General features: G+C 36.2%; 8 protein-coding genes and 1 long non-coding RNA gene across 10 annotated transcripts; 2 read left to right on the top strand and 7 right to left on the bottom strand.

Moving 5' to 3' along the window:
- Positions 1-16,314: 16,314 nt before the first annotated feature.
- LOC109185355 lies at positions 16,315-34,124 on the bottom strand. Of its 2 annotated transcripts, XM_019335341.1 has the most exons (4): positions 34,106-34,124; positions 17,163-17,424; positions 17,041-17,085; positions 16,315-16,942 (listed from the first exon to the last, which is right to left on the bottom strand). In XM_019335341.1, the coding sequence occupies exons 2-4, from the start codon at positions 17,392-17,394 to the stop codon at positions 16,821-16,823; spliced, it is 399 nt and encodes a 132-aa protein (XP_019190886.1). In that variant the 5' UTR covers positions 17,395-17,424; positions 34,106-34,124; the 3' UTR covers positions 16,315-16,820. The 2 variants fall into 2 exon arrangements, with proteins under 2 accessions (XP_019190886.1, XP_019190885.1); XM_019335340.1 differs by lacking the exon at positions 34,106-34,124 and having other exon boundaries at positions 17,163-17,479.
- LOC109185353 (probable calcium-binding protein CML18) lies at positions 22,246-22,989 on the bottom strand. The gene has a single exon (XM_019335338.1). It carries the CDS (start codon positions 22,777-22,779, stop codon positions 22,264-22,266), a length of 516 nt encoding a protein of 171 aa, XP_019190883.1. The 5' UTR covers positions 22,780-22,989; the 3' UTR covers positions 22,246-22,263.
- On the top strand, positions 32,011-33,336 carry LOC109185294 (uncharacterized mitochondrial protein AtMg00810-like). The gene is made up of 2 exons (XM_019335272.1): positions 32,011-32,232; positions 32,284-33,336. The coding sequence occupies exons 1-2, from the start codon at positions 32,011-32,013 to the stop codon at positions 33,334-33,336; spliced, it is 1,275 nt and encodes a 424-aa protein (XP_019190817.1).
- Positions 34,125-34,137: 13 nt separating the features above from the next.
- On the bottom strand, positions 34,138-37,214 carry LOC109185352 (plastoglobulin-1, chloroplastic). The gene is made up of 4 exons (XM_019335337.1): positions 37,152-37,214; positions 36,488-37,105; positions 35,315-35,510; positions 34,138-34,580 (listed from the first exon to the last, which is right to left on the bottom strand). The coding sequence occupies exons 2-4, from the start codon at positions 37,054-37,056 to the stop codon at positions 34,272-34,274; spliced, it is 1,074 nt and encodes a 357-aa protein (XP_019190882.1). The 5' UTR covers positions 37,057-37,105; positions 37,152-37,214; the 3' UTR covers positions 34,138-34,271.
- An 891-nt stretch (positions 37,215-38,105) lies between these two features.
- Positions 38,106-39,312, bottom strand: LOC109185292. Its single transcript, XM_019335271.1, has 2 exons — positions 39,193-39,312; positions 38,106-38,543 (listed from the first exon to the last, which is right to left on the bottom strand). Exons 1-2 carry the CDS (start codon positions 39,310-39,312, stop codon positions 38,106-38,108), a joined length of 558 nt encoding a protein of 185 aa, XP_019190816.1.
- Positions 39,313-40,197: 885 nt separating this feature from the next.
- Positions 40,198-44,233, top strand: LOC109185356. The gene is made up of 2 exons (XR_002054970.1): positions 40,198-40,802; positions 43,908-44,233. It is a non-coding gene; the product is annotated as an uncharacterized LOC109185356 (long non-coding RNA).
- On the bottom strand, positions 40,972-43,123 carry LOC109185354. The gene is made up of 4 exons (XM_019335339.1): positions 42,567-43,123; positions 42,194-42,478; positions 41,868-42,101; positions 40,972-41,784 (listed from the first exon to the last, which is right to left on the bottom strand). The coding sequence occupies exons 2-4, from the start codon at positions 42,209-42,211 to the stop codon at positions 41,623-41,625; spliced, it is 414 nt and encodes a 137-aa protein (XP_019190884.1). The 5' UTR covers positions 42,212-42,478; positions 42,567-43,123; the 3' UTR covers positions 40,972-41,622.
- A 465-nt stretch (positions 44,234-44,698) lies between the features above and the next one.
- Positions 44,699-48,543, bottom strand: LOC109185351 (AP2-like ethylene-responsive transcription factor At1g79700). Its single transcript, XM_019335336.1, has 6 exons — positions 48,296-48,543; positions 47,256-47,436; positions 47,032-47,105; positions 46,868-46,918; positions 46,221-46,297; positions 44,699-45,394 (listed from the first exon to the last, which is right to left on the bottom strand). Exons 1-6 carry the CDS (start codon positions 48,541-48,543, stop codon positions 44,865-44,867), a joined length of 1,161 nt encoding a protein of 386 aa, XP_019190881.1. The 3' UTR covers positions 44,699-44,864.
- Positions 48,544-60,155: 11,612 nt separating this feature from the next.
- On the bottom strand, positions 60,156-63,280 carry LOC109185291. Its single transcript, XM_019335270.1, has 4 exons — positions 62,993-63,280; positions 62,378-62,857; positions 61,923-62,273; positions 60,156-61,625 (listed from the first exon to the last, which is right to left on the bottom strand). Exons 1-4 carry the CDS (start codon positions 63,278-63,280, stop codon positions 60,156-60,158), a joined length of 2,589 nt encoding a protein of 862 aa, XP_019190815.1.
- Between the last annotated feature and the right edge of the window lie 8,334 nt (positions 63,281-71,614).

The following is a 71,614-nucleotide window of genomic DNA, read 5'->3' as shown; positions in this document are numbered from 1 at the left end:
GTGAGATAGAGTTATGTTTCTTACTTAACCAGGATACTAAGTTTTTCCCAACAAAGAAGCATCCTCCAGAAGTACTTTTCCGATCATCAACATTCCCTGCCCAATCAGCATCACAATATGCAACCAGATTCAGTTCACTATCCTTGGAATACCAGAGTCCATACTATATCGTTCCTTTCACGTATTTCAGAATGCGTTTTGCTGCTATCAGATGTGATTCTTTTGGGTCAGATTGATACCTTGCACAGATTCCAACACTGAACATTATGTCTGGTCGACTGGCTGTTAGATACAACAGATTGCCTATCAAGCTACGATAGACTGTGTTATCCACTGATATACCAGTTTCATCTTTCGATACTTTTGTAGAAGTGGAGATCGGTGTTCTGGATGGTTTACATGATTCCAGATCAAATTTTTTGACAAGATTCTTAGCATACTTTTCTTGTGAAATAAAGTATCCTTCAGAACTTTGCTTGACTTGTAGACCTAGGAAATACGTCAGTTGACCAACCATAGACATTTCAAACTCTTCCTCCATGACTTGTACTAATTCATCAGTGTATTTCTGCAAGGTTGATCCAAACACAATGTCATCAACATAGATTTGAGCGATGGTTACATGACTTCCTGTCGATTTGACAAACAGTGTTTTGTCAACACTTCCGCGTTTATATCCGTGCTGGAGCAAATACTGTGTCAGACGTTCATACCAGGCCCGTGGAGCTTGTTCAAGACCATAGAGAGCTTTTCGAAGCTTATAGACATACGAAGGACGTTCTGGATCTTCAAAACCTTTAGGTTGAGCCACATAGCTATCTTCATGGAGATACCCATTCAGAAACGCTGTCTTGACATCCATCTGATATAATGTAAATCCCAAAATGCAAGCGACAGCCAGCAAGATTCTAATTGACTCAAGTCTAGCTACAGGAGCAAATGTCACGTCATAGTCAACCCCTTCAATCTGTGTATAACCTTGAGCCACCAACCGAGCTTTGTTTCTGGCTATATTCCCTGCTTCATCAGTTTTATTTTTAAAGATCCACTTCGTTCCTATTACGTTAACACCATCAGGTCTTGGTACAAGATTCCAGACATGATTCCGCTCAAACTGATGTAGCTCCTCCTGCATTGCATTGATCCACAGATCATCCTGTAGAGTTTCTTTGACATTTTTTGGTTCTATCTTTGAGGTATAGCAGTAAGACTCAGATATTTCTATCAGATTATTTCTTATTCTGCTTCTGGTTTTCATTCCATCTGACAGATCTCCAATAATGTTATCTGATGGATGGTTTTTCTGAGTTCTGGTAGGTTTGTCTTTACCAACATCATTCATGAGATCTATCTCTTCTTCCGAACTTTCTTGATCTTCATCTGATGAATCTTGTGGTTTGAGCTGACTGTTGTTATAACTTGCATCTGAATCACGTAGAGGTGACTCTATCACTGTTGAGTCCACTGGTTCTTCTGGATTGTCATCGACAACCACATTTACTGACTCCATCACAGACTGAGTCCTCTTGTTGTAGACTCTGTATGCACGACTGTTCGGAGAGTATCCAAGAAAGATGCTTTCATCACTTTTGGGTTCAAACCTCCCTCTTTGTTCTCTGTCAGCCAACACATAGCACTTTGTCCCAAACACATGAAAGTATTTCTGATTTGGCTTCTTTCCCTTCCAGATCTCATATGGAGTTTTCGTCGTCCCTGGTCTAAGGTAGACCCTATTTATAGTATGACATGCTGTGTGTACTGCTTCAGCCCAGAAACGTTGTGGCATATGTGAGGCATGTAGCATAACTCTAGCCATTTCCTGTAGCGTTCGGTTCTTTCTTTCCACCACTCCATTCTGTTGAGCAGTTCTAGGAGCTGAGAACTCATGTGAGATACCATGCTCAGAGCATAAATCTGAATATAGTGAGTTCTCAAATTCCTTTCCATGATCACTCCTCAATCTCTGAACTTTTATAATAGACTCATCTTTTTCCTTCTGAACTCTTATGCACAGAGTCTTGAAGGCCTTGAAGGCTTCTGTTTTTTCTCTCAGAAAGTAAACCCAACTGTATCGGGAGAAATCGTCTACACACACAAATATATATTTCTTTCCTCCAATGCTTTCAGTCTGTGTTGGCCCCATGAGATCTATATGGACAAGATCTAGACATTTCTCAGTGGTGATACCTCTTACTGCTTTGTGTTTTATCAACTTATCCATATCTCTGCAATTTATGTGACCCAGTCGTCTATGCCAGAGTTTTGATTCATCAGATTTGGATAGGTGACAAGCAGTTTCATTTGTCAAAACATAACAGTTGTCTGAAGACCGAGTTCCTTCCATGACAAGTTGATTTGCTTTGTCACTCACTCTGCAGCAGTTACGATCGAAGCATACATTCCAATTTTGATCACATAACTGACTGATGCTAATAAGATTCGCTTTTAATCCACTGACTAGCAAGACTTCTTCTAACTGAGGTAAACCTGGAACATTTAGGACTCCTTTCCCAACGATTTTACCCTTTTGTCCATCTCCAAAAGTTACAGCTCCACTGCTAGGTTGAACAGCCATCAGACATTTAATGTTTCCTGTCATATGTCTGGAACAACCACTGTGGAAATACCATCTAGCATCAATTGTAGATGCAGTTAGAACAATGGTGGGATAACAGATAACTTCTGACTTTCTGACCCAAATCTGTCTAGTGAATGGTGTAATAGTCTTATTCTGATATTTTTCCTTCCTTTGATCTCTGTAGAAAAAATAGCATTCGGGACGAGTATGACCTTTTGTGTGACAGTAGTGACAAATGGGAGTATAATATTTAACTTTGACAATCTTATTTTTGAATCTCGAATAATGAGATTTATAAGTTGATTTGTCCTGGTCAGTGTTCGTACCGTATCTCCTTTCCTTGATTTGTACTGACTGAGATGACTGTCCTTGTTCATACCTATGATATGTTGTGGTCTTAGACATTCCCTCTTTGATGAACTTTGGTGCGTTGTTCGAAGATTCTCCTTGCTCAAATCCCAGACCCTTTTTATTATTAGGGTTTCTGCCAGAGTCTAGAATTTTATCTAAGGTAGATGTGGTGTCCATCATCTGTATATTTTTCTTCAAGCTCTCCAACTCCTTGATTAATTTTCCTTCTCTGGACCGTATCTGAGTGATGAGATCTTCTTTTATGACCAATTCAGCATTCAGTTTCTTTATAAGATCATCTTTTTGCTTTAGATCGTCATTCAGATTCTTATTTACTTTCACAAGTTGTTCCCAGCTAGCGACAAGTTTTGCAAATTCTGCCTCAAGTTGAATATGTCTTTCTTCAAAATCATCTGTTGATATGTATGATTCTCCATCTGATTGATCTCCGTCTAATTGAATGGTTGTGGCAGTGAAGAATGCTACAAAGTTTCCTACATTATCATCTGATTGATCATTTGAATTTTCCTCCTCATCATCACTAAGAGTAGCTACAGACATAGCCTTTTTCCTTTTAAGATATGTTGCACATTCAGCCTGTATGTGACCGTATCCTTCACATTCCCTACACTACACTGACCGATTGAGGGGTTTTCCTGTGTCTGTAGTACTATTTCTGTTTTGTCTCAATCACCCAGTCTGAGATTGATTGTTCTGTGAGAGGAGTGCTGTTTCAACCTTTTGATATGAAGGGTTGTTGCCTTTGTATTGTGTTCTTGTAGACTGACCTTGACCCTTTCTGTTGAGCCCTTTTAATATTTTCTTGAAGTTTTTGGTTAGGAGAGCTAGGGTTTCATCATCTATGTCGTCTGTGTCAAATCCTCGATCAGCTTCAGCCACAAAAGCTACAGACTTTCCTTTCTTGTTGCTTCCAACATCATCATCAGCAAGAACTTCCAGTTCATATGTGTGCAAGCTTCCCATGAGTTCTCCGACAGTCTTCTTTTCCCAACCTGTGTGTTCATGAATAGCCGTTACTTTCATTTGAAAACGTTTAGGTAGAGATCTGAGAATCTTTTTGACCACTCTCTCATCAGTGAATGGTTCCCCAAGAATTGAGGCTCGGTTCATCAAGTTCTGAACCCTACTGTGGAAGGTAGAAATGGTTTCGTCTTCAGTCATTCTGAGAGCTTCGAATTCTGATAGAACCATTTGCAACTTTGACTGTTTGACATCACTGGTTCCTTCATATCTGGTTTCAAGAATCTCCCATACCCATTTAGCCTCTTTTACCCCTGTAACAAGCGTAAAAACAGATTCATGTAGCGATCCAACAATTGAGTTTAGTGCTTTGTTGTTCAGATCAGAGGCATTCATTTCATCTTCTGTCCAAGTCTCTATGGGTTTTTCTTCAGCAACTCCTTGTGCATTCGGAGTAGTAGGTCGACTCCACCTAGTTAGGATGGTGCGATAAACCCTGGTTCCTTGTGCTTGAAGATATATCTCCATACGAGCCTTCCAGAAAGAGTAGTTGTGACCATCTAGTTCTGGTGGTTTCATACTTGCGTCCATCCTGAAATCAACAACCAGACAACTGTAACACCCCGTGTTACGACCCCTAAGATCAATTAAATCATTTAATCAATTACCCAAAAGAAAGAATTAAATCACAATAATTAATTAGGAAGGCCCACCATAGTCTACGGGCCCTTATCCCTAAACCCAATCCTTAGTCCCAAAAGAAATAGAATTAGCAAGCCCATAATATTAGTTCCTACCTAGGACTCCTAAATATATAAATAGGGGACTTAAGGGGCACCTAGAAACCCCCCACCACAAGAATAACGCCCACCACCCCAAAGAGCTCCAAGAATCCCCCTAGAAGAAATCAAGAAAGCAAGAAAGCTTAAAGAAAGACCCTTCATAGCCGAGGAATTAATTAAGGCTAAGAGGTAACCCATATCTCAACAAAACCTATTTTCATAGTTATGATTCCCCCTTAGGATCCCCCATATTATTGTATGTTGATGATTCGTTATATTGATAATTGGTGTTATGATTCCATTGATGTTCTTGATGATCTTGACGATGATGGGTTCTTGATATTTAGGGCGTTCTTGATGATTAAAATGACGTTCTCAATAATTACATGGTGATCTTGATGTTCTTAATGATTATATGAGGCTCTTGATAGTTATGTGATATCCCTACCGAATCTCGATTCGGGAAGATGAATTGTGTTCTTGTTGATTAAAAATAATTAGAACCCTAGGTTATATCATGAAATTCGTATGGTATTATTCTTGGTATATTGGGTGGGATTTTGCATGATTGGGTGTTTATTATGTTTAGAAAAGCATGATAGGTTATGTGTCGTTTGTTTCTTGATGATTGATCCGTTAATTGTCTACGTGTGTTATCAATGGCGTTTGAAAGTGTCTAAGCATGGTTCCGGGTTTCTCGAAGGCTCCCGAGGCGTTTTATGATGAAAAGAGTCAGTGGGGGGTAGGTGGGGGTAGGGGACCCGCCACCTACCCGCGGCCTATTTGGGCATCACCGGCAGCGGGCAGCCGGCGGGCAGGCACCCGCTGCCCGGAACAGTTGCCGCCGGCGGGCAGCCGGCGGGTGAACCCTCACCCACCGGCTACCCGCTGGTTTACACCCTACCTCGGGATTTCGGCTTCCCCGTTTGATGTTTCCCCGACCCCCGTGGTGTCCCAACGGACTCCGTCTATCGTGCCTATGTCTAGTTTGATATTTCGGGTACCGTTCGTAGGTTGTATGAGTCTTATATATTGCATGCTAGTTGAATTGGTATCCCGTTGACCTAGGTATAAGAAGCATGAACCCCTTAGGAGTATTCCTAGTTGTGGATGACCACGCATAGGTTTCGTTATACGTTTTCTCCCTTCCCAATGTGTTAATATGGGTTGCATGTGCTTGCTATGTGTTATGTGTGCATGTTACCCCGATTGGTTGAGATCAATCGGGCTATACGGGCAGTCGGATGGGCTGAGAACCATACCGGCTGTTAACCAGGCTGGTAAAGACCGGTCAGGTATATAAATATTATATAGAACTGCGGTTCATTGGTCGGTTGCGATCGGCTCCTCCGTAATGTGAGACGGGGCAGGGTGCTGCGGGGCCGTGTCAGAGCTATATGCGCTGACCCTCATGTATGGGCATGCGATTGGTCCTGTGGCGCCAACAAAGTGTGCTATGTGATGAGATGAGAAGAATTGATGATGTGACTGTTATGGAAACGTGACCATAGGACTCTTACTAGTAATGCTTAATTGTGATCATAGGTTGTGCTTATCTATAACTGTTCCCTATGTGAGAATTGTTTATGCCTGATTACGATTACCGATTGTGTGTACCCCTATCTGTCGAGTCGGTTCCCTGATTTGAAAACTAGAGTCTCGTAGGATATATCTTCATGCTTCAAAATGACTTTTCGTATACCTATGTATATATGTATTGTATTTCAACGCGTTGGAGTGGGTTACCAGCATCTCTCGCTGAACAGATATATTTGGCTTTCAGGCACAGAAGAATAAGTCACTGGAGCGCGCTAGAACTTGGGACGTAGAAGTAGATAGTTTCCCTTTCGGCCTGCGTGTCATGTTTATGCATTTACATTATTGAGGATATTAGTTAGTTAGCCTGTGCACCTGAGTTCTCTAGCTCAGGTGTGGCATAGCACCCCGCACTCTTGTATTATGTTTTGGGATTTAATGAGATTTCACCTTTATTTTGTGAGTTTTAGATATCTTGAAAATCTGGGGTGTTACAACAACGAACACACAGACAGACTTCCACAAAAACAGAGAGAATGCAAAAATAAGATAGCCCTTCGGATCAAGTCACTATGTAGACTTAAAAGCTCTGATACCACATGTAATTTTGCATTTCCTCATTTTACGAAAATTATCAGAAATAGTTTGCTGACTTAGAATACTGATAGATTCAGTTAAGCACCTACTTAGTAATGATAGATCATGGAGCGAACATCAGAGAAAAATAAACAAACACACAGAACGAACACTCACAATGTTTACCCAGTTCGATACAGTGTGTATCTACGTCTGGGGGACGATCACATAGGCGTCCAATCCACTAAGTCATAATCCAATGTACAAAGGTAGATATACAATAATCTTACCCAAGTGCCCCACACAAGGTACATACCCAGTCTACACAGGTTTAGTGGATTGTTGAAGATGGAGAGCCATGCATACAGAAGTCCAATGAAGTCCCTTCACTTGGAGAGCCAGCTCTGATGCAGTCCACTTCAGTGACGCTCTATAATGTTGTTCCCACAACAGTGTGATCTTAGTGTCCTTTCGTTTAAGCAGCAGTAACTCTTCTCAAGTTCATCATCTTAATCACCATGAACAAGTTGTATTGAGAAGGTGCATAACAATCAAAGATCTGGACTCTTCAAGCTGATATGGAGTGTTTCTTCTTCTTATTTGGCGTAACCCCAGTTACCTTTTAGAACTGGTACTTATAGATCCTTCTATAAACACTCTCCATAAAAGATCTTTGATTGTAGAAGGTAGGACAATAAAAGAGGAATGTAATCTCAGCAGATTAGGTCCATTACCTTCTTTGAAGATACGCTGATCGTCTTTCCATGCTGAGCTGATAATACCGCGTAAGACTCTTAAAGAAACAGCTTCCCTAAATCAGATCTTCAGTGTCAGTTCTTCTGTCGTTGCTTCTGCTTGATCAGTAAACTGTAGACCCAACCGACAGACTCTAAACCTATCTTAGTATGCCATAATAATATTGTCAATTATAGTATGGGGTTTTTGAACATAAAAACACCAACAAATATATAACATATGGGGAAAAAATATCATTTTCTCTAAATTAATTAAAAATAGATTACGACGTGAGCTTTTAAAATACCCAACATCATAATATTTTATTATTTTTTAAAATTTACTTATACTACAACGGACACCATATCTTAACATATTTTTCCTTTTTTAATTATGAATTTTAATAAAAACTAACATCATAAATGCATATCTATCTATCTATATATTATTATTATTATTATTATTATTATTATTATTATTATTATTATTATTATTATTATTATTATTATATATTATTATATATAAGTAAAATCCTCCTATTTCATTTTCCCGCCTAAACTTTTGTAGTAAAACTTATTTGGTAACCAAATGTAAAATAGAAATTAATTAAAATCTATTAATTGATAATATTGTTTTCATATTCACGTATTAACCTAATTGGTAAATCTATTAATTGGTAATATTGTTTTCTTATATTCATTTATTCATTTATTCATTTATTTATATTGAGTAATTATATATAGAGATATAGATATGTATACTAACATACAACTATTACGGCTCCAATATTTATCCTTGTCCATGATATTTCTCATTGAAGACTTGCAGAGCTATTAGACTGCAATTGGTGCGCACCTATATGAAGTCCCATAGAGAAAGGAGAGTGATTCCATAAAATCTAGAGAGTGCATGTTTCACGATCAAGATGTATTTTTTTTCAATTTTGTTTTTTTTTTATGACTCCAATGTTTATCCTTGCCAGGATATTTCTCCATTAAAGACTTTCAGAGCTATTAGATGGTGATTGGTGTGCACCTATATGAAGTCTCATAGAGAAAGGGGAGTGATTCCATAAAATCTAGATAGTGCATATTTCACGATCAAATGGTATTTCTTTCGATTTTGTTTTTTTCTAGAACTCGTGTTGTATATGAAATTGGAAAAAAGATGCATTACAAAGCTGTTTCCTATACTGCAAAAATAAATTGCAAAATAACACTTTTCTTTTTTACTCCATTGTAGGGAACTTCATGCTCATATAGACATATACCAAGGGAGCATGTTGGTAAGTACGGTAAGCTTTTCAAAGAATGAAAAGTTTATGCCTTTAAAAATTTTATGGTGATAAGTAATTTCTATATATACAAAAAATGCACTCATTATTTTATGTTGTAATTCAACTATGCTACTTTGGTTAAAGAATAAAAAAAATGACAACTTTCCTAGACAAATTTATTTATTGAAATTATTTTCATCTTTGAAATCCGTAGATTGATAAACAGTTCGTTGGTAAGTTTCATTTACAATTTTAATCTACATTTTAATTCTTTTTTTTTTATTAACATGTTTGACGTTATTGGTAGGAACGTTAAGATATACTCCCCATTGGATAAGATCATTGCAAGGAAGCCTTCTTAACTTATTGATTTTCTAATTGTACGTGGATACAAAGTAAATTATCTAATTTTGTTATTTTTATTGTATTTTGTATATGTATTTTTTATTAAGTAGTTTATTTGTTTATAGGACAATCAATTGAAGGCTACAGTGTGAAATCAACCTATACCAAGAGTTGAAACATTTTTTTAATTTTGGCCTTGCAAATCCTATGGTTGTTCTTATGCAATTGTTTATAGTTAAGAATGATACGAAGAGTTAATCTTTTTTTTTTTTGAAAACTACGAAGAGTTAATCTAAACACAAGTGTTTTAATTTTTCTTTATATTTGAAAGTGTTTGAATAAGGACAAGTAATGAATGTTCTTTTTTATTAGTAGGTTATGTCAAGATATGTAACTCTTGATACTACGCTCCTTTTCAATCAGAATTTTCAGAGTTTTGTGATTTTCTAGAAAGGTAAATTTATCATGTCTTAATCATTATCATAATGTTTCTATCATTTATTTTTGTACATATTTTGTTTATGATTGTCATTTTTTTGTTTTCAGTTTATGTGTTGATTAGACCCCTCTAAGGATCATTATTGATATTTATGAGATGATTGAGGTAAACAGTAGCAATAAATTTTTTTTTTTTTTAAATTGATGCAATGGCATCAAATTTTCTAATCAACTTTTGCCACTTTTTAAAATGATTTATGATTTATTAGTATAAATTGTCACACTTTAAAATGTATTTTTTTTAATGTTAATAATAAATTAGCTTAAAATAATACACTAAAATCCAAAGGATAAGCAAAGTATAATCTAAAGTATAAAATAAAGTCAAAGTTGTACATGTTTGCAAAGTGATGGAGCATTGTAATAGTCTCAGTGCATCCAAATAAAGGTATAATTTAACTGATTATTTCTTTTTTATCTCACATTAAAGGTTCAATACTGCAGATATATATAAAGTATTAGTAATAACATTGGTACTGCTAAATGTGTATATAACTAATTATTTATTAGTTTAAGATCAAAGAGTGCCCTATATGATCTTAGAGCTCAAATTTTACTTCCAGATATATTATAAATAATCAACTTACATCGGTACTATCTTATCTTCATATGAACAAAACTCATCATCCTTGAAGTGATGAAAACAATTAAGAGCCCCTCACTACAATTTTCCACTCTGTAAACACAGTTTCTTTCGTATAACTTAAAAAATAAATGCTTCACATATAATAGTAAATTGAATTATAATATAGTAGAAAATAGGAATTAATATTATTGGTAAAGTATATATTAGTTGAAATTGTACTTATCTTTAGTAAATCTTTTTTTACACTTCTGGAAGATTCTTTTGAGCCTTCAACATGTGTGCATGTGCACATACAAAACTATAAACTGTCATTTTCATATTGAATTCATATTTCATGCGTAGCTGTATTTTCACCAACTAATTTAATAAATCTTATTTTGTAAGCAAATGTAAAATGGATATTAACTAAAATCTTGGTAATATTGTTTCCATATTCACGTATTAACGTAATAACATAATACCATATAGAAAAGGCATAGTAGTTATATTCTATAATATAATAATATTTTTGGTAACATTATTGTTTGCAAATTCTCCGTATTTTTTTACGTATTTATAATACCGTGTAAAAAAGACATTAATTAATTAGGTAATAACATAATATCATAATTTGTAACATTATGTATGGTATTACCGTGTAGAGTTTTTGAATGTTTATCACCAACTAATTTTGTAAGCAAATGTAAAATAAAAATTAACTAAAATCTTGGTAATATTGTTTCCATATTCAATGTTCTCACGTACTAACATAATACCCTATATAACCAATTTAAAAATAAAAATTTTATAATATAACCAATTCTTTTATATATATATATATATATATATATATATATATATATATATATATATATATATATATATATATATATGCTGCAACCTCACGGTCAAATCTATACTATAATTAAAAACAAAATCTTATTTACTTGATTTTCTGCCCAAACAATAGTAAATAGTAAAGGTAAATTAAATAAAGAAAGAAAAAAGGAACATAAATATTTCACAATAATATTCTGCTTCATCAATTAAAAATGGAATGGAAATTAGGTAAATTGAAAAAAGAAATGAATATTAATAATTCACTGAAAATTAAAAATGAAAAAAAAATTGAAGTTAGGTTAATTGGAAAAGGACATGAATATTAATAATTGACTGAAAATAAAAAATGATCCATAATTGACTAAAATGGAAAAGGAAATGGTTAGATCATTACATTTTAATTGTTCACAATAATATTATACAGTATAATATATCAAATCACAATTATGTCATAAATCTTTCACAATTTTAAACAATGAAATGGAAATTAAAAATGTAACGAAAATATTTTAATAATAATATTCTACATTATCAAGTAAAAGTAAATTAAAAATGAAAAGGAAATATTTAAATAACAATACTCTACATCATCAATAGTAAAGACATATTTTAAACAATAATAAAGGTAAATAAAAAATACAACGAAAATTAAAAATGAATCGGAAATATTTCAATAATAATATTCTACATCATCAATTAAAAATAGAACAAAAATTGGGTAAAAATATCATTGTATCTGATATTCTAATTGGCTAATTGACTAATTGACTGAGAATAAAAAAAGAATAATTGGCTGAAAATGAATATGACATTACAAATTGACTGAAAATATAAAAAGAAATGAATACTAATAGTTGACTACAAATAAAAAATGATCCATAATTGATAAATATGAAAAAAATAAATGGTTAGATCACTGCATTTTAATTAAAAATGGAACGAAAACTAAAATTTAACGGAAATATTTGAATAATAATTCTACATCATAAATAGTAAAAGCATATTTTAAACAATATTAAAGATAAATTAAAAATAAAACGGAAATATTTCAATAATAATATTATACATCATCAATTAAAAATAGAACAAAAATTAGGTAAAAATATCACTGCATATGATATTCTAATTGAAAAAATATAAAAGAATAATTCATATGCTACTAGCTCATTTGTTCGTATACTTTCTCAATCTACTGAAAGACAAAGAACCAATAACGCCTCCACTGAGGCTTGAACTTACAACCTTCCAAATGGATGTCCAACCTAGATACCATTAGACCACATAGTCTTGATTGAATTTGATATTACTAATTGACTTAAAATATAAAAGGATCCCTAATTGACTAATACTCTACCATTATATATTTTCACGCGAGTCACATATCTTGGTGGGCTGAAGGTGTTAGCTCTATACGATGATGGACAGGATTGCGTTGCTACTACCAATATCGTCTACAAAGAGGTTTCAATAATGTGTAAATACAATCGTTGATATTATGTTTTTTTAAATGGCAAAATTGCTATATATCTAGACAAAAAAAAATAAAAATAAAAAAATAAAAAAAAATCCATACAAATGAATTAAGATAGCAATTCATTCCTATAACTGAGTTGCTAGAGAACGAACACATTTGCCTAATTCTTAAAAAAAAAATACTAAACAATGATAAATAAAATCTCCGAAGTTACAGCACCACATGCGTACATCTACACATTAGCTATTAATTTGAGCAATTATTTACTCAAATTCAAACAATGATAACATCAAAACACATAAATAGTCAAAACCATATATTCAATTGCACTATATAATATTTGATGGTTTAATTTAAATAATTATATATCAATCCAAATATTTTTAATATATTATAACAAATTCATTCCGTGCATCGCAAAATACTAGTTTAAAAAATACATATCCTACTATACGAATATATATTTAAAAAATACATATCCTATATAATCGTCAATTCTTCATACATATTCTCATTTTTATGAAAAATATATGTTTGTGGACATCATGCTACTTTAGCTACTAGTTAAGTAGTTAATCATATGTTAATAACTCTGCTAGGCAATAAATTAAATGATTTGGCTATTTAATTTTGAGTAATACTCGTGCGAGACCGTCTCCCGGATTTTAATATGTGAGACGAATCGGATATTTTTTAATTTTTCTTTTTGAAGGGAGGTTGGATATTTGATTAATGGGTCGAATATTTAACCTTATTAATCAAAAATCCGACACGTCTCACGGATTGAGACCCGTGAGACGGTCTCACACAAATTTTTGCCTTTAATTTTTTATTATCAAAGCAAAATTCAATCGGCTAGTTGATACGATTTCTTGACGTGACCACTCCATATATTGTATGGTGAGTTCACTAATTGTCATATGATAAATGATTTTGTATCACATATTGTTATCTTATGCGTTTATGGCAATGTGAATCATCATAAAAGAGCGTTTATTGGTTTGCTCTGGATGGTGATACTTATTATCTATAGGGCCATAAATGTTGAGATTTATCTTACATCTTATAAATGAAATTATAACATAAATTTTAAACATAGCATTGCCCAAAAGGTGAAGTTCATAGAACTAATTATACTATTACATGGTGTTTGGTTTGAGAGAATTTAAATTTCATTCTCATTTAATTCCTACCTAATTTCAAATGCCATTAACGGGGCGTTTGGTTGGAGATGGGGAATTACGTGGGAAAGGAATTGCAATTCCATGGGAGATGAATTACTAGGAATAAAGTGGGAATTTAAATTCCAGTGTTTGGTTTACGGGAATAGAATTACTGGGAATTTCAATTCCAATGTTTGGTATACATGGGAATTGAAAGGGAATAAGTAGTATAAAGTCAAAAATGTCCATTGTTGTTGGTAGGCATTAATTTTAGGTTAAAAAAGGAATGAGTAATTTTGACTCATCACTATCTTTTTTTCTTCCTAAAATCCCAGGAATTAAAATCTCAAGGGGGGACATGAGATTTTAATTCCATGAAAGTGGGGAAATTGCAATTCCTTTCAACCAAACAAGGAAATTTTGTGGCATTTGGAATTATGTGGGAATTAAGTGGGAAGGGAATTTAAATATAGCCTATTTTTAATATAGCACCATATAATTTTCAAAAAGTGGGAAGGGAATTTAAATTCCCTTCAACCAAACGCCCTGTAAAGTCCTTTGTTTGGTTAGAATGAATTGCAATCCCATGGAATTAGAAAAAAACAAAAAATTTGCTACCATTTTTAATTATTTATAATATAAATTTAATTTCTAGATTTTATGATTTTTAACGAAACTCTAATCTTATCAAATAAATGCATCGTTATCATAAGAAGGAAAATGAGTAACTACATTTACACCATAATTAGAAAAACAAAAATTGTAAATTTCATTTAAATAAATAAATTGTTTAAAAACATAATAAGTTTGAATAAAAATTATACCCTTCATTTATGTCTAATTTTTTGTTATATTTGTTATATATTATGCTATAAAAGTTGTACTATACAATATTTTGGATAAATATATCCCTATCGTTATAACTTCCGTTACATTTTCCACTATTGTTATCATGTACATATATCTACTACGTATTTTCTTATCTTCTTCTTCAACAACAACAACAACAACAACAACAACAACAACAATAATAATAATAATAATAATATACACATTATATATTACAATTATATGTTAGTTATTCCCTAAAATATAAATATTAAATTTATAAAAATATTTTACATTATTATTATTATTTACAATAAATTAAATATTTAAAATATAAATAAATTTAAAATTTTAATATAAAGTACTAATATTTTACACATTTCCAATAAAAAATACTTAGTCTTTTTAAAATACCTTCCTGACGAAACAAATTTGGAATCAGTATACACGTCAACAACACGGGTATCTGTCTGGCGTTCGTCCTACCGTCTCGCAATATAGAAAATTCCTATCAGATAAATCATAAATGGGACCTTCTTTGCAAATATATATATATATATATATATATATAATAAATAAATCATAAATGGGACCTTCTTTGCAAAAAATATATATATATAAATAAATAAATCATAAATGGGACCTATAGACTAATAGACCAGAGCCTGTGAATGATTGTCTTACCCACCGACCGTTTTGGGGCATAATTTGATCATGCTACCTCACCTCTAGCCTCTACTATAACCAACTTCAATCATTATGCCCATACTGCTTTAACTACATTATTCTACAACAATATATTGTGTGAATTTGAGAAGCATAAATAATACTCCATCTAATTTTATGTGTATCTAATTTGGTTAATATTTAATTCAATTTTTTCATATATACAAAATTTATATATTTAAAATTTCACTAGAATACTATTAAACATTAAAAAAATAATAATAATTTTTAAAAATCATGTTAATCTAAACATTTCATTTTCATTTTAATTTGACCCGTATCACAAATAAATATCCGTAAAACTGTCTTACACAAATATTTGTTGTAATATAATACTACTTCAATCCAATTTTATGTATCTTTCATAATATTAAATTTAATATTAATATATATAATTTATATATTTAAAAATTATATTAAAAGTACTACTCATTCTATTTCACTTTATGTGACTGCTTCAATTAACGAGATTCGATTGATGTTATTTTTAATTTAATTTTTCATAATAATAAGTTTAATGTTAAACTGGTAATATACAAAATTTATATATTTAGCAACTACAATCAAAGTACAATTGAACACAAAAAAATAAATAAATAAATAAAAATAAATAAAAATAAGTAAAAAAAATATTAAAGAAAAATAAATAAATAAGAAAGTGTTATTTTAACCTATGAATATAGTAAGACACATAAAATGAAATACATAAAATATTAATATATTACTCCCTCCGTCCTATTATATGTATCTCCGTCCTATTATATGTATCTGATTCGATTAATGAGGCTGCAGTTATTTTAAATTCAATTTTCCATAGTATTAAGTTTAGTATTAGTATGCAAAATTTATATATTTAAAAACTACATTAAAAGTACTATTAAACATAAAAATCAAAATTTAAAATAATTATAAAAAAATAAACAAGAAAGAAAGAGTTTGTTTTATCCATGAATAATAACTACTAGAACAGATAAAATATGATAGAGAGAGTAAATAAAAAAATTAAATAAATTAAAATAAATTTAATTTAAGTAATAAATAATAACCAGAACAGATAAAATGAGGTAATATTCTCACTTATTGGACAGAAATCAGGAAGAGTTTGGGTGAAGGAGGTAGCGGTTCTCGAAGTTAGTTAATTCACAGAAGCCAATGAGACTTAGCATCAAAACATGCTTTTTTCCCAGCTGGCGATTCCAACCGCAGCACGAGGCCCCCTTTGCTGCAACGCTCCAATTTTTCCAGCTGTTTCGCATTAAAACAAAGCCTCGGCGCACTTTTAATGACCTAACCTACACCCCTCACCGGCGGCGCACAATAGTAACCTTCTGTTCACAAAATTTTACAGCCTACAAATATCTCCATCATACACAACGGTAAAAAAAAATGGAGTAATATAACTTTTACAAAGGCGCACGGGAGGTAAAATAAAAAAGAAAATTAACAGGTGTGGTAAAAAAAATCTGATGTCGGTGGGAGAGCACTGGCTCCGGTGACGAAACTCCGGCGACGCAGTAGATAAATAGATACAGAGAGAGAGATAGAGAGAGAAGCAGATTATACATCTTAGAAATCGGCAATTTTCCGGTGAAACCTGCGCTTTGAGTTATCCATGTCAATCTCGCGGAGGTTCCTCAAGCTTCGAATCGCCAGAACGTTGCTCTTCTCTATCGCTGCAACACCGGATTCTGTATCCACATCACCGGCGCAAAAAATACTCAGTAATTAAGACAAAAAAAGCTAAGAAAGATGTCAAACGGGTGAAATAGAAGAAGCATTTCTATACCTATAGGCTTAGATAATCCGTTGAAACCATTAAACTGAGCTAAATCTGAAACAAAAATCTCATGAGAAACCAATAAATATTCATGAAAACAATTCCGGAAAACAAAATATACAGAAAATTACCATTCTCGGTAGGATGGTGGGAGGAGAGGTAGAGGATGAGGTAGCAAAGGACGGTGAGGAGCGGGATTAGGTGCACGTATTTCTGGGCCTTACCGAGACGCCTCAGCGACTTGCGCTCTTCGTCTTCGTGGAAGGTGGCTACAGAGCCGCCGTCGTCTCGTGCTTCCACGATGACTCCATGAGAGTTGTTGAGGTGCTTTGATCCCGGCGACCCTAGTGATTGCCTATGCATTGCTCCAGAGAGAGAAACAAAGGGAGAGAGAGTAGTTAACAGAGTAAATGAGTGAGAGTTTGCTGAGTCTATTGATGTTTTGATAGATAAACATTTTTATTGATAAGTATAATAAAAATTTTTAAAAAAGGAAAAAGGTATACCCCTTTGTTCAAAATATATCTAGTTCCACCAATAAAACTTGAATGGAGTTATTTTTAATTTAACATTTTATGATATTAAATTTAATATTAATATATAAAAAATTTGAATGGAGTTATTTTTAATTTAACATTTTATGATATTAAATTTAATATTAATATATAAAATTTGTATGGAAAAAATGGTATTTGTACTCTCACATACAAAATCTTGATATAAACACTTGTATTCAGACCCACATAAAAAAAATAGCTAATAAGAACTTGCCAAATCAGGGAGTAAAATTAGGGATAGCTAATAAGAACTGGTCATATAAGAACTTGTCAAATCAGGGAGTAAAATGTAGAGAGTAAAATTACGGATAGCTAATAAGAACTGGTCATATCAGGGAGTAAAATGTAAGGAGTAAAATTAGGGAGTATATGTAGTAGAACTCAATTTCTTAAATTTTACTCTATAATATGACGGACACTGATAAACTACTTTTTCATGTGGGTCCTAATTCAAATATCTACATCAAGATTTTGTGTGTGGAAGTAAAAGTTAGAAGCAAAAAATGAAAATACACGTAGTATTTTTCATCAAAGAAACTACACTAAAATATTATTACATCAAATTTAAAGTAATAGTTTTTGTTTCTGAAAGTGTATTAAACATTTGTATATAGAACTGTTTTAGCACGGAGTATACAAACTAAAAAGTTGACATTTGAATAGAAAAAGAGTTATTGGTTGTAGAATTGTAGCTTAAGCTGGAAGCTAAAGTTAATGGAATTCGGGAGTAGCACTCTTTTTTTTTTCTTTTCTTTTTTTATTTTTTTTCTCTTTTCCTGAAGATACTCTTGCTCTGCTTTTTGGATAAAGAAAAAAGATAATGCACTTAACTAGTGTGACTTTCAAGTTTCAACCCAAGCATACAATAACTAAACCAAACAAAGGATGATCAACTGATCAAGTGGCCATATTTTGGCACAATTGCACAAATAATGTAAAAATAAAAGACTGCGGAGGTGAATTAATTAATTAATTAAATGTAATTAATTTAAAAATGATATGAAAGTCAATCATAGTAGAACATCTCCTATATAATATTGCATTGATATACTTTGAAATACTTATTTAAAAATAATTATTGGGCATTATCCATTCGCGCAGTGTGCATAAAAAAAACTAGTATTTTAATAAGAATAAAAATATATTTGTGTAATTAGTTATTGATACCTTATTTGAAAAAAATGTAATTTGATTAGGTAAGTGCATCTGATAGAGAATATATCTCGGGCTACGATCTTTATTGTTCCCAAGAAGGCTAGACCTGGTCGGGTTCAGACCGTTTGAGAGCATTGACCTTTTCCCGACCCGATCCAATCAGAAACTAGCGCTTGACCGACCCGCCCTGAAGAGCGAATGGCCTATGGACCTGGTAAGCAGCTGTTGTATACTTGTACCCTTGTCGTGCCCGGTCCCGACCTGATAGCCCGCTCGGGACCCCGAGCACATGAACTTAGCATAAAAGCATAGCTCTAAGAAGCGATTAGTTAGTCAAACATATTCTCACACGTGCACGCTTCTCCTTGGCCGACCGGACTGCCAAGTGCATGGAAGACGCGTGGCGCGCATGCCGACCCCTAGACATGTGTTCCCCGAAACGCCTATAAATACCCCACGAAGTAGCGATAAGGGAAGACATTTTTGCAACTTCTCTATAGCCTTATTCAGCTCGGGAACCTCTGGCCTCACGCTTATTCCTGAGCTCCACTCATTAAACCAACAAGCAGACTTCCTAAGGACTGCAACCCGGTCCAATCCCGTACTTTATACGTATTCATAGAGTCCCAACAATTTACCACATCAGCACCTATGGTATTTGAGTATAGAGGAATGAATAACAAGTGTTGCATCTCACAAGAACTAAAAGTATTAGTAATACCAATAATTCTATTATTCAACTGCAAATAATGAATGAAGTAGCAAATAACAAAGCAAAATAAAAGAGAGTAAAATCTAGAACAATTAAAGAAGAATCGAAAAACAAAATGGAAGAAATCGACCATTGAATAAAGGGTACTTAAACTTGTGAATCCACTAAGACCTTATTGACCACAAACAATCGATGTCACAATATAATTGAATATGCCTAAGACCGCGAGTCATACTATTTTCATGCTAATGAGTATTACTCCGTAATTAGTAGCCCCTAAACTGTTTTATTAGAATATCTTCTTATTAAACTCGATTGTATTAACAATTTGAGAGTTCTACTTAATAATTTGACTCGAACACATAAAATTATATTGATGTCATTCTATCTCTATGGTTACATTCCACTCCTTTCAATTATGTGGTGACCTAAACAAGCAAGAAGATGTCTATCATATCACAAATACATGCATCAAACATGAATCAATAAGTTGACAATTAAGAGGTAAGTAATGACATAATATAATAGGAGTTAAGAGTTTTATCATACTCTTCTGATGGTTCAATGAATGTAAAGTTTGAGATCAACTTCTCCCTAGGACCTACATTCTTCAATTCCTCATCATTCTTTGTCCAATAAAAGGATCTTAATTAAGTGCAAGGATTGTTTCTTGAATTTCCTTGCATTTCTTTCCATCTTTTCCAAATCCTCAGTATCATATTCAGAACCATCAATCAATCTTCATTTATAGGGTCGTTATCTAGTATATTATCATTTTTATTACAATATCACTAAATTATAACTTTAATCCAACCACATGTTAATTTGACAATACACAATCCATAGTTTCATTTTGTACACACTATAATTTCATTATAAAAAGTTATAAACACCACAGTATTTTTTTTAATCAAACTACAGTTTCATTTGACAATATACACTCAATATGTGAGACTTACTACTCAGTTTCATTCTATACACACTGTAGTTTCATACTTTCATTACATCAAGTCATCAACACTAGTGTATCATATATAATTAATATGTGAGACCTGTTATCCAGTTTAATTTTTCTACACACAGTAGTTTTATTATATCAACACTACAATATCATTTTAGTTCAACTACAATTTTATGAGACATGCTACTCGGTTTCATTCTATACACACTGTAGTTTCATTACATCAAGTCATCAACACTAGTGTATCATTTTAATTCAACTATAATTTCATTTAACAATATAGAGAAAATGGTCAAATAGGCCTCTAAACTTTACCCTAAAGGTCAATTAGGCCCCTAAACTTTAAAAAAGTTCAATTAAACACTTAAACATGTCAAATTGGGTCAATGAAGCCCAAAAACTGGTAAATGACATGTTATTACAGGTCATTTTAATTCCGACGACGGATTCCGGCCACCAGCGACAATTTTCGGCAACCGGCGACATTTTTCGGTCGTCTTCCACTGGAGAAGACGACAGGACGGCCGCCTTCTCCATGCGGTCGTCCGATCGTCTTCTCCAGTGGAAGGCGACCGGACAGCCGGAAAATGTCGCCGGTGGCCGGAATCCATCGTCAGAATTGAAATGACTTGTTATAACAGGTCATTTACCGGTTTTTGGGCTTCATTGACCCAATTTGACATGTTTGAGTGTTTAATTGAACTTTTTTAAAGTTTAGGAGCCTGATTGACCTTTGGAGTAAAGTTTAAGGGCCTATTTGACCCTTTTCTCAACAATATATAATCGATATGTGAGACCTGCTATCCTGTTTAATTTTTCTACACGTTGTAGTTTTATTACATCAACACTACAATATCATTTTAGTTCAACTACAATTTTATTTGATAATATACACTTAAAATGTGAGACATGCTACTCGATTTCATTCTATATACACTGTAGTTTCATTGCATCAACACTAGAATATTATTTTACTTCAACTACAGTTTTATTTGACAATATATGTTAAATTAATGCATACATACAAGACTTAACATACCTATCAAAAAGATCATGTTAAGCTCCACTCGATGTTGTGGCATCTGGTTGTTGTTGTTATGTAGAAATGGTTCTTTCACTATCCTCTTCCTGTTACAAGTCTTGTTCTACATCATTTGCAATATTTAGAATTTCAGTAGCAACCATTTCTACTTCCCTTTCATAAGAACAATTTTTCCAAAAGGTTGAACCCCAATCCTAAGGGCCCTCCACACCCCGACCTTACAGAGCATCTGGGAGGATGTAAATCATGGTAACACCATGATTCTGGGAGGCAGTAGAATCATGGTTGGATTCTTTAGATTCTTTTGACAATTTGGTGTCTTCAACACCATGATTCTAATGGCTTCTGCACTCTTTGGATCACATTTCTCCGACCAAAATTGCTAGACTCAACTTTTATTACTCTGATTTTTTTATTGCTTCTTCAGTCTATACAATGATTGCAATCAGTGCAGGGAATTTCCTTTCAAGTCTTTCTCCCTTGAATTCTAGTTTATCAACCTTGAATTCTAGTTTATCAAGGTATGTTAACTATTTTTCAAAAGAATAATAATAAGAGAAAATTGTAATATATGTCAATCACAAATATGTCAATTATCAACGTCGCTCTTCATAAACATTGTAGTTCATTTTTCCACCTTATTTCATTCTCCTAATTTCTTAGATGCATGCGATTGTGAGGCCAGACATGTTTATAGCATATGCACCGTTCCATCACTTTTATCATAAAATTGTGGAAATAATTTTCAGGTAAAAAAAAGTTAGTATAGGCACAAATATATTTATAATAATCTGGAATAATATAATTAATCTAGGGACGACCAAGAATTATGAAACGCAGCCAAAGTGATAGCCTGAGAGAATTCCTGGAAACTGATCCTACCGTCTCCGTCGGTGTCGGCCTCCGTGATCATCTCCGTCAGCTCTTCCGCCGTCAACGTGTGGCCAAGCTTGGCCATGGAGTGGGCCAGCTCGGCGGCCGTGATGTACCCATCGCCGTCGCTGTCGAAGAATTTGAAGAGCTGCTTCAGCTGATCCTCCGAGTAGGGAGACGACTGATCCTCCGAGGAATTTAGGAGCTCCGGGGCCGCCAGGGCCACGAACTCCGGGAACTCCACCAGCCCATTGTTGTTGGTGTCCGCCTTCTGGATCAGCGTGTCCAGGTCGTCGGAGCTCGGGGTTAGGCCCAGGGATCGGAGGAGCGACCCCAGCTCCAGCTGGGTTAGGCTGCCGTCGTTGTTTCTGTCGAATGATCGGAAAATTTCCTTCAGCTCCGCGACTTGTTCCTCGTTTAGCTTCGCCGCCGGTTCTTTGCTGCTCATTCTTGATGGATTTGGGGAGTGGGGTTTCTTTGTTATGATAATCAAGAACGAAAAGGAAATGAATTGATGATCATGATCATGATCGTGATCGTTGCAATAATATAATCAGAATGCGTTTTTTTTTTTCCGACTTTGATTTGTGTTTTTGGTATTATTGTTGCAGGTCTTTCCTATCAGAGTTGAAACTAATGGCGTTCTTGCCGTATTCGATATAAGATCCGAATTGTTAGTATAACTTACGCTTCTGTAGGATCCACATCAATTAATATTCATACTAACTCCTAATAATAATAATAATAATAATAATTATTATTATTATAATAATAATAATAATAATAATAATAATAAGGCCCTTCCAAATAATAATAATAATAAGGCAAAATTATTACACTACTTTTTGTCCCTAAATTATAGAATTCATTTTAAGTGTTGGTCTTGCTCACTTTTTGCCCTTAAACTATCATTGACGTTGCACTTTTCGTCCCAAAATTAACTTCACGTGCTAACTTTTTCTTCCTTAAAAAAAATTAAAAAAAAATAAAAAAATAAAAAAAAACTCTAACACAATCCACTATCGCTATCCGCGGATTGCCAAATAAGGACTTAGGCTGTGTTTGGAAACCTGGAAAATGATTTCTGGAAATCATTTTCCTGGATTCCCATGTTTGGATGGGATTGGAAAACCCAGTCAACGAAAAACATTTTCTATTGACTGAAAAAAATCAAGCTGATTTGGCGGAAAATGACTTCCGCCAAAATTTGACAGAAGTCATTTTCCGCTAAACATACAACAATGTTTTCGGCGGAAACCAGTGGTCTGGTTTTCGTCAAAAATCAGAGCTGTGGTTTTAGGTGGAAAACAGAGCACTGGTTTTCAGTTGGAAACCTTAAAAAAATAAAAAATAAAAAATAAAAAAAATAAAAAAAAAAAAACAACCGAGAGGAACGATGGTTTCCGCAGCCGAGAACCAGTCTGGTTTCCGATTGTGGAAATCAGAGATAAGGGAAACTAGAGTGAAGTTCTCTCTGATTTCCGGCGAGGGAAACCATTCTATATGGTTTTCACTGTCTTTTTTGTTTTATTTTTTATTTTATTTTTTAACTTTTTAATAATTAATATTATTTGATTTCATAAAAAAATAATATTATTATAAATATTTTTATTTTAAACAAAATAATTAATTATATAAAATATTTAATTATACAATTTTACCTCATTTTCTTAAAAATGAACCAAACACACAAAGACAATTTTCTGCTGTGTAACCAAACACGAGAAAAAAAAAAACATTTTTCAAAAAATGACTCATTTTCTAAAAAAAAAATATTTTTCAGAAGTCATTTTTCTGTTTTTCAAACGGATCCTTAGCTTAAAATTGCAGCAAATGATTTAGATTGAAATGTGAAACAATTGTATGAGTAAAAGATCAAATGTTTCGCAATAGATCAAACATATTCTTTTTTCATAATTAGAAAATGAATTTTTTTAATCAAATACGTATGCCAAATTCTTCTTATTTTTATATTCAGTTTTTGATTCATTTGAAAGCAAGTTTTAAGAGTTGAGAAGTCTTTATGGTGACTTGAGCAATTGAGCTAAAGGACATTGACATACTACATTACTAGTGTACTAAATACTGCTATCTTTTTGGCTTGCTTTGTAAAGAAGGCACAAATACTTCTTCTCCCCTCACGTGTGTGAGCCGATTACTTTTAGGGTCCGTTTGGAAAGCAGGAAAATGACTTCTGGAAAATGTTTTCTGAAAATTGAGTCATTTTCTGGAAAACATTTTCCTTTCCCGTGTTTGGTTGCATTCTGGAAAATTATTTTTGTATGTTTTGTTCATTTTCTGGAAAATGAGCAGAATTGTATAATTAAACATTTTAATTATTTTATTTAGAATATTACAACATGTATAATAATATATAATAATATAATAATAACTTTAAATATAATAAAAAATAACTAATAATATATCAAAAATATTATGGTGGTGGTGGTGTAGTGGTAGTGGTGTTATTTGTTATATAATAATAATAATAATAATAATAATAATAATAATAATAATAATAATAATAATAACAACTGGTGGTAGCAGTGGTGGTGGTGGTGTGGTGGCAGTGGTTGCGGTGGTATGGTGGTGGTGGTGGTGGTGGCGGCGACGGTGGTTGCAGTGGTATGGTGGTGGCGGCGGCAGCGGTGGTATGGTGGTGGTGGTGGCGGCAATGGTGGTTGCAGTGGTGGCGGTGGTTGCGATGGTATGGTCGTGGTGGTGGTGGTGTGATGGTGGTGGCGGTGGTTGCGGTGGTATGGTGGTGGTGGCGGCGGCGGTGGCATGGTGGTGGTGGTGGTGGCGGCGGCAACGGTGGTTGTGGTGGTATGATGGTGGTGGCAGTGGCGGTCGTAGTGGTAGTGGTGGTCGTGTGATGGTGGTGGTGGCGGTGGCGACGGTGGTTGCGGTGGTATGGTGGTGGTGGTGTGGTAGCGTAGTGGTGGTGGTGTGATGGTGGTTGCGGCGGTGGTTGCGGTGGTATGGTGGTGGCGGTGGTGGTGGTTGCGGTGGTGCGGTGGTGGTGGTGGTGGCGGCGGCGGTGGTGGTGTGATGGTGGTAGTGAGGTGGTGGTGGTGGTGGTGGCGGCGGCGGCGGTGGTAGTGGTGGTGGTGTGATGGTGGTAGTGAGGTGGTGGTGGTATGGTGTTGATGATGTTGGTGGTTGTGTGATGTTGGTGTAAAAGTTGGAAAATGACTTCCCCAAAAAAAGGGGAAGTCATTTTCCTTTAAAACAAGCCTATTTTCCAAAGTCAACTGAAAATGATTTCCGTTGACATGATTTTCCAAGCACATCCAAACAATGGAAACTTGGAAAATGATTTTCAGAACTCATTTTCCAGGTTTCCAAATACACCCTTAACAGACTCCAAACAATACGTAGACCATATGTGACACCCCGTATTTTCCTAAAATAAACTATAGTCTCGATATTAAATATTTTTATTAAAAATATTTATATAGTTATTTAATATAAAATGGGCTCGGGTCTATTTAATATGGTGAATCAATCTTTTTGTACCCAAATATCCTAAGCCCGATATTTATTGATAGAATATGCTCAATAAATATTATTTGGCCCAAATGATTTTTATTACCCAAATCTTCCTAAGCCAAATTTAGTCTTGAACCCATATCAACCTTAACCCAAATATTTGTGTCCTAGGCCTACCAAACAGTTGTTGGCAAATTATTGTATGGACCATGGTCCACACAATGTTATGTGGACTATAACAAAAAGTACATTTTTAATGTACTAAATGTACATTATTTTTGTACTGAATGTACATTATACAATATAATGTACACTCAGAACAAAAATAATGTACATCCCCTGTATACAATGTACATTATCTTTGTACTAAATGTACATTACTTTTGTACTGAATGTACATTATTTTACAGAAGACAAAATATGGTCCACACAACTTGTGTGAACCATGGTCCACACAATAATGATTGACAGTTGTTATATTATAGACCGCGGTGCATAATCGATTATGCACCGCGGCCCATATACGGCGCCATTTCTTTAAGTAAAGAAACGGCCCGCCGTTAGAGTTAACGAAGTCCGTTTGTTTGGTGTATTAAACACCAATTGACACTACAGTATATCCAAACCGACACTGCAGTTATATCAAAATGATACTGTAGTTATAGTGAAATGAAACTGCAATGTATATAAACTGAAACTGAATAACATTTCACATATTTGAGTGTATATTGTACAATGAAGCTGTAATTATATCAAAATGATCATGTAATTGTGTTTTAATAAAACTATAGTGTATATAAAATAAAATTAAATAACATTTTCACATATTTGAGTCTATAAATATTGAATGAAACTATAGTTATATCGAAATGAAAGTGTAGTTGTGTTCAACTGAAACTGCAGTGTATACAAAATGACACTGAACAACAGAGTTACTTTTTGCAAAAGGGTGCGAAACGGCGAAAATAAACACTGTTAATTTTCATTTAAAAAAAAAAAGACGCGCGGTGCATAATCGATTATGCACCGCGGTGCATAATATAATTTGCCTGAACCAAAGAAAACAATCAACCCAATTATCCAAATACAAGTGTTGAGCCCAATCTTTTCTATTCAATTCCTCTAACCCAAAATGGAAACCTAGGTATAGGTAGATATCTCTATCCTGGGTATTGTCTTTCTCTCCTAGCTAAGTGGAACGGCAGCTTTGTTTCTCCCTTCACCCTCATCTTTGGTTCTTCCTCTACTCAAACCAATCGTTATGGTGCATACGGACGCCAAAACGACGTCGTTTTATTAAAAAAACACGCGTCTCCTCTTTAAAAAAAATTCAGGTTCGATTCCCAGCAACAACATTATATTGTTCATTCATTCTGAAATTTTAATTCATAGATTATGGAATTATAGTTCATTGATTATGGAATTATAGTTCATCAATTATGAAATTGTAGTTCATCGATTCTGAAATTTTAGTTTATAGATTATGGAATTTTAGTTCATTCATTCTGGAATTTTTAGTTCATTGATTAGATTATGGAATTATAGTTCATCGATTATGGAATTTTAATTCATATGTTGTTGCTGGGAATCGAACCTGATTTTTTTTAGGAGAGACGCGCCATTTATTAAAACGACGTCGTTTTGACATCCGTATGCACCATGGATGCATAGCATAATTTGCCTACTCAAACAAACAGCCCCTCTGGTTCCAACCTCTTCCTAGTAAACCAGTGGTGACGTCGAAGCAGAGCCTCCATGTGTGTCCGGCGAGCTTCGGAGCTGTGTCAACCGTTCTCTCTTTACGGCAACATCGGTGATGAGGCATAGTGTAAAGCCACCACCACAGCGAGGCGGGTATCTAGCTTGGAACGTCGGAGGTTAATGGAGTTAGGGAGAAGCTCCGGTGATCTCCGTTTTCCGGCGATGCAACGGTGGTGGGTCTTGGTTCTTCTCCCGGCGGAACGGCAGCTGCGTTCTTCCTCGAGAAGCAACAAGTCCAACGTGTGTAGTGGCGGCAGCCTCGGTCTCTCTCAGCGAAACAGAGATCTTCTCCCCTGTTCTCGGTGGCGTTGGGCGGAGCAGCGAGCAGCAACGCCTCCTCCGGCCTCCACCTCTTTCCGGCGTGGCAGTCCGACGGCAACAATCTGGAGGAATGGCTTGGTGGCTTAGGCACACCGGCGGGTGGTGGATGTACCTGGGGCCAGGACGGAGCCAGGACGTAATAGTGCGGGGGCCAACTAAGTACTAAATCAAATACATTGATATACCGTTAACATATTTCAAAATAATCATTGCATTACAAATTCAATAAAGTTTAGAATAAATCATTTATAATTGAATCTATATTAAATTATTTTGCAATATGATTTTCAATGCACATTGCTTTGTACGGCTGAAAGAATGAAAACATTCACACATGTTTTAAAAGACTATTGATTATTTCTTGAAAAATCATTTTCACAACATAACATAATAGTACTTGTTTTCTCAAATACATATACTACACAATTGTTACATTATTATGCATTTTAAATTTAATACAAAATTTATCACACAACCACAAATTTACATAATTAACCAAACAAATGCACCTTGATATCCATGATTTAGAATCAAACAAAACAATTATTTAAGATAAACAATAGAATATGAAACAAAAATTAACCAAACAAGTAGTTAGAAACAAAAATAAAAAACAAAAATTAACTTGAAAAATATGCATAGATTTTGTTAATGACAAATTATCTTATTATAACCTATATGTCGCATATATGCATGGTTCTAGAGAGAGAAACTAGTAAGTAGGTTAAATGATGTTTAATTTGAATGTGAGTCAATAATGTAGGGAATACATAATTTGAAATAAGAGAGAACTGAAAAAGTTGAGAAGATAAAGAAATTTATAACTTTACCTGTAAGATTAATTAAGTGGAGGGGGGCCAAATATTTTAAAGAAACAATAAAATTTTAAAATTTTATATAATATTTTTTTTAAAAAAAATTAATACATATATAACATTAAAAAAATTTGGGGTGGGGGAGGGGGGCCAAGGCCCCCCTAAGAATGCACTTGCCTCCGTCCCTGCCTGGGGCTCCACCCGCGGGTGCAGCTGCATGAAGAAGAAGAAGATGGCAGTGGTGAGCTTTGTTTATCCTTGTTGTTTACTAGGTGTTAAGTAGTTTGTTGTTAATTAGTGTTACAAAAGTGTTGCTTAGTTTAGTGGTAAGACAGTGGTTAGTATTTAAGGGGTGATTAAGGTTTGATTCTCACAAAAGCTTTAAGCAGTAACTATTAGTTTTAATTAATAAGTTTACCTTGTGCTTGGTCATTAGCTTATTTATTAGTATTGTTGCCTAAGTTCACAACATGATACTTAGGCTAGATGGTTAAGGGTGTGGTCAATCTTAAGAGGGATTAGGGTTCAAATCCCCTATAAGCCTAGCTAGTTTGGTTTAGTGTTTTGTTATTAAAGTGAAGGGTCAGTTTGATTCGCAGGTTCCCCTTTTGATAGACTGGCTTATGAGTTGAGCTTAAGGTTGGCGTTGTTTTTGGATTGTTAAGGTACAAAGATAACCTATGCTTTACAAAACCTATTTTCTTACTTATATGATGATTTCTTGGCTTCTACACGTGATTCTTGTGATGAAATGTGAGATTTGATGCATTGTCTTGTGGTGATGCATGTTTAGAGCTTGTTCTTAGGGTTCTTGTATGCCATTGCTTGGCTATTTCTTGGGTTCAAGTCATATTGTTGTATTGTGTGAGATTTTGGGTGTTTTGGACTTGAATTTGGACTTCTTGTTGAAAATCCCCGAAGGGATTATTTTTGGAGTACAGGTGTACCTGCGGGCGGAACGGCAGGCAGAGGCCTACCCACCGCCCCACCCGCGGGGAACAAGGCTTGTGGGCTTGGTACCCGCGGGCGGAACCACAGGTGGTTGTCCACCCGTGGCCCACCCGCGGGGAACATGTATGTTGGTTGGCGGGGATTTGTTCCCCGTGATTCTTTTGACTCGGTATTGATGTTTTAACTTCCCGATGTTGTTTTATTGGGTCATTTGTGAGTCTTCTTGATGTTTCGTATGTCTAGAACGGTATGATAGGATTCCATGTAGGATTTGGTGTCTTGAATCGTGCTAAGTGTCCAACTTTGTGATTCGTTGGACTATTGTGAGTCTTGTATGTTCTTTGGAACTACTTTTGTTTACCCGTTTGATAAGCATGCTAGTTTGATGTTGAAATGCTAGTATGTGCGGTTTGTTCTTTCCTATTGAGATTGGCAACTTGTGTTGACCATCGTTTGGTGTCGGATTGTGATCCTTCGTTGTTGAGTATGGTTTCATATCTTTGTTGTGATCCATTGATTGATTCCTATGATATGAACGTGTGTAATCGTTGTACCCTTTGATTGATGCTTGATTAAGGTTATTGTGGAACCTTAGTCTTCTTGGTAATGATGATGACTTGTGTGATTATGATTGAAATTGGTGGTGTGACCTGAGCGTAGGCTCATATGTAGGTGGTTGTGTGAATGAAATGAATAGTACCCTTGTGTACTCATATGTAAGTGGTTTGTTGGAGATTGTTGGAGTGGGGACGACGGTCCCTGGCGGTATAAGGTTGGACTCAGAAGTACAGGGTGGCACTCGGAGGTAATGGTTGGAACTGAAATAAAGCCGGGGGTAGCCATAAGGTCGGAACAGGACATAAGGTTGGAACTGTGAAACTTGTGACATGTAGTTGTCACTGTGGCATGTAGTTGCCAATGTGTGAATGTGTATTCTTTGCTAATGAGCATGTCTTGATGTATTCTACTTTGTGATCAGTAGAATACATCTCGAGTTGTATTGGTTACAGTTGGTATTCTTGTCTTGTTGTTGTCGTAAGGATGTTGATTTCCTTTTCCTTGAGAGTGTGAATTAGTCTTTGAAGTTGACTTCTCTCTATGGCTTTTGAAATGATATATACTGTATTCCGTTTCGAAAATGGTTTTGACTTATACTTATCTATATATGCTATTTAACGCGTATTAATGGGTTACCAGCAATGTTTGATGACCGGGTGTCATCCCCATGTTATGTTTTCCTTGTTCTACAGGTTTTGAGTAGAGACCAAGAGCGCTAGACTGGAGCTTAAATAGTTTTATCCTTTGTCTAGACGTTGTGTTTTGAGCGGCCTGTGTGCCTTAACTCTTTAGACTATGTTGAATGTATGGATTAGTTTCCCCGCCTGTGCATCTTTAGCAGTTAAGATGTGGCATAAAGCCCCGGTATAGACTTGCTTCCGCTTAATGTTTATCGATGTTTAGTTTGTTTATCTCTTGCATCTAAGTTTTTAAAATATGGTAAAATCGGGGGTGTTACACCATAATCTTGACTTTTGGCATAAAGTTGACTCTAATATTAGATTGAAGCATATGCTCCATCTCAATTAGAACTAACACAAATACTTATGATTAATAGGATAATAGATAATATTAGAGTTAATAATGGACTCAAGTGTGAGAGTCCTAGTAGTCTTCTACCTCTAGCTTATATTATCTGTAACAGTTGTTATTCCTGATTATCGAATATAGAATTACGTTATATTCATCTGGCCGTGTTTTTGATTAATCGTCTGCCCTTGTCTGTTTTACAAATGCGTAGTCCGTACTATACACTGTTTCGTTCTGAGTCTTCTATGTCTTATCTTAGAGTGTTTGGGTGTTTGTGTTACCCTTATCTCCGGCCATACAATAAGCACAAATTTGCTTTTCGGTTGTCTCCTTGTGTTTTCTTAGGATACCCGTCTTCGTTTCGTGGGTATCGGTGCATGGACCTTGATACGGGTAAAATGTGTATATGCCGACATGTTCGGTTTGATGAGGGTGTGTTCCCCTTTGCTAAATCCTTTGTGCAGGATCGTTCCCCGGATTGCGATGTTGGTGAACCGTGGGGTGTTTGTCCGATTGTTGTGCCATCGCCTACTGGGTTGCCTGAGCCACGTCCAGGTGCTATGCTACCAGCTAGTCATGGTGTTGTTACGAGTAAGCCCAAGTGCTGAGCTAGGCCGGTGCCACCGCCCCACTCTCATTCTATGTTATTGCGGCACATGGAGCATACTAAGCCGCTTCAGGCTTTGGTGGCTAGCTCGGGTGATCCTTCGTGTTATTCCTAGGTTGTCTTGCATCTGGAGTGGCGTGTTGCGATGGATGAGGAGTTTAATGCGCTCCTCCATAATCACACTTGGCGACTGGTTTCGGCTTCGTCTGACATGAATATTGTGGGGTGCAAGTGGGTGTACCAAACCAAGCGTAAGGCTGACGGTTCAGTTGAACGGTATAAGGCGCGGTTGGTTGCCAAAGGCTGTAATCAGGTTGCCGGGGAGGATTTCTTTGAAACTTTCAGCCCGGTGGTCAAGCCAACTACAGTTTGTCTCCTTTTGTCCTATGCTTTGTCTCGTGGTTGGATTCTTCGGTAGCTGGACGTGCATAACGCCTTTCTTAATGGGCGCTTAGCTGAATCTGTGCTTATGAAGCATCCTCTAGGCTATGTTGATCCAACTTTCCCAGACCATGTGTATCATTTACAGCGATCTCTTTATGGTCTGAAGCAGGCCCCACGGGCTTGGTTTAGGCGCCTGCATGATTATCTGCTCTCAGTCGAGTTTAAGTCGTCCAAAACCGACGTTTCTTTATTTTATTATACTCTTGCAGGTGCACATGTTTTCTTGCTTGTATACGATGATGACATCCTTTTGATAGGTAGTGACCCGGCTTTGGTTGATTCGCTTTTAAGGCAGCTTGCTACGGCCTTTAAGATTCGTGATCTGGGCTCCCTGAGTTTTCTTTTCGGGATACAGCTGGTTCCTATTGATGATGGTTTTGTGTTGTCCCAGCGCCGTTATATGTCTGATATTTTGACTCGGGCTGGTATGGTGGATTGTAAGCCACTTGCTACTCCTCTGTCAGTTGCTCGGTCGTCTGAGCTATCTACTGAGCCTTTTGCGAATCCCACACAGTATCGTAGTCTGGCGGGTGCATTGCAGTACTTGACCGTCACTCGATCGAATTTGTCATATGCTGTCAATCAGCTCTGTCAGCATATGCAATCTCCCATGGTTTATGACTGGGTTGTGTTGAAGCGTGTTCTTCGCTATGTCAAGGGCACATTGGATTTTGGTTTGCGTCTTCGGCCTTCGCCTCACTCTACTTTGCATGCGTACTCGGACTCGGATTGGGCTGGGGATCCGGCAGACCGGAAGTCTACCAGCGGATTTGCTGTTTATCTTGGCTGCAACTTAGTTTCTTGGGTATGTCGCAAGCAGCGCATGGTGGCTCGGTCGTCGACTGAGGCTGAGTATAAGGGCTTAGTTGATGTGGCTGCAGAAGTTACGTGGATTGTGTCCTTATTGGCTGAGATTGGCTTACCAGTTTCTTCACCACCGACCCTCTGGTGTGACAACCTCAGGGCTACGTACATGTGCGCCAATCCTGTTTTCCACGCGCGCACGAAGCATGTGGAGGTCGATTAGGTCTCCTCTGGTGCTTTCAGGGTTCATTATGTTTCTACTCAGGAGCAGGTTGCTGACATCTTTACTAAATTAAACCGCTTGCTGCTATGCGGTTCGGGGTTCTTCGTGACAAGCTTAATGTTGTTTCTTTGCCACCTTAAGCTTGAGGGAGTGTAATAAGATAATAGATAATATTAGAGTTAATAATGGACTCAAGTGTGAGAGTCCTAATAATCTTCTACCTCCAGCTTATATTATCTGTAACAGTTGTTATTCCTGATTATCGAATATAGAATTACGTTACATTCATCATGATAATGCTAATTGTAAGTAATAAAATATTTATATTGTAAGTAATAAAATATTTATACCAAACTTAATATGTTTGGGAAGAATATCACCCACAATAAGTATCTATTCAATCTGTTAGAACACAACCCTAATAATTCATATTTTCTATATGGGCAATTTTTCAATATTTTGTTACTTTGCAAGAAAAGATTTTCTTTGTGCGTTCGTAGAGCTATTTATTCAATCGTAGACATTTCTGAAAATCCTCCGACAAAAGGGACAAATTGTCAATTTTGAAAGAACTTATTGTAAACCTCTTTTAGATATGAATCTATCTGATTCATAAGGAAAGAACCTTCATGAGTGTGATCCTTAGCCACACTGTTAGAACAATCACTCCTGACTTTGCTAAAGTTTAATTTCTGTTTGAGATTGTCATGTAAATCAGACACATTGCAATCTGAGATGTAACTCAAAGCACAGATAGCAGGGATTAGTTTGAGAGAGAGAGAGAGAGAGAGAGAGCTTTTATGTGCAAGAAACTATATCGGTATTATCCAACCAAATGTTGTGAGATTAAAATTTGAAATTTTGGCCTTCATGAAGCTCTGATAGAACCAAGTTTATTAATCTAAGAATTTAGAATCAACAAAAACTGTACTGCTTTAATATACAAGGGAACTTCCTTCCTTAACAAGCACGAAAAGGCCACCATCTCCTCTGGAGATTCGCATATCCTTATCAAGGTATGTAGTAAGAAGCCAGGAGTTAGACCTCTCACCAGGAATTGGGACCTTTAGAGGGGGCTGACCGGAAATTGTTTGAGCTATACCAGCCACAGCATTTTCGAGAGGACCCATAGATTGTTGCACAGGAGACAAATTGATCTTTTGCCCAAAAATATCCACGTTCTCTGGCAAATCAATTCTTGACTTGATTTCAGGAGGTTTAAAGCTGCCTTCCTTAAATTCAACCTGTGTGGAAAGTTCACTAAAAGCATGACATGAAAATCTCCCAAATGATTGTGGAAATCAACATCTATCCAAAATTCCTCAATATTAGTCTCTTAATTCATACACCATTTTCTTTAGCATCATCAAGGGTCCTAAATTCTTAAGTACCCAAAATAATGTCAAGAAAATTTTAATTGATACCAATTATTGTCCAATATAAAATGTCAGGGAATGAACACCCACATGGCACCATTATTGTTAAGGCGGACTTTCAAGGCGAGGTGCCACCGACCGCCTAGTTGCCTAGGCGAGGCGCCACTGACCGCCTAGTTGCCTAGGTGAGGTGCCACCAACCGCCTAGGCACCTAGGCGGCTGCCTAGGCGATGAGTATATAAATCTCCACAATAAGTACTAAATTATGCAATAATTAGCATTTCCAGCATGGGTTTTTTAGATTTAGCCATCCTTTTAGGAGTAGTTGATGGATCATAATTGGGTTATTTTCATTATCAGCCATAACCCCTGTCGAAAAACAAAGTTAAACAACCACTAAGGCGAGGCTAGGATGGGGGAGTCAGTGTCTCAAGCTCTCAGCTACGTATTAGTAGGGTTTTTTGTTTTGGTAAGGTGAGGCGAGCTCATTAGGCGACCAGTCTCCACCGACCGGACGCCTAAGCGTCGCCTAGGTGACGCCTTAACAACAATGCATGAAACTGTTAATATCTCAGAAAATCCATATAGTATAAGTGCATACCTGTATTCTTGAGGGGGTTCTAACCTCAAAGGTTGCAGTGGCGCTAAAAGAGAGTGTGGCAACAGGACTTGATAATGATGTGGAGTTCTCGATTGTAAGGCTGCTTGTGTCAATCAATTGAGAAATCTTTTCAACTTTAACCAATGGAATGTTGCCCACAGCAAGGAGGGGTAATAATTCAGAAAATGCTGTAAACCTAACACACAGTAGAGTGATACAAGAATGAAATGCTGAACAGTTTAAAGAAAACAAATTATGCCAATCTACCTCGTTCCAGTTTCTGAATGAATCAATCCTTTGTATTCTTTCTATGTTCATCCATATATGTGTGTGTGTGTCTGTCTGTCTGAGTGTGTGTATATATATATATATATATATATATATATATATATATATATATAGGGTCCAGCTCCCATTAGAACCATGCCTTAGGTTAGAACATGTGAACTACTGCATGAATGCACCGCAACAGCGCAACTACTCCAGGCATGCCTGGAGCCCGAACAGAGAAGTTAGAGTAGTTGCGTTGCATTTATTCAGTTTGCACGTTCTCACCTAAGGAAGGGTTCTCATATGACCCTTATATATATAGGGTCCTGCTCCTATGACAACCATGCCTTAGGTGAGAATATGCAAACTACTGCATGAATGCACTGCAACTACTCCACGAATGTCTAGCAGCCGAACGGAGAAATTGGAGTAGTTGCAGTGCATTCATTTAGTTTGCACGTTCTCAACTAACAAAGGGTTCACATATGATCTGAATCTATATATATTTGCAAGTCTGGTTCTACATAGAAATTGCTCAAAAGCACCCATTATTAGTCATACACAAAATATTAAGGTCTGGAAGAGTTACCCTGTTCTTGCAAGAGTCCTTAGTCCTTTAGCATAATAATGCCAGGGCAGAAGGATCAAAATTCAAAGCAAACTTGGATGGAAGATGTTCTTGCTTCTATCATTATTTCTGATAACCAGTTGCTCATAAATTTCTATTTTGCTTCAAATGAAATAACCCTTTAGGTTATCATACTAGTTTGTATAATTTAATGTCAACAGGTTTAGGTGGGTTCATATTTCTCATTAAAACGGTTTCATTGAAAACACAGTGAAGGCTTCTGCCAATTCGCATTTCATATATGTAACATAGAATAATACGCGAAGAAAACTCACAGTAAAATCCAGTTCCCATCAAGCAATTCGGGAGATTCCGTCGGCGCCGGAGTTGGATTAGCGGCCTCCAGCTGAGATACAAGCTCCAGAGCCTCGGCTCGTATCTCCGTTGAGGCCCGGAACCCGAAATCCGTACCGTAAACCGTGTCCGCCAAGCATCTCTTCAGGTCCCGAAGCCTCTCGTCTTCGCCACTACCCGTTTCGGGAGCCCCATTTCCCCCTAACTCATTCCCGCCCCACTCATCCTCGTCCTGGGGAGGATCGGAGTCCGCGAATTTCGTGGTCGGTTGGGTCTCCGGTTCCGACTTCTCGCCCCACTCGTCCACAAAAGCCGAGGGCTTATTATCCGACACGTCGTCCGGTTTGTTAATTCCCCCGGCGATAGGCAGCCCAGATGGTTTCGGGTCCGACGGCTCATTGAGCGAGGAGTAGGAAAGTCGAATCGGGGAGGCTCTTGACCTAGGGTTTAGAGCCGAGGAGAATGGAAGAGCTTCGAAGGGTTTAACGGTGGCCTTTGGGGTTTTGGCGCTCAACAAAAAGGAGGCGCATGGCGTGTGGAGGAGAGACATTATGCTTTAGCGGTGGTATTCAGTGCCCAGGCGGCGGCGCAAACGGCGGCGTTAGCGGCGGTTTCAGGCACAAGTGGAGGTGCTATCGATTTTTATTGGGATTCCTACTATTCCTTCTTCATTTCTCAATTTTTCCTATTCATTTAAAAAAAAATTATTGAATTAGGATATAAAACCAAGCGCTGATATTTTTTGTGAGGGTGAGTGAGTTACGCACGATTATAAATTACAATAAAGAAAATTGTAATTTATGGCATAAGAAATATGTAAATTATCATTATTATTTTTAAATTATTAATGGTGTAAATATTATTATCTCGTAATTTTTAAAACGTTACATATATGGCTCATCTCTTAATAGGAAGAAAAATAAATATATTTGTCAGCAAAAGGAGAACAAACGAAGAAAGAAAAATGGAGGAAGAAAAAAATGTGGTCTTTGAAAATGGAAAACAATGGATAATTACATTTATACCACTAATAATATAGGAAAAAATATAGTCTTTTAACATGAAAAACGACTGGTAACTACATTTACACCACTAATAATATAGGAGAGGGGCAATATATATCACGTTTTGAAAATTAATGAGCAATATTTACAACACTAATAATTTAGTAGTAACATTAATAATTGACATATTTGTAAGTAACATAAATTACAATTTTCCTTTATAATAATATCTTTTCGATTGAGGAAATCTTTTGTTTTATAAAGCAATGTTCAATTTACATTATTTGTTGCACTTTTAGTACATTTTACTTGTATTTTTAACATAACTAGTATGACACCCGTGCGATGCACGGACTAAAATTTCATTATAGTTATTGTGATAATTATTGGTAACATTATTAAACTATATTTTATATATATATATATATATATATATATATATATATATATATATATATATATATATATATTGTAACATTCAGTTAAGTATATTGTAATATTAAATATTATGAAGAAATAATATTATTTTTTATATTTACAAACTACAAAATAACTTAATAATAAAGATGATGAATAATGAATGTGTCAAATTAAATTATAGATTATTGATGATCTCTTTGTAAACCACATTAATTGTGGAATTACTATCCTGACCATTTTCATCACAAATTACAATCTTTAAGCTCTTTGGATTTGTTACTCTAGATGCCGCAACATACAATTGATCATGCACAAATACTGGTTTCTTCAACAGCAGGCCTACATGGGTCAAAGTTTGCTCTTGACTTTTGTTGATTGTCATTGCGTATGACAGCATAATTGGGAATTGTTTACGCTGGAATTTGAACGGAAATCTCGGGTTTGAAGGCGTCATTGACGTTCTTCCTATCAACACCTTTTTACCTACATGAGTACCTGTCATAATCTTTGCTTCAACCACATGTTCAGCTAGTCTGCTCACAACCAACCTAGTACCATTGCAAACACCCATTGTGTGATCTATGTTTCTTAGCAACATGATCGGTGATCCAACCTTCAATGTCAAAACATGATTTCAAAATTAATTCCATACAGAAAATTACGGTGTAAATAAAGCTATTTATGACTACGAAGTCAAATTGTCTGTACACACTATCTAACTTGAAGTACAAATGAATAATTAGGAATTAGTAATTACTTATTTCAAAGATGTAATTACTTTGTAGTAAATATTAATTTGTAACCATTCTAAATCTACTTTCGGAATAACTGGTAATATTTACTTAAAATCACTACCTAAAACAACTATTTTTCCGATACCATAATGCCTCCAAAATTTTAAAACATTATATATATATATATATATATATATATATATATATATATATATATATATATATATATATATATATATATATATATATATATATATATATATATATATATATATATATATATATATATATATGACTACAAATTAAAATCTGACCACAAAAGCCTTTAACACTTTTTGGACCTAAACATATAGGGCCCGTTTACTAACAGAAAATTATTCTCTGTTTTCTATTTTCTGTTTTCAATTCTCTGTTTTTGAAAACTGAAATGAAAACTTGTTTTCAATTCTCTGTTTTTGATTAATTGCAATAATTCTCGGAGTTAGCTTTTTATTCTTCCCTAGCATGATTTCTTTGGTACCTTATCACTGGGTTACCATCGTCGATAAGCTCGCGGTGAAGCAGAGACACCAGTGACTTAGAAACAACACAAGCCTTCAAAACATATGTATACGTAAACCTATCAGATGCGATGCCAACCTTAATCATCCGTCTATATAAGCCCAAAACCTCATCACCATGACCAGCGAAAGATAACACATGGAAGAGAACATTCTAGACATATCGTTCTGTTGCAAATTTTATCAAACACATGGCGTGCGTCATTGATGCAGTCCAAACCTGAGTACATATTTATGAGTTTAGTCGCCAAAAAGAGCTCCTTCGAGAGCAGATGAAGGGCTTGTTTCAGTTGGCCTTTCTTGCATAGAGATTGTATCAAGGAGTTGTGGGCTTGTGGTTGTTAGCGCCGACGGCGGGGCAAGTGACGGCGGCGGTGGTGCAGTGTGAGTGAGAAGACGGGCGAATTGGATTGGTGAAGAGGAGAGGATGGAGACGTGAGGGTGGGTTTTCCGGCGTGGTAGCGAGAGGATGGCAGTGATCGTTTCTCCGGTAGAAGCAGGTGGGCAGCGATGTTGAGGAGGAAGCAGCACCTCTCGTTGATGAAAAGCAAGCCGGCAGCGATGTTGAGGAGGAAGTAGCATATCGGAAAGAAAGAAGAAATAAGAAAAAAACGTCGCAAGCAGAGATCGAAAAGAAAGAAGAAATAAGAAAAAAAGGGCTGGCGGAATCGATGGGTAGACCTACTTCACGCGTGTATTCTCAAATTTGGAAACAACTTTTTATTGTGTTCCAAATTTCTTTTAAAAAGGAAGAATAGTTTTCAATTTTAGAAATGGGAATAAAACATGGTAAACACCTAAACTGTTTTCAATTTTCAATTTCCGAAAATTCTTGAAAATTTCCTGTTAGTAAACGCCCCCATATATTTCTAATTTAATTGGCCCAAACTCTTCCATAACCCTGCCCAGCCCATACAGTATAATAAATACAAACAATTATACGAACATTTGGGTCTGAAACATTTAGGTTTGAAACATTTGGTAGATCAAAAATTCGTCTGAAATCTAAGAACGGATGCAACCCTTGTTTTTCTCTCTTCTGTCCTCTGAAATAGCGATCGCCTGCTTCTCTCTTCTAACTTGCCTGATTATCTTTTCCGTACATCAGCGATCTCTTCGTGATCCGTTTGTCTCTTCCAATGTTGCGATCTCCAGCGACTTCGCAAAATTGTCCTTCTTTGTTCACCAAATATGAATGCATGCATATTCTTCGATAATCTATGTCAAGATTGTTCGACCAACTGTCTATCTACATCTTGATGTACAGTGTTTTCTGATTCGATCGGATTTGTTGTATTGATCATTCGAATTTGACTTCGCTTATATAGATAAGATAAGTGACTTCTTCCTTATAACTACCATAGATCTTTCCTATGTTAAATATATTTTGTAATTGTATTTATAATCTGTATTTTGATCTACCTCAACCTTCTAATTTTTTTATTATTTACACAAAATAGTTAAAATTCTTATTGTTATTTTTATTTTATTTATTTATGAAGGTTGAGATCTAGTTGGAAAAATGTAATTGAGAAGATATGAGTTGCTCCAAATAGAAGAGGATCATTTAATTTACAGGTATAATATTATAATTTTTTTTTATTTCCTTCGTGCGTATATATATATATATATATTATACATCAGCTTATATATAGTATAAACATTTGTGTGTTGTTACAGTGTGGAATTATAGTGTTTTAGTTGTAGTTTATTTTATGGAATTAATTTTTATGGGCATACACCTAATTATAAGAACAAAAACCAAGATTTTATTAAACTGGTTACTGGTACATTTGTGAAATTATATTTGTACATAGACATTACAATAAACGCAAGTCAAATACTACTTTAAGCACAGAAAATATGTATTCCAAAAGACCACCCCCAATATTGATCTTGAAGCTTGTGTTGGAATCTGCATGGCCAGATAAATTGTCATCTACTCATCTATAATATTTGCTCCACAGTTGCTGGAATCAGCAAGAAAAATGACACTGTTAAGTTCCCTGCATTTTATTTGGTCAAACATAATTAAAATGATAGTTTAAAAAACAAAACGAATACTACCTTAAATTACTCCTACCCTGCTTTTGCAGACTCTGTAGTGCCAAATTTACTTGGCATCAATATATAATCAGTCCAGCAAACCTGCAAAGGTTAACTTACAAAATCCAAAAACAACAATTACAGAACACACACAATTTAAATATTAAACATGGTAAGTTTCAAAACAGTACATCAATCTGTGCACATGAGCACAATATCCGAAACGGTTAAAAGTCTTACAAAAACAACATTAAACTTCTGTCTTGCAAAAACAACATCAAACGTCCGTCTTTCAAAAACAACATTCAGCTTCAGTGTTTCAAAAAACAACATTAATAATTCCAACAGTCCTTCATTTCTCCTTTTTGACAATGATAGCTTTCCCCTTTTTCATAGTGCTTGAAAACTCATCAAGTAGACGGCGTTTAACTGACACCCCTTTTGGATCAAGATCAACATCTTCATTATCTCCCAAGTTTACTGGGCTTTTTGCTTCATCCGCAAAAGATAGTTCCTATACATTTTTAACAACATATAAATGTGAAAATATATGTTTAAGTTGAAAAGTGATTATCTTTCTCTATTAAAAGCACTTACCATCTCAGCATCTTCTTTGTCAGTAGTAGCATCAACCATCCTTAAAATATGATCTTTATCCTGTTCTAGCTCCAACATAGAACAATATGTAGACAACATAGCTGGGTCAGTGACCACCTTAATAACAGGAAAAGCACTGTTAAAATTCTTTAATTGTTCCTTCTTCACTGACACCTTGAATAGCAAGATCCTTCCACATAAACCCTCAATCTCTCTTGGGATATCATCATAGCCCTTAAACACGTAAACAAAATATGAAAAATAAAATATGAATGTATCACAATAATAATTCGCAAACATAAATTACCAAATATAAAGAAATCTACCTCAGGATACTTTTTCATCAAATCTTTAGTTGTCAAACCCAACAAATCATTACATTCCCAATCCCAAATTAGGAAGGGAGCATCAAAACTATTATCGTAGACCCGAACAATGAGCCTATACTTTAAAATCCCTTCCTCACATTTCCTCTTGCATTTGGTACAACACAACAGTCCCTCTTCAAGGACCAACTTTTTGTTGCAGCCACTACTAACACACGAACGATATGACCAATCACCAACACTCTCAATTCCAGCAATCTTTGCAGGGACCCAATATTCACCAACCTGCCCATCATAAATTTTGTATAAAACATATCAAAAAGAATTAAATTTTGAAATTGTAATAACACTGAGATAGTTAGTCTGAGATTACCTCTTTCTTTTCATATAAATCTGCAATTGTACTGACCACAATGTCGCCACTCTGTAAGTCAATGATTGTATTTCCAGAAGATAGCCTCGAAATTGAACTAATAGTCCGTAGAGGAGTTTGAAGGCCTCCAAGACTATTAAAAAGATGTTAAAAAAATTTGTAGGAACAAAATAAATAAATAGAAATATCAAGGGAATAAATTACCTTTTCTTGAACTCATTAAATTCTGGCAAGTCATGATTAAATAACATCTTAGTTGCACTATAAGAGCTGGAAATTCTGACTTCTCCTGTATAGTGTCACCAAATATTGAACAGACGATTATAACAACTATTTATTGTGTGTATTAGATATTAAAAAAAAAAAAAAAACTAACCATTAACTTCTTTTGCCCTACATAGTTGAATCAGAACAAAGTGGTCCTTCAATAACAGAATTATAATACGGTAGGATTGAATCAACGTGATTATCCCACACGGTGCACTTAAGACGATTACTCCTTCAATATTTTAAATGTTGTCAGATAATATAATTTATAAAACTTTATAAAAATTTAGACAAAGGCTTAGAATTAAATTAAATTAAACGAAAAAAAAAACATACCGTCCATCTTCAATTATGAAATCAATAAGCCTAGACGGTCTACCATCAAATGATTTTGTCCAGTGGAGAATATATCTCCACACCCTTCCCAATCACATCTGTGCACAATTTTGATTTGATATAAAAATATAAACTTGAATAAAATTGTAAATCAACATATGAAAATGTGTGATGAAGCAATATACCTAGCAGCTGCTTTTCATTCAGATCCTTCTTAGAAATTAACATTTCAATACTTTTTAATCTAAATAACACCTTAGGGAAGTTTTGTGGCTTGTACTCTTTGACAATGGTAGAATAGTTAAACTTTAACATGAACCGATGTTCAGTAGTTTTGTAGGTAAAATAATTTGTTATTACTAAAAAGTTCTTCACGCCATACACAACACCTTCTTTGAAGACATTCTGGAATTTTTCTACTTGTTCTCTTTGTATTGAAGCATGAAGATATGTCCCCTAACAAAAGAATAATGTCAACAAAAAATAGTAAAAATAAATGAAATATAAAGTGCAGTAAAAAATGTTACCTCTTCATCGTGGAAGATACATTATTTGATTTTAATAGAGTTGTTACCACGGTTATCATGAACTTCATATGTTCTCACAAGCCTTAGTTTGATAGCTCTTTTCAAAGTCATAGGACTTATATCTTTGGCCAAAATGAACATTCCTACCATGATGTTATATTGAGTTTGTATTTCATATTTGTTGTTGAAGAAGTTGAAGTGAATTGTGCAGGAAAACAACTACTATTTATAGCCAAATTACCTCATTAACCCAACCATCTGGGAAAACGAAGTGTGGAACTTGGGTTTGGTCATTATTACGCGTGAGTCGTCATTTTTTCATTAATAGCTTCTGTGCATTTAATGCATGCCGCATGGTCTTTTCAGTTTTTCCTTTTGCATTTAATGCATTCTGATCAGATTGTATTTATTGTAAATTTAAATGTATTGTTATATTGTTATATTATATTTTGTACTAAAAAATGTTATTTAAAATTATTTTATGCATACAGTAACCAAAGATCATTGGTAAATGCATGCCACATAGTCTTTTCATTGTCCTTTTGCATTTAATGCATTCTGATCAGATTGTATTTATTGTGAATTTAAATGTATAATTATATTATATTTTGTATTGAAAAATATTATTTAATATTATTCTATGGGTGCAGTAACCAATGATCATTGGTAAATGGTGAAAAGAAATGATTGCATATTCTGAAATCTAAAAAGATAACCCACAATAATTCAACAGTCACAAAGTTGTTTTGGTGACCAAAAATGCAAGAGCAAATGGGCGGGAAAATAATTTTTTTTTTTTTGACCAAAATGTTTTTGCTTTATTATAGAGAAAGATTTACTTGCACTTCAAATTTCAATTGTTTATGAAAATGTCACTGCAAAATTTTTTTTTAAATAGTGTTTCTGATCTGTTAGATATGAACAATTAGACAAGTGAACAACTGCGATTGGTTCTCAATTCTTTAATGAATAGTCAGGTTCTCACCTTTTCCATCTTCTCTTATCTGGTATTACTTGGAGTAGTAGTACATTTGGACAAAGTTATTGCTGGATCTTTATATACACTCCTATTTCTATAAAGAGACTACCAGCTGATCTCATCTATTTCCAGATGAAGACTATCTCATTGTAGATTATTCTTCCCTCATTGTTAGAGTTTGACCATTAATCACGACATCAAATCCCAGAAAGATTGCCCCGCCTTCTCCAATGAATCCAATCCAGGCAGCTTGTCCCCTGCATAAAACGCGAAATCCTCATCACCTTCTGCACCCACCTGCGATTCATTCTCCTCACTATCGGCGTTGGAATTCTTCTCCACAAGCGAGCGAAACATGGATGAACGAAGGAGGAGGCTTAGGGCGGTTGGGGAAGACGGCGGTTTGTTGTGAGGGCTTAACGGCGGTTTCCTCACGACGATTGGGTCTTGAGGAATGGAAGCCGCAGCAGCCAGGGGGGTTTCAGTGGTGGTAGAGAAGTAGTTGTAGGAGAAGGATTGGCGTTGGTCACTTGCGTTAACTGTGTTATTGGATTGTAGAGGTTCTGATACGAGGTGGTCCTCCTGTAATGCCAGGGAATTGGCACCAGATGGTTTTAGCCATCTTATGTATGTGCTCAAATCGAAATTTGTAACGGCGTTGATTCCTCTGTACTCGATGGCTGCTATGTCGTAGGCTCGCGCTGCTTCCTCTTGAGTACCTAAAACGCAGATAAGTTTAATTTGTTAGTTGAAATGTGTTGGGCGAAGGTTGGTAACGGGTCAAAGTCTAGTAACGTGTGATTAGGAGATTGTTGACAGAGAGGTCGGGAAAGGCCAAGTTTAGCACCTGTTGGCAGGAGATTGTTAGGCGGAGATTGGTAAAGGGCTTAAAAGGCTAAGTCTAGCACCTAGCGCCTGGAAAACGTGTGGCGGTATAAGGAAATACAGTTACGGTAAATGCTTGATCTTAACAAGTGGTATTTGGAAGGGGGAAATTGTTGGGTGGAGGATGGGAAATGCCAAGTCTAGTACTCGGTAGCTAGGGGAATGTTGGGCGGAAAAGAAGGGAATTGTTGGGCAGTGGTCAGGAAAGACCAAGTCTAGCACTCGGTGACTAGGGGATTGTTAGGCGGAAGCCGTTAAAGGGCTTAAAAGGCTAAGTCCAACACCCAACGTCTCGATAGCTTTTGACTTAATAATAAGCGCTTATCTTAGCACCCTACTTCTTGAAAATGTAACAGCGGTATAATAAAAGTGGTAAGCGTTTTTGGCATAATGGTAAGTACTTTTGGCGTAGTGGTAAGCTTTTAATCCTAATAAGTGGTATCAAAGCCAGCCAGGTTATGAGTTGAGTGCATTTGCTACTAGCTATAAGTTTTTTTGGCAAAGATGGAAACGATACTAATTAATTGATTATGTTGGATTCAACATTTTAAGATTAATGTTGATTAAATTAGAGAGAACAAGTAGTGTCTCATTCTTAATCTTTGCAGGAAATTGAATTGTTTGATGAAGAGAGAAAAAAATGGTGAGCACGATACTCACTATATGTGCCAAGATACAGATATTTGTTGCCAAAAACGCGTCCAATCCTTGCTTCCCATCTCCCATTGTGATGATGCCTGAGTGTTAAATAATGCATAGAAAAGTTTAATTTGTTACCAATATGACATGTAGTGTGATACCTAGCTAGCCAGTCAGTGTTACAGGTCAATCTAGAGCTTGGCATTTCGACAGCCAATTGCTAGACTTGACCATAGAAGTTTTCCTCCCAGAATATGTCAATCTTGCTTTTCGAGAGCCAATTACTAGACTTGACCATAGAATTTTCATTCCCTCCCAGAATATGTCAATCTTTTTCCAAAAGGTTCGATAGAGTATTTGGGAGGATGTAAATAACGGTAACTCAATGGTTGCATAGTTGCATAAGAGATCTGCCCACTTTGGACATAATTCTCATATTGTCGCCACCAAGGTTCGGACCTTGATCTCTTCTCCCAAATACTGTCTATTGAACCATTGAGCTACGCCTGTGCGGACAGGATCTGTCAGTCTCAAGCTATAACTCGTAGCGAAGACATAACTTTATTTTTTTTATAGACTACCATCACATTTTTTAGCCATTTATCGGCCCCCGCCCAACAGATGGGGAAGATCAAGGAAGAGTTGTGTAGAATTGAAATATAATTTACCTAGCAACGCCTCGGTATTTGGACACACCCCTTGCAAATCCACTACTCCTCCTGCTTTTAAATGTAATATATATCAACTTCATTTAATTAACTTTGTCTTAATTCATAACACACATGCAATTAAACTTGAATTGATTATTATCAGTGGTACATTATATTTATACCTTCTGAGAGAGGCTAAGTACTCCTCTTTGGTTACATTCTGCATTATTTCAATCTCCTTTCCATAGTCAGATATCTGATCAGACATAATTTCCTCAGTTAATTTTGCAATCCAACACAAAATAATTTCCTCAGTTAATTTTGCAATCCAACACAAAATCAAAGTGAATAAAGGTTTCAGTTCACATGTTATGGCTAATTATATTAAACAAATTAAGGATCATACTGGGAAATTTGTGAAGGTTGATGTTCCCCAGTACTTGATTGCAGCCAAATCATATGCTCTTGCTGCAGATTCTTCTTCATCATATGCTCCAAGATACACCTGTTTCCCTTTCTTCTTCTGCGTTGCGTTCCATGATCCTTTGTCCCACAAATGAGCCTCGTATCGTCCTGTCCATCGATGTCTGCAAACCACAACACACCAAAGTGTTAGGATTAAGTGCGACCAATTGCTGGACTTTACCCTTATCACTAGCCAAGCAGTCAGTCTTAACTGGTCTCTAACCCATGATACCACTTGTTAGAATCGCGTTTACCACTACGCCAAAAGATATAGTTCTCGCGAAGGCACAACTTTCTTTTCTCATATACCATTATCCGGTTTTTGAGAGATAGGGTGTTAGACTTGACACTTTACCAACATCTGCCCAACAATCCCCTAACAACTAATTGCTGGATTTGTCCCTTATCGCCACTCAGGTAGTCAGTCTTAACTGGTCTCTAACCCATGATACCACTTGTTAGAATCAAGTGTTTATCACTACGCCAAAAGCTATAGTCCATCGCGAAGGCGCAACTTTCTTTTCTTATATATCATTACCCCATTTTCGAGAGATAGGGTGCTAGACTTTGCTCTTTACGGGCCTCTGCCCAACAGTTCCCTAGCAACTAATTGCTGGACTTGTTCTTTTATCACCAGCCAGTCTTAACGGGTCACTAACTCATAATTTGGCTCTGATACCACTTGTTAGATTTAAGCGTTTATCACTACGTCAAAAGTTATAATCCACCGCGAAGATGCAACTTTCTTTTCTTATATACTGCCATCTCATTTTCAATAGATAGGGTGCTAGACTTGGCCTTTTATCGGCCTCGCCCAACAATCTCCTAACAACTCACTTGTCCCTTTACCGGTTTTAGCCCAACAATCTCATAGTCACATGGTGCTGGAGTGGGCCCTTACCGAACTCTGTCCAATAATAATAAGAATGATAAAATTAATTAATGTTGTTGCCTTGCCGAAAAGTAAGTGTGAGCGTGTACCTGCTAACACCGCGAAATCTTGAACTTCTCTTAACAGTTGGAGTTGTGGGAACATTTTGGTGCTTAGGAGTGGTAGAATCCGCGGCGTTCTGAAGACTCGTCTCTCCCGGCGGTTGGATGGCGATCGCTGCCGGAGGAGACCTACGCCGCCGCTTCACGCATTTATTCTCATAATTCACCACGCACAGACTGCGCCTCCCGGCAGGGCTCAAAACCTCCTCCGACTTCACAGACTTCATCTCATCCATTTTTATTTTGCTTAATTGGCTTTAATTTGGGTTAATATAATGCTACACACAGCCAGCCATTCAATCTAGCAGTCTATATATAAGGGTGATTTCTTTGTCATTTTTCATCTACAGACTTATGAAAGACAAAACAAAACTATGGTTTCATCGTTACTTTGAGTGTCTGTTAGCCTTCTAACTACTGTTCGGATTTGGATTAGCCTAATCTCTGGCGTCATCATATGAATTTTAAGGGATTTGTCGACAAATCCAAGGCTGATCAAGAGCATTATTAAGTAAATTTTTGATTAGTTTAAATATGTGTTTTTAAAATAAATAAATGCTTTGAACTATTTTCAATATAGTTAGTATTTGAGGTACGAATATTGGATAATTATATATGTTTAGTGAACCACATACTATTGTTGAGCATGAAATATATATACACATTAATGTACAATTCAACTATCAATTTAGACTTTTAGTTGAGATGGGGCACATGCATCAATTTGGTATCAGCGGCTCAGGACATTTAAGATAGATCTGCTAGTTCAATTCGGTATCAAAGCCAACCCCGCCAGAAATTATGGGTATGGGTTCAAATCTTTGCATCACTTGATACAAAAGAGTCGGTCCGCACTTGAGATAGAGCACATGCTTCAATTATTATCCGGTTGGTACTATTGGTAAATTTTATTGTTTGGGCTCACCAACATTCGAAGCGCTCGGGTAGCAGGTGCGCACGAGTCTATACTTTGTGTGATTTGCACCATTTGCGTGTGAGAGAGATCGGAGCCTCTATAATATACAATTCAAATTTTTGTTAAATTATATATATATATATATATATATATATATATATATATATATATATATATATATATATATATATATATATAAAAGTGCAAACCACATTCTTGACAAAGTCTACTTAAATGCCTTCCTAACTCCATTTGTCCAACTCAAATGATTCAGTTTGAGAATCAATTTCTCGTTCATCTATTATTCATTTTGAGCGTATAATATATCAAATTTATTACTTTAATTAAGAAAATATGAATCCACACCTAAATTTGAAGTAGACCCAATGAAAATTATATCACAAAGTTACAAATTTAAATGCTAACTATAGCTATTTTTTCACAACAATATCACCAATCTATCAGTACAGTGTATTAAATATTTACTACTTTTTTTCAATAAACTCAAAACAGCTTGTAGAACCTTGTCGATGGTACACTTTGAGATCAATTTATGGTTCATTTATTATTCATTTTGAGCATATAATATATCAAATTCATCATCTCAGTTAAGAGAATTTGAATCCACTTTGACTTGATCCAAATAAAGAGTAACCGAATGAAAATTATACCAGAAAATGGCAAATTTAAATGCTAATTATAGCTATTTCTTTTCAACAACAATATCACCCATCAGTGTATTAACTATTTACTCTTTTTTTTTTCAATAAACTCAGAACAGCTTGTAGAATTGAAGCTTGTCGTCGCAAATGACTTTTGAAAAACCAACTGTTTTTAGCTTATTCTGATAACTCCAAAACCGGAAAAAAAAAATTAGGTGCTTGTTCCAATGGACAATTCGAAACAAACAAGTGGAAATCATAGCCCAAATGGGATTAGCTTTGTCTTCGTGCAGGATAAGAAAAGCGTGAAACGTTTTCTTGCTGTTTTTGTTTTCTGTAATAATCCATGAAACTATGTCGTCTTTAATCAAGCATGATCGGTGGTAGTTTGTTGCTTAGATTGATGTTTATCATTTGTTACTTAGTCAGTTCATGGGATTCTCCGCCGAGTTGGAGGCTGCTGGTAGCCTGGTTTTGGCTTGTTTCTCATTCCTTTGTTTGATAGCTGTTTGCGGTGCGGAGGATGGAGTTTGTTTTTATCCTCCATGCAAATTTTATCTACGTTATTAACAAAGGAATCACAATTTATAATATTCTCTAACACTATTCTTATACTAATTAATTGTATAGCCCGACAATTTAGCGGTATGCGGGATTGCTGATAATATTGTATACAATTAGAATTATATATAGTATATTACATTGTATTAAATATTATTGGTTCGGTTCATGTTGCGCATATATATATATATATATATATATATATATATATATATATATATATATATATATATATATATATATATATATATATATAGAATTAAGTTCTAGTGCGGATAAGTGTCTCCCGTACGGTTGTGCGGGTGATTAATGTGCGTGAGTTTTGTACTTAATGTGCGTGATCTTGTGCTTAAGATGCGTGAAATTTGTGCTTAACGTGCGTGAGTGTGTAATGCTTAATGTGTGTGAATTTTGTACTTACGGTGCGTGAATCTTATGCCTAAGGTGCGTGAGTTTTGTACTTAATGTGCGTGAGTGTGTACTTAATGTGAGTTGTTGTTGAAACTTTAAAGTGCATGGGTTTTGTGCTTAATGTGCGTGAGTTTTGTGCTTAAGGTGCATGAGTCTTGTGCTTAAGGTGCGTGAGTTTTGTGCTTAAGGTGTGTGAGTTTTTTGCTTAAGGTGCGTGAGGGTTGTGCTTAAGATGCATGACTTTTGTGCTTAAAGTGCGTGAGTTTGTGTTCTCAATGTATTTTGTTTGTGTGTTTAATGTGCGTGTGTTGTGTACTTAAAGTGTGCCAGTGTAATGCTTAATGTCAGTCCACCCGCACAACCGTACGGGAAGCACCACCCGCACCTGATCCCTTCCCTATATATATATATAGAGTTGAGTTTTGGTGCAGCCGTGCCTTCCTGTGCAGTCAGTGTGGCCGCACCAATAGTTATGCAAATATACACCATCAACATTAGGAAATGCACAACAAAAAAACGCACAAACTAATCACCAAAAACACATCATTATTAAGTATGAATAAAAGCACCACAGAAAATGTTCGGAAATGCACCATTAGGGGTGAGGAGTTATATGATGTATTTTTTTGGGTGTGAACGTTGTGTATTTTTTTGGGTGTATTTTTGCATTTCATTGTTGTGTATTTTCTTACACTATTGGTGTCTTTTGTTAACACTATTGGTGTATTCTTCAAACGGCCACACTAGAGGGCGCGACCGCATTTGAACAAGCTTTTATATATATATATATATATATATATATATATATATATATATATATATATATATATATATATATATATATATATATATATATATATAAACATAAATGTGTCATGACTTTTAGTTGAGATGAAACACATGCTTCAATTTGGTATGAAAGCTAACTCTATGGGTCCGAATCTCTGTGTTACTACTGAAATGCATTATTATTCTCAAACTTCACTCCTGTGACCAACTAAGCTACCCATGCAGGCTACTGAAATGCATTATTGCTTGTCTAGCTTGTTATGTAATATTGTCTTACTGCTAGTTCCCTTGTCAATAATTCCATTTAATTATTGTCATTTTCTCACTAGCTGTTCCTCCCAGCTTTACTACCTGAACCCTTCTTAGATCAACTCCAAGAGTGGAGGTTTTTTTGCTCAATTTTTGCAGGCTACATAAGATGGATAGGGGAGAGAAAAAGAGTAATAAAAAAAAAAAAATTGTCAGAAAAAAGTCATAATTATTACAATTTTTAAAAAAAATCTTTCTTCCCTCCTCCATCCTCCAACTCATTCCCTATCTCTTCCATTTGTGCAAAAAAAGAAAAAAGAAAAAAAAAAACCTCAAATAAACCACTGATGGGGTTGATCTTATTGTCTAGTTTTCTTTACTGCAAGAATTTTTGTTTCCTTACTATCGTCCTTGCTGCTTTTGAATCATATGTAGCGTGCTATGATATCTCTACTGCTACTTTGCTGGCTTGATATTTTCTTCCTTAGTTGATTCCAATCATGCTGACTTGTGTCTTAATGTTGAAAATCTTGACTCACATAACGGTTTGGTGAGAATGTATGCCAATTTTGTGTGTGTGTGTGAATATATTCTATTTTCACATTCTTTTTCTCCACATGATCATGAATGAAGGATGCCTTATATCGATATGTTTTATTCTTGAATGCAATACAAGATTTAAGCTACTAAATATTTTGCCTTCGTTGTACTAGTTGCAATTAAGTTTTAATTTGTTTCTTCCTAAACCAAGAAACAAACATTCCTTCAAAAAATTGACAAGTTCTAGATGTGCTTTTTTCAATCAAGTGATAAACTATAATTCTTACTACTTTTATATGCATATTTGACTTTGTATATGCATATTTGACATCAAAGTCATATAATTTTATGTTAATTGGAAGCTAATTGTGTTCTTATTTGATCCCTTTGTGTCATTTAGGTGATTTGGATGCATTGATTGTAAGATCATGTAAATTGGACTATTGGAGATCAATTGGATGTGTTTTGAAGTCATAATACAACGGTGTGTTTGGAGAGTTGTGGGAGGTTAAGAAAGTGAAAAGAGTGAGTTGGAAGTATCATGTCATGACCTAAGGATCCAATGGAATAAAGGAAATGAAGAAAAGTGCACTTTGGAGTGAAGATCTGGACTGACGCTGATGCTCACGCCCGTGATTGTCAGCGTGACAAATTCCGTTCTATTTTTCTTTGTCAGGTGATGTCTCAATATTTTAATCATATCTCAACATAGAAATTTCTAAATCAAGTGATTGAAATAACATTGGAAAGATAATTGGAAATCGCAAAGTCTAATTAAAACTTCTACAAGGTGAAAAATGAGTTAAAACTAAAACTACTGTGCAGAGTACAACTGTCACACGTGTGAAAGCTCTTGTAAGAGAAAACTTCACAGAGGGTGTCAAAGCTATCACAAGGCCAATCACACTCATGAGAGGCTTTGTGACAGGCCAAATTTGGGGCTATAAATTGAGAAATTTTTTTATTTGGGGAGTTAGACATTAGTTTTCAATTCTCCCTTCTTCCACCCTCTCTCCAAGGAAGAGAAACCTCCCCACAACATTTCCCCTGGTAAAATTGATCTACACTTACAAAGATTTGAAGTAATTTTCAGTTTGTAATTCTGGTTTACTTTCGATTGTGATAAGACATAAGTTGGGTTATGTGTGCACATAATTTATTCTCATTTTGCATGGATTTTAAGGTGAGTGTGGTGAAAATTGCTTCTAATGGAGGTGTTTGTGATTGTAGGCAAGGAAGATTGGGTTAGGGCATGAAGGAGCAAGAAAAAAAGGTCAATTACAAGGGAAAACAAGTCAAGTGCAAAACGAAGGCACAAGAGGACGAAGGAGATCAAGGAGCAAAGAGGAGGCCAAAGATGAGGTCCTAGTCACAATCAACGCCATAATTGTCACCGTGACCTGCAAGATGAGCTTGTGGATCCCTGTGCTCCCATTGATGCTCCCGACCGTGAGTATCAACGGGAGGCTAGGAATTCAAAATATGGATCTTGACCTCCCGATGGTCGTCTCGGCCAGGAGGTCCACTGGGCGTTATTGATCCAGCTTGTGGATCTATAGGTTCACGTTGATGGGCATAGCCGTGATAATCAGTGTGATCTCAAGGATCCGCGAGGTTGGCTTGCAGGTCGTGGTCACCATCTTGGCTGTGTCTATGGCCGAGATGGCTGGGACATGTAGCTGCATTCTATAGTCATGGTCAACCTCCCGCGACCCTACTTCTCATGTACCCAAAAATTAATTACCTTGGCGCGAATATGAGGTATTTATATGCATTGGCGGTTATTTTTAGATCACTTTTCATTTTTAGATTCTCTCTAGGTTTTTCTTGAGATAAAACCTCTTCGAAACATTTCCTTTTGTAATAAATCCACATTTGATGAAGAATTGAAGATCATTTCAACTTGTAATTAACTACAATTGCAATTTCTAGATTTCGGCTATTGCTCAAAGCTAAGTCTTTTTTTAATTTCTTTACATTTTATTTCTTTCAATTGTTCTTGCTATATATTTCATTTCAATTTATGCTTTCATTTCAATTCCAAACATGAGTAGCTATATTTTTTTAGGGATTTAGATTAAGCTCTTTTGTTATGGATGCTATGTGATTTGAATTGCAATGCTAGTAAGTGTAATGACTCAATGATGGTCTAGTTGTGAGTTTGATGATTTATATTGATTCTTGTATGACTGTGGCTAGGTTATGCAAGAGGTCTTTAGACAAGGTATTGCCCCTATGGGAATAGAGCAACACAATAGCCACACATCTCGCTAGTCTAACTCTGCTTTGAGAAATAGGAGTTGGAAGGATATGTCAATGCCATGTGCTTGCTAAATTGCCTCAATTGGCTTGAGTCGCATGAGAATGAGGCTTAGCTCTAATTGAGAGTCCAATATCCACGAGAGTGACATTGTCATCTAGTAGTGTCTCCATAGTCCCTTTGTTGAAGCATTATACGATCTTTATCCTAGGAACACGTACTATAGCATCCATACAAAAGTGGCTTGGTTTAAGTCCCATCTTTTCCCATTGTTTCATCATTGTTGTTGGATTGTTCTTTCCAATTTGATTGTTCATTACCTTGATTTTACTATTCTCACATGCATCTCATCTCCTCATCCGAATTAGCTTCCAAACACTATACGCTCTTGTGCTTAACCACTCACTATTCAACTTCACTTTGTTCCATCCTTGATGACAGTATCCTGTGTGAAGATACCCTCTCACACTCCATCCCATTACCGCTTTCACATGACTTTCAGATTGCTACGTTGATCAAAGCTAAGTTTACTTTGCTTCCTTTACATTTTCGTACATCGGGTTATACTTGCAATGGTTTCTATTTCAATCTGTGTTTGCTTTTCCATTCAAAGTATGATTAACTAGATTCACTTAGGGATTTTATTTAGCTCTCTTGTTATGATGCTTGAATGAATCAAATTGCATTTGGGGTTAATATGATGCCTTAGCCAGGGTTCTTGTTGTGAGTATGTGCTTTGTATTGACTCTTGTATAATTAGGTACCAATTATACAAGAGGATCGTGGATGTATGTTGTTGCCATGAGAATGGAACAACACTATAGCCACACATTACTCACATTTCCAATCTGAGTTAAAAAAAAAAAAAAAAAAAAAGAGAGATTGGAAGAAGATGTGAACAGTATATGTTTGATGAATGGCTCCAATTAGATTAATCACCATGAGAATGGGTCCTAATTGGAAGTCCAATGACTATGGGAATCGCTTTGGCATTGAGTAGCATCTTCCTTGATCCATGACAGTTCATCACACGATCCCTACCCTAGGAAAACTCTATAGCATATAGGCGGAATGGCTTGATCCAAGGCCATACTTTTACCTTTCACTTGTTAATTGCTTTGCTCATCACTTGTCCATTATATTTTGTTGTCTTTGAAAGTCTTGTGACTCAACTATTTGAATTAGCTTTCAAACACTCGACACTTTCGTGATTATACTATTCAACTCCCTTCTAGTTCACTCCTCCTAACGATATCCAGTGTGAGGATACCCTCTCACACACTTCATCACCACTAAAACAAAACTTTCATCAAGATTGCAACCTACAAAATCAACACATGAAAAGCCAATTAATTCAAAAGTATTTTCATTTGGATAACATAAATTAACATTTAGGGTGTGTTTGATTGGCGGGTTTTGCTCATAGGAATGAATATGAAAGTGATTCTTATTGTTTCTATGGGTTTCAAATACCTCATTAATTGAAAAACCCGTACCCAAATAAAATAAGGATTTCATTCCCTTATTCCTTCTCAAGCACTACTATTAGTAACCATTCCCATTCCACCTTACTATCAAACATGCTAAATACTTTCACCAAAACCCATTACTATTACCAAGTATTTGAAACTCATTCTGATTTCGATTCCTATGTGTGAACCAATTAACCAAACTCACCCTTAGTGTTCCTTTGAGATAGTGTAGTATTGTCTTTGTAGCAGTAAGATAACCTTCTTTGGGCTTTGACTAGAATCTTACACATGCATACTCCTACTACATAGGATATGTCTAGTGTGCCTGTTGTTAAGCATGGTAAAAATCCAATTATGCCTCTATATTTGGTTTGATAGACATCCTTGTCATCTTCATCCATGTTCATCCTTAACAAAGTATTGATAATAAGAACTTTGACTATTGTTTTTCAATTTGCTCTAAACTTTTTAATCAAATTGCTTGAATACTTAGTTTGATTTATAAAAATTCCTTCTTGAGTTTGCTCGACTTGAAGCCCAAGAAAATAATTCAATACACAAAGTTTGGTCCATATTAGACCACATGTTCTAATTATATATATACAAACACAACCAATTTTAAAGCAAGTGGGGGAAAATGCAGTGACATTTTAGTAACTATCGCTAACTTTAAAGTGCACTTTGTAACACTATAGAGTGCGTTTGTTGATAAATCTTAAAACCTAAACCAAAAAACTAAACACTAAAGCCAAACCATAAATACCAAATTCTAAGTTCCTAACTAGTAAAAAAAAAAAAAAAAAAAAAAAAAAAAAACTCCTTGACTAAAAAAGTAAACTCTAAACCAAACCAAAAACTAAATTTTAAGTTCTAAAATGTGAACCTAAGTGTAGTGTACTTTCCACTAGGTGTATTGCACTCTACAGTGTTGAATATAATGTTGCTATTAATAAAGTACACTTAACAACTCTACAAAGTGCACCATGTAATGTTGCTAAATGCACTTGACATTAATACAAAAAGTGCATTTTTTAAAGTGTACTCTATATTATATGAAGTGCACTTTAAAGTAGGAAAAAAGTACAAATTAAAAATTTAATCATACTTTTTTTTTTCTAATAATTGCTTCAAATACGTTAGGTTTTTCACATGAACTATTGAGATTGGGTCTTAGTTTTCTTCTAAGAACAAGTTCGAATATGAGTATGACCATGTATAAAATTTAATTAAAAAAAAAAGAAGATATGGATAAAGCTAGGATCTTGTAGAAAAATCTGCATATAATTTTCAGTCCCTTGTTCCCACAAATATGCATGGCATTTATAAAAACATCAGTTAAAGTCTACAAAGAGATTCAAAATGTTTCAACTTTTTGGCACTTTTTCACTAGTCATAAGAGTCACATGAGGATCCTATACCTATGGCAATGACTCAGATTGAAAGTAAAGTGACATTACTACTTTAATTGACGTTTTGTGTGGTATGATTGCCAAAATCCAAACTTTTATAGTATGGTCAAGTGTGCTTAGCTTGAGCATATTTTTGCACGGATGGTAACATTCACTTTGCATCATTTCCTCAATGGAACTCTCCATAGTCATATACATTGGAGAATATTATGGATAAATTATCATCATTCAAAATTTATCCAGTATAATATTCATGATCTAATTGTAATAATACATATGATTCACAGATTATGAGCAGCCTAGTAGCTTGGGCAATATCCTTAGTTTCTAGCCATGAGAGAGCAAACTCCTCCTCTTCTCTCATCTGGGGTCCTACCACCAAGTCATCATATCTTGATGATAGTCTCCATAGTCTTGACCCTTTCAATTTTCAAATTCAGCTTTTAGTTCAGCATCTTTTTCTCTTATCTCTGATTCTCCTTAAATTAAACTTCAGTGAAGGTTATGTCAAGTTCTTCTACTTGCATCTGTGTAGCCATATGACCAAGGCCGTATTTTAAGTTTTGGTGGCCCTGTTCTGGTAAATAAATGTGGCCCTACCAAAATCATAATTTTTAAAATCAATACATGCAAGTTTCGAACCTTTGACTTCCAAGTTAAAATACAACAATGAACAAAAACACATTCTTACCATCTCTTCATAGAACCTTTTAAGTTTAATTGAAAATTTTTAATTTTTATTTCTAAACTAGCTAGGTAAAAATTAAATATTGGACCTATAAAATTTGCGGCCCCTCTACAATTGGGGGCCCTGTGCGGTAGCCCAGCATGCACAGCCTAAAATCCGGCCCTGCATATGACCCATATCATGATCATATCCACTTGCATTTGGACATGAGTGTCTTTTTGCACTTCAATCCTTGAAAGCTAGCTCTACTATCTTAGCTAGAGCCGTCAAAACGAACTTTGCTCGCTGGCCCGTCCCGTCCCGCCCCTTACTTAAAGTAGGGGTGTGTTTTAAAAATAGCAGCCCGTCAAGGAAGGGGCTTTTTGGCCCACCCCACCTAGGCCCGCAGGATTGGTGGGCTGCGGGCTACCCGTCACTTATTTTAAAGTAATATATATATATATATATATATATATATATATATATATATATATATATATATATATATATATATATATATATATATAGAAGAGCGCTCATATGCGGCGGGGTCTTACGGTGCGGCGGTGCGGTCAAATTCCAGAATACACCAACAGTGTTCACAATATGCACCAACAGTGTAATAAAAACACACCCCAATGAAATGTAATAAAACATCACAAAATACACCACAGACTCAAAAAAATACACCATATAATTCACCACCCCCAATGGTGTATTTCCGAACAGTGTATGGTGTTTTTACTCACACCTAATGGTGTGTGTTTGGTGATGCAGGGCTCTGTTTACTCTGTTTTGTGTGGTGTATTTCCTAACGTTGATGGTGCATATTTGGTGAACTATTGGTGTTGTCGCACCGTAAGAAATAACCGCACCGTAAGACACTGCCGCACCTGAACCCGCATATATATATATATATATATATATATATATATATATATATATATATATATATATATATATATATATATATATATATATATATAAGCGTATTCAAATGAGGACAACTATATTATAGAGGACTGTGAGGACAGATGTAGTCGTACATGTGCCATTAGTCTGTATGTTGTGTGCATGGCCAATGTAGTTGTGTGCCATAATTTGTATGTCGTGTGCATAGATTTGTTAATTAATAGAGCCTGGGGTTGATACCTGATGTTTACATGTATTCTTGTGTGCCATTGTGTATTAAATTATGTGCATGATACTAATTTGTCGTGTGCCTATTATCTATCCGCACAGTCCTCTATATATTGATGTCCTCATTTGAACGCAACCATATATATATATATATATATATATATATATATATATATATATATATATATATATATATATATATATATATATATATATATATTGTCCGAGAAAATTCTATCTAGCGCAGTCAGAAAAATAAATTTGGAAAAAATAATTCCTAAATTCCTTTTTATTTGAATTTCTTTTTGGAGAACCTAAACTTTTTTTTTTTTTTTAAATTTTGAAAGCAACCAACGCGGTTTTATTTAGAGATAAACCATAATAGAGTCAGGGGGGATTGAGTCCCAATACATAGTTGTAGATATGCATGTCTTGCAGGCATCAACAGCGTAGCCGATATACGATTTGAGTGGGGGTCCTAATGAGGACAGATAGCAATGTAGAGTGTGACAATCCATGTAAAGTCGGATAGCCTATTCGCCATGGTCCCGTAACCAAGATAAAGCTTCCTTACACGCAAATGCCTCGGCCATGAGTGGGGAGAAACAATTCGGCAACGAGGCACTGTACGCCGCGACAAATCCTCCGTCGGCCTCTAGCAACATGGCTCCTACCGAGGCGGCATTTGTAGCATGGTGATACCCGGCATCCATATAACATCTCCGCGGGTTTATGGCATCGGCGGTCCCCGACATTGAGACAGTCCCGTCCGTCAGTGGGGGTAGCGGCAGTCAGGGAGAGGGGGTAGCAACAGCCCTATGGGCGGTGGATGTTCCGTCGGCAGCCGGCGCATGGTGTACGGTTTCCATGCATGCATGGTGGCAACCGCGACAACTATTTTTTTCCTGGGCAAAGGTAAGCAGGCATCCCAAACCGCTCCATTTCGTGCTCTCCAGATTGGATAAAGAATTGCAGCTGCATATATAATTCCATTAGTGTCTAGAACATTTAACATTGCACTAAACCTCTCATGGAAAATATTTGTCACAATACTGGGGAGTGGAAGGTTAGATAGAGCCCATATGGAGTTGGCATAACCACATGATACCAAAGAATGCATTGTGTCATCTTGCATGATTCCACACATGGCACAAATTAGATCTACATCCACCCTCTTTATAAGCAAATTGTTCGTAGTGGGGAGGATATCACTTAAAGCTCTCCATAAAAATGTTTTCCACTTCGGGGGAATTTTCAACTTCCATAGGGTGAGCCATTTATCAAAAGCCCCATCATTACTATTTGTAAAGCTCCCAACAATACGCTTGTAGCCATCCTTAATAGAGTAGCTACCCTTGAGATCCTCATACCAATACCAAACATCATCATATTCTGGGGAAATTGGTATTTTAAGAATTCGGGGTATGTCGCTTGGCTGGAATATATCCGAGAGAATATGGTGGTCCCAGGTCCCAGTATTTGGATCAATCAATCCACTTACTTTAGCTCCTGCTAACTGGGGTGACATCTCTTTATGGATCATGGGATTTAAATCATCCTGGAGCCACGGGTGCTCCCAAATTAGCGTAGAAATTCCATTCCCAACACGCCGTCTCACTCCACCACACACCAGTTCCTTAGCTGCCATAATACTACGCCAACAGAAACTGGGGTTATTTCCCAGACATGCTTCGTAAAAGGTATGTTTCGGATAATATCTGGCCTGATATACACGAGACACCAAAGAGTCAGTATTAGTTAGCATCCGCCATGCCTGCTTACCCAAAATTGCCAAATTATAAGCTCTTAGATCCTTAAATCCCAGTCCCCCATATTTCTTTGGGATACACAATCTGTCCCATGCCTTCCAATGAATACCACGATCAGTTCCTGTTCCACACCAATACATGTTCATTGTCCTTTCAATAGCCGTGCAAACAGATATAGGCAGTAAAAAAACTCCCATTGAAAAAGTAGGCATAGCTTGAGCCACACTTTTTAACAGGATTTCCTTACCAGCTTGTGATAACAACTTTTTATTCCACGACCCAATCCTCTGCTTAATTTTGTCCTCAATATATGCAAAGGCTGTTTTCTTATTTCTTCCCACAAATGAGGGTAAGCCCAGATACTTCCCAAAATTAGGAGCCTGAGTGACCCCTAAAATTTGCGCTACCTCGTCCCTGTCCTCTGTACTCGTATTTCTACTATAGCATATATTAGATTTATGATAATTGACCACCTAGCCAGAGAAGGCCTCATATACTGACAAGCAATTTTTAATCTCACTGGCCTCCCGCCTATTAGCCTTAAAAAATAGAAGACTATCATTTGCAAAAAATAAATGAGAGATCGGGGGCACCTCTAGCAACTCTGCACCTATGAATCAAACCATTATTCTGCGCCTGTTGTAGTAACAAAGACAGTCCTTCCGCACAGATAATAAAAAGATAGGGAGATAGGGGTCTCCTTGCCTTAGACCACGCGTGGGTGTAAGTGACTCAGTGCGTGAGCCATTAATCAGAAAATTATAGGATACAGAAGAAACACACAACATAATGAGTTTAATCCATCTTTCATCAAATCCCAGAGCTACAAGCATTCCTTGCAGGAAAGGCCACTCCATACGGTCATAGGCTTTAGCCATATCTAACTTAAGTGCTCCCCAACCAACCACCCCATACTGTTTTCTATTCAGATAATGTCCCACCTCCTCAGCTATTAGGATGTTGTCAGTGATGAGCCTATCAGGTATAAAATCACTCTGCGAGTCCGATATAATATCTCCCATCATTGGCTTCATCCTGTTGGTAATCATTTTAGCCATGATCCTGTACAACACATTGCTCAATGCTATAGGCCTTAGATCAGTAACCAGTTCTGGCATATTCTTCTTAGGGATTAACACAACATCCGTATCATTCAAACCAGGGGGAAAGGAGCATGAATTAAAGCATTTTATTTTAATATAAAAATCGAAACATTCCCCCCTACCACATCCCAGAAGTGTTGATAAAATCCCGGATTCATTCCATCAGGGCCTGGGGCCTTATCAGGAAACATTGCAAATAGGGCACTCTTGACCTCATCTATCTCAAAAGGTCGTAGTAAACTTTCATTCTGAGTCTGGGTGACCCTTGGCGTCACACTCTGAAACAATGATTCCCCAGGGATAGGATTTCCAGAACAAAATAGTTTATCAAAATAATCAATGATAATACTCGACATGGCATTCCCTTCCACCCACTCCCCATTATCATTCATAAGTCTAGATAGAGTATTTTTTTTCCTACGGTGAGAGGCATACCTGTGACAGTAAGTCGTGTTGGAATCGGCATTCTTAAGCCAATGTTGTTTGGCTCGTTGTTTCCAGTAAGCATCCTCCTGCGCCTCCATATTACTCAGCATTCCTTCTAGACGTTGGAACTCAGCCAATGAGGTTGGGTCAGTACGCCTCCGCAAGCTTAATTGTTCCTACGAAGAGCCATGATACGCTCACCAAACTTATGAAAACAATCCCCCCTCCCATTGTGACAGTCGATTACCGCAATGGAGGATATAATCCTGGAGGCCCCTATTCCTCCCATGTTCCCATGACTCCTCCACCACCTTCCTGCACCCTTCATCATATATCCATGCAATTTCAAAGCGAAAACCCCTCATCCCTGCCCTGTCACGACTTTCACGAATTCCCAAGAACAAAGGGGAGTGGTCTGAAGTTCTTGTCAGTATATTCGTCACACAGGCTCCTCGTACAACACCACACCAACCCTCTGTGGCCAGCACTTTATCCAATCTCTCTTCAATCCAGTTGGCTGTCCCCTCCCCCTTTTCCCATGTAAATTGATAACCATTCATCGGCAGCTGAGATAACCCACATTGTCCAATAACATCCATAAAGCCGCATAGGATATTATCAAGATGTGGATTCCCCCCTCGTTTCTCATATTGGAACAAGAGATCATTAAAATCACCGATCATAACCCATGGTAGGTTAGATCATGGTGCCAGCGACTTAATCAAATACCATGCCTCATATCGCCTATTCCGTTCCGGGAAACCATAGTAGCATGTCATAAGCCAATTCGGGAAACCAGTTATACTAACCTCCACATCAATGTGATTCTTCGAAAAACTCATAAGTCTTGCAGTATTATTCTTCCTCCACAGTAAAGCTAGACCATCACTCAAACCACTATTATCAACATAAAAAAGGCCATCAAAACCAAGTTTGACACAAATACGCTCAGCATGTATCCTGCCAACCTTAGTTTCCAAGAGAAAAACAAAATCAGGCTTCTTACGTGACACAAGGTCAACTACTTTGCGAACTGTTTGTAGATTGCCCAATCCATGACAGTTCCAGCTTAGGGTACTCATGATGATGGGCAGGTCTGGGAGCCAGAACCCGCCAGGCCGCCACATACAAGTTTTTTGAGATTTCTGCCATCGTAACATCCTGATCACCATCACCCGCATGCATGCAATCCCCATCACTTTCCCGCATCCTCTTCATCGCCGCCACCACAACCGGCTCGGGCCCCCACCGGCTAGGATCCAAACAAGCCGCTGCATCGGCGGACAGACCCCCCGGTAGTCCAGAAGCCACGGTCGTCGTCGGTTGCATCAGTTTCCCATCCTTATCCAAGAGCCACGGCGCACCCACCTTCTGCGGTCTCCTCCTCTGCCCGGCTCGTAGATCATTAGTATAGGGGTATTGATCTGACGATAGACCTGTGTCTCGAGCCTTCAAACAATACCTATACAAATGTCCAAGCACACCACAGAAAAAACAGAATTTATGCAGCCTCTCATACTTAAAATTCACCCAGCAGGTCGTCTTGTCTCGTTTCAAAAGCTTCATACGGTGCTTTAGCGGTTTCATAACAGGAATCGAAACCCTAATGCGATAAAAAGTCTTCCATGGTGCATCAGCAAATTTGTCATCAATCTTAACAAAAGTCCCCAAAAAATTCCCAACTTGCTCCAAGATTACATCAGAGGTATACCCAAGAGGGAGCTTGTGAATTTGTACCCACATATCAACAGCATCAAGTGGTACCGTAACAGGGACTACACCATCCCGGACCTGCCTACAAACCAGAGTATGATTCTCAAAAGACCATGGTCCACCTTCAAGAACATGTTGTATGTCTGTCTCGTGATAGAAAACGAACAAAAAAAGACCTTGTTGAATCTCAGACACTTGCACACCCTTTACCGGTTTCCATACGGATGCCATAACCTGACTCATAAACTCGAGCTTAATGACCTTCGATGTCAGGAAACGTCCCACTAATCTCCATGTTTCCTCCACCGCCACAGCCTCCTCGGCGTCGACGTTCCCGGCTGGTGCGAACACCTCGTCCTCCTCCTCGAGGACCATATCTGCCCATCGTCTCGATAACCCTTCTACTACACCCCTTCGCGCCGTCGGTTCCATAGCCAAGATAGTAGAGAAAGCCAGCGCTACACCGTAGAGAAGATCCGGACAGCAACAAGAGTACCTCGGCGATCCAAGGGGGAAGGAGAGAAACCCTAGGGAGAGATCGTGACAGAAAATGGAGAACCTAAACTTATATAACTTGATATCTATAAAACCCAGGCCCGCCAAAGAGTGGGCTTTTTTTGTCCCGCTTCGCCTAGGCCCACAGTCCGGCCCGCCAGCCAGTATTGATAGGTCTAATATTAGACCCTTCAATCTCCCTATAGACACCTACAGTACATTCACTAACTCCTGCATCAATTGTGCCTACTATCTAGTAAACGGCTTATTTTGGGTAGCACTAATGCCTCGACCTACAACTTCTACAACCTAAACATGTATGCATGCAAAACACAAGACTCAACAGTTGCACCAACTTCTCCCTGGACAATATGCCTTGTAACTAGAGCACAAGAACTAACTGATTCTTCTTCTCTTATGGTCTTCTTCACTGGAGGATTGTTGGAACTAAACTCATCCTACTGCTTTATAAAACTCATGTTGTTTCCAGAAATGTTATGTTGGTTTTATAAAACTCAAGTTTTATGAAAACTTAAGTTGTTTCAAGAGAAAAAAAATTACTGCTTCTTAGAACTTGATCATAAAGCTCATCATTCATCAATTCGTTTCTATCATTCCCATTTCATGTCATAGTGATGCATATCTTGTCTCACATAAAGGCTTGGTGAGGATGTTTGTCAATTGCTTGTCAGTGGGCATGTACTATTTTTTAACATCCTATTTTTCAATGTACTATACATGATTTTGGGTTATTGATATGAACCTTGTAAGGATAATTTGTTCAAGGAATTATTCCCCAATATGTTCTCAAATTCAATGATAAAGAGTTACTTTTGGTGCACACGAGATCACCTTTGAACTCCAATTCCATGAAGGACCAAGAAACAACCCTTAGCACGTCTCAAGCTCCTAAAGAATATAATCGTCTAACAACTAGAATATTACTCTACCAAGTTCCTTGATTCCAAGATTGATAGGTCCACATTCTTAAAATCTAAGGGGGTTTGATTTTGATCAATCGTTATACCCTGCACCACGGCGCGCATAGCACTGTGCACCCTGCGCCTCCCAAAACAACGTCGTTTTGGTAATTTATGTAGGGAGTTGACGCGATTATGTGTATTTGTTTATAAATCATGTGTATTTGTTTATACAATTATGTGTATTTATTTATACAATTATGTACATTTTTTATACAGTCATGTACATCTTTTTTATATAATTATGTACATCTGAAACAGGAAATTTATGTGTATTATGTTAAGAGATGATGTTTATTATGTTAAAAGTTTATGTATATTATGTATTATGTTAGATTATATGTATTATCTTTTTTTTTTAAAAAGTATGTGTATTTTGTTATACAATTATGTGTATTCTAGTATAAAATTATGTACATTTTTGAACCTGAGATTTTTTTAAAGAAAATTAACCGCCAACACAGGGTAGCGAAATTTCCAAAAAAAAAAATAAATATTGAAACGATGTCGTTTTGCATCAGGGTGCACAATGCAATGCACGCCCTGGTGCAGGATATAAATTGCCGATTTTGATAGAGCCACAAAATCAAGAACACTATTCTATAGGCCCATGAATAAAAGGAAAAATTCTTGCACAAATGTAAAAAAAATTGAGAATTTTTATTGATAACTTGCCCTCTCGAATCAGAATACACACACCCCTAGGTTAAAGTGGCTTTGAAACAATCCCATCTAGGGTAGAAAAAAGAGATAAATAAAGCTTCTAAAGGTCTAATAAGTATCCTTCTTAAAATCTAATAAAGAAACTTTCTAAAAATCTACTCCGTAGTAAAGAGACCTTCAAAAACTATAGTAAAGAAACCTTCTAAAAATCTAGTAAAGAAACCTTAGCTTCTAAAAGTTTGAAACCTTCTAAAAAATATAACAAAGAAAGCAATAAAGATAACAACTTAAAATAGGAAACCAATTTTCCTAATCTAAGTAGGAAAGTTGTGTGATTAGGACTATTCCAAATCAGCTTGAATGCAAGTAGAATACCCGGCCCTATGTATTGAGCATCATCGGTTGGATTCCTTATTGGGCTTTCATGACTCTTCAACCAATGCTGCACAAACCCAATGTATAATTGCCTTAAAAATTTAGTCATGGACCTTGTAATGGGCCCAATAGGGACTCTTAGCGGATCATGTGTGGATGGGTTTGCATCAGTAATAGCATTAACACTTGTACTATCATAAAATATATATACTTACCTCTTTGCATACTATACCATAGTATGACTTGTTGCTTCATCCAATGTATGGATTTTTGTATCTTGCTAAACCAACTAGTTAAACTTTATTAGTTAAAGTAATAGTCGAGTTGGTCAGTTGTTCTTATGGGTGGGAACTTGTGGAGTCATAATTAAGTCTAGATTTGTCTCCAATTGATTTTTACATATTTACCATTTTATACATTATTTTAAATAGATAAGTAACAATAGCAATAACCTCACACAAGTTTTGTTCCTTGACCCCTATTGACTTTCAATCTTTTTGTAATTGAACATTTTCAACATTGAGGTCTCCCATTTCAAAGAGTTTTTTTTTTTTTTTTAATCCACTATCATTGTATTAAGCTTCTTAACATGATGTTATGTTCCTTTAACTGATAGTGAGTAGCCATGATATTCTCACAATCCTTCATCAATTTGAGAACCAATTCCTTATGATTAAAAGATAAAGAGATATTAACCACCTTAGTTGGCGTGAGCGGTAGTGAATTCTTGTTCCTTAAGAGAGGTCAGGAGTTCGAACCCCCTCTCGTATGGAACTAATGTTGGGAGGTCGGTACTTAACATGGCATGGTCGGTACTTAACATGGCATGCAGATCAAAAAAATGGCAATGAGTCGAGAATTCTTAGACTATAGCTCGTGGCCTATTATGTTGGTGGTTTATAATCTACCTTCTTGGTTATGTATGGAACACAAATATATATTGTTGAGCTTGATGATTTCTTTGCCAAAACAACCAGGGAATGATATAAATGTGTTTTTGGTGTCTTTGATTGAGGACTTGAAGAAACTGCGGGATGAATGTTTGTTAGTGTTTGATCAATATAGGAAACAGAGTTTTAAGTTGCATGCCATTTTTTTCTACACAATCAATGACTTTCCAGCTTATGAAAACATGTTTGGGTATAGTGTCAAAGGACATAAAGCATGCCCTATATGTGAAGATAATACATGTTATTATCAACTTGTTCATGGTAGAATGACATTATACATGGGTCATCGGAGATTTCTTGATAGATTCATCCTGTATCGAAGATTAAAAATGGTTGTCAATGGGGTACAAGAATATGCAGATGCTCCACAACCACTGATTGGGATTCAACTTTATAAGCGTGTATAAGGTATAAATGTTACTTTTGGTAAGACTCAAAAGCTTAAATCAAAGAGGTAAAAGGTCAAAATCTAATGTTGAGCTACCTCCAAATCAGAAGAGTCGGTGGAAAAAGAAATACATATTCTTTGATCTTTCATATTAGAAGGCCTTAGATGTCAGACATAATATTGATGTGATGCATGTGGAGAAAAATGAGTGTGATAGTGTTGTTGGAACTCTTTTAGACATAAAAAGTAAGACTAAATATGTAATCAATGTTAGACTAGACTTGGTTGAAATGGGTATATGAGCTATGTTAGCTCCACGTCGTGGGGATAAGAAGACATATTTGCCTCCAACTACTCATGCTTTATCAAAAAAGGAAACCATAAGTTTTTGTGAGTGTTTACGTCGAGTGATAAGTGCCAAAGATGCTATGTTTTTTGGGGTAATTTGGAGGAATTTTATGCTATAATTTTGGTCCTTTGAGCTTATTATATGCTTAGAATAGGTAATTTGCTTAAGGTTAAGAATAAGGACTAATTGTGGTGGCATTTGTGCATTATAGGAAAACAAGGTCATTTCAAGGGCACTTTGGCAATGTCTCAATATTTTGATCATATATGAGCCTAGGAGTGTCCAAATGGAGTGATTCAAGTGTCATTGGAACCGCAAATCAAAGAGCTATAACTTTGGTAGAGACCACAAAGTCTAATTCGAACAACGTCAGGGTCAACCGTATGAGGTAAGTACGATCGTACTTAGCTCATACTTGCAATGATAGAATGTATTATGAGGCTGGAATAGGCTCAGTACGCGCATATGGGGCTTGTATGCGGGCGCCAAAATCAGAAAAATGAAGATTTTAAGGCTTTAAAGGCTTAGGGGACCAAGTTAGATGGGGGAGTTAGTTTTTAGATAATTTTCTGAGATTGTAATTGTGCTTTTAAATAGAGAATCCTCCCTATGGTTCTTAGGACAAATGGAACTTTCTCTAAGGATCCTAGGGGATTCCATCACCATTGTTGAAGATCTTGTGGATTCAAGTGAAGATGTGATCAAGCTAAGTTTGATTAATTAAATTGCAATTTACTTTCTTTAGATTGTTCCATATTGTGTTTTAATGTTAGATATGCATATGTGATAATGTGTAGTTAGATCTTTAGGAATTGGATTAGGTTTACTTTTTAGGATTGATGAATCTTATTATATATCACATTTCACCGCATTCTTAACTTGTTTTTATGCGTATTTTAAGGTGTTTATTTGGGTTTTGGGGCTAAAAGTCGTGTTTTTTTCTCAGAACTACCCAAATGCACTTTGGAAGAAGGCAAATGGAAAAGAAGGAAAAGTTAATCAATTTGAAGCAAAAACACATGAAAAAAGGAGCATGTAGAACCAAACCCGGAAAAAGACGCGAAAAGGAGTGGAACTAGAGTTCGTAGCTTGAAGGACTCAAGGAAGTGTTGCGCACGGGCGATGGCACGCTCATTCGTCGCCCGTGCATAATGCACAAGCGCGACCTCTGCCTTCTCCACGAGCATCTTGTGCTCGTGCCTTGCTAATATGTCGAAACCCTGAGATTCCACTATAAATAGATCTTTTTCCCCTTTTGCATAGAGGGAGCTGCCAGATGACGACTGTAGTAGTAGAGAATTCTAGATTATGCTATTTTCTTCTTTTCTTTGTCATTTCATTGTTATTGCATTTACCTTTGAATATTTTGTATTTCTTAGATTAGATTATCTTGTTCTGGTGTTATTTTGCTTTATCTTGTTAATCTTTACTTGTTTGAAGGTTTATTTTCAGTTTTATTTACTTAATATATTGTTGGATGATGCTATTTATGAATATTTTTGTACTTTGTTCATTTATTATGAGTGAGTAGAGTAGTTTAGGGGTTGGATAGTGGTGTTTTATTGTGTTTGATTCCTACTTAACACTTGTTTCATACAAGGGTTTGAAACCCAACATAGGGAGAGAGTGCAGTGAGATGTTTTCTATGTTACTGTTGACGGGTTTGTGCACTACCTTGACAAGTGTTGACGGGTTTGTGCACTACTGTAACACCCCTAATTTTTGAAACATTTGAAGCTTATGAAATAAAGGGGAATCTAACATTAATTCCCAAATAGAGGGTAAACTAAACATAAGAGTCAGGGTGCTATGCCACATCTAAGCTAGAGAACTTAGATGCACAGGCTAAACTAACTAATCAAAACACAAATCCATAAATCCATAATCGCGTACAAATCAAGGCACACAGGCCAACTAACAAATGCTAAACTATCTAAGCAAGGTCCTCGTGTCCATCTAGCGCACTCTGAGGCTACTGATCTGCACTTGAAAAGCATGCGGTGTAACAACCATCAGCGAATAATGCTGGTAACCCACTCCCACGCGTTAAGTACAATATAGGTAGATCTAAGAAAATCATTTTGAGACTGGAATACATATATAATCCTAAACAAACTCTAGCTTTAAAACCGAGATCAAGACTCAAGATACAAAAATAGGTTTAACATTACGAATCAACATAAAGATATTAGCATGCATCCTAACTCTCAAGATAAGATAATCACAAAGCTCAGCAATAACAAACAATAACCACAATAGGGCACAACAACAAACAATAGCAACAACAACAATTGTATCACAATCCAGCCTATACCGAGTTCCAACATTTACTGCTCTCCATCTTTATATCAGTTCCAACCTGTACCTCCAGGCCACCCGCCTCCCTTATCCCTCCGGAGCATTTCATGGCTCCCCAGCGACATACCTCCAACATAACCACCGATCTGATAGCACCGCAGTACAATTAACACATGATCCGTGCCTATAGCACTGTAATCAAGGGGTCTTGCCTATAACATGAAGACATGGCACCGCAGCGCTTCATAACTTGATCTATGCTTTTAGCAAACTAATCAAGGTGGTCCATGCCTTCAGCACGATGACCGAATGGTCTGTGCCTTTAACACAATAACCAGGCACTTGTTGTGCCAACCGCCAACAATCTTTTCCACCAATCACATCTCTTCCTCATCATGTACAATCAACCACAACAATCATCAACACACAACAATAACAGTGACCACCGCTCAATAACAACAAGCAATACACATCAACACATAGTAAGGGGTAGTCAAGGGGAAGGCACAACAATCACATAAACTTTCATCAACAAATGACATCAACATAAACACGCAACCCACAAGATACAGCCTAAACTCTACTTCCCAAGATAACTAGACAACCAAAAGACACACACTGGATCATACATATCTCACTGTTAGGGATGGCAACGGGGCGGGGCGGGGCGGGGATGGGGACTATACTCCCCGTCCCCGAAACCCCGACCACGTCCCCGTCCC

The sequence above is a fragment of the Ipomoea nil genome, unplaced genomic scaffold, assembly GCF_001879475.1.
Source record: "Ipomoea nil cultivar Tokyo-kokei standard unplaced genomic scaffold, Asagao_1.1 scaffold1317, whole genome shotgun sequence".
Lineage (NCBI taxonomy): Eukaryota > Viridiplantae > Streptophyta > Magnoliopsida > Solanales > Convolvulaceae > Ipomoea > Ipomoea nil.
Note: the sequence above shows the minus strand (reverse complement) of the source record. Positions and strands in the feature narration are given on the sequence as shown.

Coding starts and splice junctions, on each gene's coding strand:
- LOC109185355 (XM_019335341.1), bottom strand. CDS start 17,394: ATGCATAGGCAATCACTAGGGTCGCCGGGATCAAAGCACCTCAACAAC. Junction 17,086..17,162: donor CCACCATCCTACCGAGAATG/GTAATTTTCTGT, acceptor TTTTTGTTTCAG/ATTTAGCTCAGTTTAATGGT. Junction 16,943..17,040: donor CGGATTATCTAAGCCTATAG/GTATAGAAATGC, acceptor ATGTGGATACAG/AATCCGGTGTTGCAGCGATA.
- LOC109185353 (XM_019335338.1), bottom strand. CDS start 22,779: ATGAGCAGCAAAGAACCGGCGGCGAAGCTAAACGAGGAACAAGTCGCG.
- LOC109185294 (XM_019335272.1), top strand. CDS start 32,011: ATGGATGAGGAGTTTAATGCGCTCCTCCATAATCACACTTGGCGACTG. Junction 32,233..32,283: donor CGGTGGTCAAGCCAACTACA/GTTTGTCTCCTT, acceptor ATTCTTCGGTAG/CTGGACGTGCATAACGCCTT.
- LOC109185352 (XM_019335337.1), bottom strand. CDS start 37,056: ATGTCTCTCCTCCACACGCCATGCGCCTCCTTTTTGTTGAGCGCCAAA. Junction 35,511..36,487: donor GATGGGAACTGGATTTTACT/GTGAGTTTTCTT, acceptor ACTGTGTGTTAG/GTTTACAGCATTTTCTGAAT. Junction 34,581..35,314: donor GAACCCCCTCAAGAATACAG/GTATGCACTTAT, acceptor CTTTCCACACAG/GTTGAATTTAAGGAAGGCAG.
- LOC109185292 (XM_019335271.1), bottom strand. CDS start 39,312: ATGATTAAGGTTGGCATCGCATCTGATAGGTTTACGTATACATATGTT. Junction 38,544..39,192: donor TTATCGACGATGGTAACCCA/GTGATAAGGTAC, acceptor TTGACATTGAAG/GTTGGATCACCGATCATGTT.
- LOC109185354 (XM_019335339.1), bottom strand. Junction 41,785..41,867: donor ACAAAGAAGATGCTGAGATG/GTAAGTGCTTTT, acceptor AAAAATGTATAG/GAACTATCTTTTGCGGATGA.
- LOC109185351 (XM_019335336.1), bottom strand. CDS start 48,543: ATGGATGAGATGAAGTCTGTGAAGTCGGAGGAGGTTTTGAGCCCTGCC. Junction 46,919..47,031: donor TACTTAGCCTCTCTCAGAAG/GTATAAATATAA, acceptor ATTTAAAAGCAG/GAGGAGTAGTGGATTTGCAA. Junction 46,298..46,867: donor AAATACCGAGGCGTTGCTAG/GTAAATTATATT, acceptor TTTAACACTCAG/GCATCATCACAATGGGAGAT.
- LOC109185291 (XM_019335270.1), bottom strand. CDS start 63,280: ATGGATGTTATTGGACAATGTGGGTTATCTCAGCTGCCGATGAATGGT. Junction 62,858..62,992: donor ATGATGAAGGGTGCAGGAAG/GTGGTGGAGGAG, acceptor GGCTCTTCGTAG/GAACAATTAAGCTTGCGGAG. Junction 61,626..61,922: donor TTATGTTGTGTGTTTCTTCT/GTATCCTATAAT, acceptor TTCTCTGGCTAG/GTGGTCAATTATCATAAATC.